Consider the following 72,089-nt stretch of genomic DNA (forward strand, 5'->3'; position numbering starts at 1 on the left):
ACAAAAATTCTGTAAGAAAATATAGAAAATATTAATAAAATTACGACAAAATTTTTAGTAATCACATTGTTATGCATTTTTTAAATTTCTCAAATCTTCAGCGTTTCATCCAATCATCATTTTCTCACGATTGCAGTCAAATTTAATTTACAACTTCTCGTCAGCTGAGCTTGCTGTCTGTTTGTTCTGTTCATTCTGTTCATTCTTGTTCATTTCTCTTCCTTTCATATTTATTCTACAATAATTTGTTGTGTGTATGTATGTATGTATGCATTTTTTTTTTAATTTTATGGAGCAAATAAAATTTCGTTTCGTTTCGTATGTGTGTGTGTATGTGTACGTTATTATTTGTGCACGCATATTGTTTGAACAAGATATCATTGTATTTTTTACAAGATGTTAAATTGAATTTATTTTTCTAATCATTCAAACACTTTCCTAGATGATTCATATGCATCGGCGAGTGATATTTATCATCGGCTTTCCGTTAGTTGAAAGTATTCATCGACTGTTATTTCAAGGCATGGAGAGGTAGCACATTAAATTCTTCAAGTACGAAAATATAAGTTAATACGCAACACATGCCTTCAATCGTACCTTCGCTCATGCCACAACACAGCACTACTCTTCAGCACATTCAGCCAAACACACGAGGCCATTATTTTATTCAGCACATAACCCACACACACACACACACACACACACACACACACACACACACACACACACACAAACAAACAAACAAACACACATCATCTAACTACATTATGTATGTGTGTTGTGGCATATGCCTTCAAATAACAATTTACCTTTGTTTCACTGTAGAGCACGCACACGGAATCTAATACGCACGTACAGAAAAATTAACACATACGCACTTTTACAGCAAAGATGAATATAATATATGTAGCCGTGTGTGTGCTTGTGTGTGTGTGCTTGTGTGCATGCGTGTGTATGTGTGTTTGTGTGTGTGGCTGCACGTAAGTAGAAGCTGGCGAGTAATTGAAACAATATTGATACAATTGTTTGCACACATTTAAACGCATCTCTACAATCGCAGATGTTTCACGATCTTGTACAAACATATTTAATAGACTGTGCATATATGGTTGAACATACATAAGTATTTGATATATTATATGTACATAGATGAACATACATATACAATAGTCTGTATATATATATATAAATGAACAAACGCATTCCATTAACTTTCCAGACATAACGAGAGATTTCTGAGATATATCCTGAGATACGTGTTCATTCACACAAGCAAGTTATATCAGTGGGCACACAAATTTTTTAATTAGTAAATTTCAATAGAAATGATGTTAACGAAGCAATACGAAATATTTCTTCACGTACGTTATTAATTATATTCTTTGGCACGCACGTAAATGTTTTTAATTTTAACCATGAAGGCAACAACTGACATACATTTACATAAAAGTGTGTGTCTGTGAATACATGAATATATATATATATATATATATATATATATATATATATATATATATACATATATATACATATATATCAGTGCACATGTTCCCATTCGCTTTCATATGTTGTGGCACCAAGAAATATTCCTTTGAATTCGTAGAAGAATTTCTTTGATGAAGCATAACAAAAAAATTATAGAAAGAAGGAATGAAGGAAGAGAAGGAGGATGAGTGCGCTGAGAAGGATGAGATATGTTAGGTATTTTATCACAAGTTAATTAGTTAATATGGGGAGATTAGTTATTATTATATGAAAGGATTATTTTGTTTTGAGCAAGGTTGATATTGCTTTCATAAATAAATGTATTTTCCTATTGGAATTTGTATAAAAATTATTCATATGTAGGCGTTAACCAATTTATAAGTAAATGATACAATGAAAATTTATTAATTTATCAAGGAAAAAATATATGCAAAGGATGTGTATGTGCATGTGAGTGTGAATGTGTATACAATATTATATAAGTTCTACCGAATTTTTAGCACCAATTTGCCTGTAGTTCGTCATTTTGATTTTTCTCACAAAAATTCCTTGAAAATGGTATAGTGTGTGCGTGATGTGTGTGTGAGTGTATGTGTGTGTTGTGTGTGTTCTTATTTGTTATTATTTAATGTCATTAAATTCAATTATACTGTGCCCTAAAATTTAAAGTTTTCTGATTTTGAAAAATTTGCCGACACCGAGCGATTGAAAATTTACATTTAAATATCTAACTAAATTATTATTCTTTTTTTAGTTATTGCAGCTCTGACCTACGCTGGACCACTTACAATGTTACAGATATATTATCTATATATATATCTTATATTATGTTCTTCAAATCTTCAACCATTGATTTTGATTTGAAGCAGCCATCTTTGCCACAAGGGCTGTTAATCCCTTTCACACGACGTACACATGTATTTATACATGTATTTATACCATTTGAACCACTGAGCCATCTCGCCGATCAACATGCGACAACTTACGTTGTCTACCCATTTACCAGCCTCGAAAGGATGGACGGCTGGGTTGGCCGGGGGTCGGCTACCCGGATAAACCCGTAGAAACTGCAGGATTCGAACCCGGGTCGTAGTGGTGGTAGACGGACACGCTAACCACTTGGCCACCAGACTTTGCTTAGGTTTAATTCTATTTATATGTGGAATAACCGTGTTGAAGAACATTGAAGATGAAGATGCGCAGATGCGTGTATGTTTTTGTGTATTAGTCTAAATGTTTTTGTGCGTAAAAACATGTATACGTGTATAAGTATATGCATATATGGATGAGTCTATAAATAAATTTATGGAATAAATGCACATTTTCTTTGAACATTAACATGCCAGAATACAAATGTTTTTGTTTTGGGTCAATGACATAGAATTAAACATTTGTTAGGGGGCTGTCCATGAAAGATGTCATGCTTTTCTTGCATTTTTTTGACTCCCACATCCCCTGTCACGAATTGTCACATCACATATTTTTAACCTCCATGTCCCAGTGTGTTAACCCCATCTTAAAAGTTAGCATTTCAATTTCAATTTTATTCAACACATAAACCGGGGCAAGCAAACTTGCTTGTAAAGCCAAACGACAATTTTAAAAAAGAAAATGAACAAGAAGTTTGAACCACAATAAACAATTATAACAAAAAACATTTCAAATCACATATCAGAATATGATAAAACCAATCAGCAAATTTTTTCTCAAAAAACATTTAGTTGATAAAAAACAAATTGAAATTTTTCATGTAAGTTATCGGTACCATAAATAGTGATTGAAAATTCAAATTAACTACATCTAATATTGTTGAATCTAAACAAACAGGTAGGGACATAACTTCATGAATAAAATGAAAAGGTGCGTTAAAGAGAGCTGGATCAGACTAGCTTAAAAACCGACTCGAGAAATTCAGACATCACGTCATCATCTGTTTCATATACATTTTTCAATAATTTAATATTTTCGCCTATTTTCATTTCAATTAAATTTAATTTTAGTATTTCTCAAGTTATCATGATTATTATTTCATGCATAGTAATAAAATTTTGAACTCTAAAAGTACTACTTGAATTCGTATGAACGATTTTATTTATCACACGTTTAAATTTGTAATTAAATAAACTGTTAAATATCTCCTAGTTCTGTTCTAACCACTTAAACATAAGAAACACAAACTGGAGTCTAAACTTTCTATCTACTGTAACTAATATAGCAGCTTTATCGTCATTTCACTGGTCAAGAATAACCCATTTCATTGTAATTGATTTTTGGAAGAAGGTCCTTTTCGCAAGACATCGGCGTAAATTATTGCAAAGTTGACTGGCTCAACAAATTTCTTAATTTGTTCTATTTCAATTTTCTCTCACATGCAACTTGCGAAGAAAAACGTCAAAACAAATTTGTAAGCCAGATACAACAAATTTTAATAAGCAAAACTTTGCCAAAGAAACGTTTGGAGAGCAAAATAACAACAAACAATACACTTTTAAAAGATGATTTGCATTTATGTCTGAGATTGTTGCAGTTTTCAACTGGTAGAGTGGTACATCTACCCTACCCAGATAGCACAAATTGAATGGGCTTCACATGGATTCGCCACTGATTACATGATCCATAGCCATGCTGTAAGCATTGACAAGAAATTTATCTTTCGTGCTTTCAAGCACTGACGTATATATATATATATATATATATATATATATATATATATATATATATATATATATATATGTGTGTGTGTGTGTGTGTGTGTGTGTGTGTAAGGATCAAACATTCATTTATTTATTATCTTATATATTATTCTTGGAATAACATTCTGCGTCATGCTGCTAAACCAGCTGACACTGAGGACAGCACCTCTGCAGGCATTCCTGAAGCGTGCGCACGAGGCCACGGAAAGGGGCTTGGTGAGCCAGAGTTTGTTTTTCTCAGTCCTTATTAGTTATAAACATATTATTAAAGATTATTGCAATTTTCAATGTTACCTAATCTATGTTAAAGCTCTTCCAACAACAATTTCTCCAGTCATCGCAGCTCAAAAAGATTTCGATCTACAGCGACTGGGAAATTTAGCAGATGAATTAATCCTATTTGCCAAAAACGAATTTTACGCTATGAACAGAAAAACCACGAACAACACACTTTTCAACAGAAAGAGTGCCGATATCACTTGTATTTTGGCGACAAACCGAAAACGTGCAAACCATGGTGCAGAAGGCCAAACAAAAAAAGTTTACAAATTCAAACATCTTCAAAACCTCCATCTCCAACCAAGATGAGATCACCCGCAAACAACATATGGAATGATTTCGCTGTTTCAGTTTGGTTATATTCTATACAAACTGCTATTTGAAGCTGTCATATTATTAAAAACAATTTCAGTTAAAACTAAAAGTACATTTTAAGAAAGAAAGATGTAAAACATTTTTGAACATTTATTAAATTTGTGTAAAAAATATTACAGAACCATGATTAATGCATTGCATAAAGCTGACCCCTGCTCAGCAGATTTTAGATTATAACTTATGGTTTGCATTATTTAAAAATACAACGTATCATTTAGATGTAAATTAAACCATCATTTGCATTTTTTTGAGCAGGTGTTTTTATTCAAATTAGTTTAATTAGTTGTTTAGAATCGCAAGTTTCATGATTGCATGTGAACGTACAATGTTCACCATATATATTATGTTAGTTATAATTGATGCACGTGATGTTCACAACCAATCCGTCAGTCGGTCAGTCAGTTGATCGTCCAGATAATCAGACAGTAATACAGACATAAAAACAGCCAGTCAAGAGCAGCGTTTGAATTCGTGCGAGTGAAATAACGCATTATAAAATTTACCGGTTGATAGACAGGTATTTTTCGTATTCGAAACTATTTATTATTGGACATATTCTATTTTACTAGATTTCCGAGATGAACAGTAAGTATTGCCATTCAGTAGTGTAACCAGAAATTTTGTTAATTTTTTTGAGTTATTGTTGCAAGTCATGTGTAAACGAACCGCATAGGATGGTGGTATCAGCAAACCTTTGTAGTTCTCTCTACTATCAATTCCACCCATCAATGAATGATGTTTCCACTTTTTTTTTTAGGTCTATCAAATAATTTTGTGAGCAGCATTAATGGTAATAAATCATCTTGTCCACCTTCAATAGTTGTACATCTACACATGAAAAGGAGCTCCGCTATCACTAGTCGCTACCGGTACTGCACGTGAAATGTAGCGCCGCTACTGCTACTACTTAAACGAAAATGTAGCGACAAAATCGCTACCGCTACTTTTTGTCGAACTACTTTTTTATATATAAAAATTGCTCTTATAATATTTTTATGGAAATCTCTACTTTATTCTTAATGCGTTTAAAATTAAATCGATTGTCAAAAATAGTTTCGGTATCACGACAAAAATTATTAATATTTTGATATTCTAAGTTAAAAAGTTTTTGTTTTGTACTGAAATAGACAGTTTTCAACATTCAAACATTCGAAGCCTACTTGATCGAAATAGAAGCGTGGAAACGGGATTTGGTGAGATCTAATTTTCTGGAATGGGAATTTTTTGGGATACTGAATCACTGTTTGTGATTCGGAAAATGATAGATGGAAATGAGAAAAAATGGGAAAAACGACATACACATATGTATAAAGTATATCCTATAGATATGGACAAGCATATGCAAAAATTAAAAAAATTTGTTATCTATGCAACTCAACACGTGTCCGTGTGCGATAACAAAGAAGAAAACCACGTGCAAACATGTGGTCAACGCACACACACGCGCATTCGCACACTCGTGGTCATTAAAACCTTACATTGAATAGACATGTATAAAATTGTTTTTATTTATTATAATTGTAAGGTTTATATTGTTTGAGACATAGCCATAATTTTTGCTTTTTCTGCAAAAAAATTTCGCGAACAAAAATTTAAAGAATGGGAGAAAAAGAGATTAGAGGGAAAACGTGGTAATGAGTTAAACAATTAGGGAATGGATAATTTATGGAACGTTGTCGTAATTGGGAATTTAAGAGGAATTCGGAAATGACAAAAAACGAGAGGGAATTGATAACAAATTTCAATTTCTTCTCACCTCTAGTACGAATTGGTTGATCACATAATAACGTGTGTTACATGTTAACGTGTGTTACAATGAAAAATTAATCCTTGTGGTAATATTAAATTAAACCACGTGTTAAAGTTAAAACATCGTGAAAAGTTTAATAAAACTGCAAGCTAATATTTAAAACCACCGATTTTTCCGGAATACAATGAAGAACAAACCACTTAAGCAGACAAAAACAGGTGTAAAATCAAAACAACCCCATTTGATCAACGTCTTTAAAAGGAAAACAAATTTTGACTCAGAAGTAGCGGCGTCGATTCTATTTTAGCTTTAAAATTATCGTCGCTACCTATATTGCTACCGCTCAATATATGTAGCGGCGCTATAGCTAACCCTACCGAAAACGCAGCGGCTAGGGAGTGGAACACAAAACTAGACAGTTCAGTGAAGTGGAATTATTCCTGAAGCCACTTTAGTTGTAAAAAGGAATTATTTGTTAAACTATTTATAAAGGTTTTTATTATTATTTCAATTTGGAGTTAGTGGAGATACTTTTCTTTATAAAAATTTCAAAAACGAGTTTGATTTTATAATTCAAAAACGTCAGGAAACATATTATGTCCTATAACAAAAATTATAGTGGCTCAAAAACTAATAATCTGTTCAGAGCCACTCCAGTTAGAATCCTAATATGGCCAATAAGCTTTTAAAAATATTTGTCGATTTTGCTGTGATTTACTGTTGCTGAGGAAGTTATATTTCATTGGCCCAGTTCTTTCTCTGAAGAGCTTTAGTTTATAACCACTTATATATTTTTATAAGACAGTTTAAAAAATCTTGAAAACGATAAATCTTCTTTGTACCTATTTAGTTTATAAGTTTGAATCAAATCTCTTTTTGTTCTACGTGTTTTCAAGGTTGTTAGGCCACATTTATCTAGTTTTTCTTCGTATTGCAGACGTCGTAGTCCTGTGACCGTCTTTATAGCCCTTTTTTGGACCTTCTTTGGATAAGTATACAATTTGGTTAATTTGGAGAACTCAGTTAATCAACAACAAAATTAATTTTTTCTTGAAATTTAGACTGGTTTAGCCATATACACAAAGTAAATTATACATTTCCATAACTTGTTCTCTTGCACTGGCTACCCATAAAATATAGAATAATTTTTAAAATTTGCACATTAATGTTTAAGCCTCAAACTAAATTATTTTCTAAAAACTTATCAGATGTATTAATTGAACCTAAACGTCCGGTTTATGATCCTCTTTTTGTTTTCACTTCTTTTTAACTCGTGTTAAACACTCTTCTGCTAAATCTGCATTTGCTATTTCTGGCCCATTTCTTTGGAACTCTCTACATCCTTCTCTGACTACTACATTACTTACAAAGTTTAAAGCGGACCTCAAGACTTAACTGTTTACAAAATTCACTGAGGAGCAATGTTGAACTTCGCGGAAATAGCGCCAAATAAACTAATTGATTGATTGATTTATATATACATATATAAATATATAAATAAATAATTACAAAATTTTGATCTCAAATTCCATAAGTTCTATGATCAGAACTCTAACCCAGGAATTGAGCTATAACAAACGAACCTTGACCTAGGGACAGATTTGTCATTCTAAGTATGTGTTTTTTACAATTACTAAAAATTTATATTCAATGCCGGTTTTTACATAAAAAAAATATAACTTGTTTATCTATGCTGATCTGGTATATAAATAAAGCTGATGATAGTACAATCAAGCAATTTTATACTGTTAGCCACGTGTTATTGTATGTTCTTATTATAATATTATTATAATATATAGTTATAGGTGAATGAAATTTAAACATAAAAAATTATTTTAAGACGTCCGATAATTTTTAAGTCATAAAATTAATTTCTTGTTAGTAATTTTAATTAGCCGATTTATTTATGATTATTAATTTTTTTTGTTGATTTGTAGCTGCACTTGCTTATAAAAAGGAAGTGGTTAATGCGCCATGTTTTATTAAAAGTGGCCATCGGATAGATATTTTTTATAGCATTTTTTACTTTAATAATCGTTTTATTATTGGAATTATCGTTGACTTTACTGATATATCACACGATTTGTTGAGTAATTTAATAGTTAAATTGTATAACTAGCAGGCTTGCAAAAGTTCATAAAGTGCTCGTTAAACAAACAGATCCAAGATGTCCACTAATAATAATAATAACACATATCGTCGTACCCGAATGCAAAACAACAGGAATAATAATTATGGACCACAAAATTCCAAGTTTGTGATTTCAATCATTTGCGATGTCCTTTTTATTCAAATCCACATTTGTTGGGGGATGATGTGCCTATATAGTTGTTGTTGGTTTAAAACAGTATAACTGATTTTTTAAAATTAATTTTTAGACCACGAAGAATGCCTGATTCATTTCATCATCCAGTCAATAACAACAGTGGACCCGACTTGGTAAAACTATTTAATTAATTTAATTCAATATTATATATCTTAGAATTTAGATCTTAGATTTGATATTGGTAATTTATAAATTATTTATAATTTTATTATATGATTATATTACAATTTAATTTTATGTTCACCACTACCAAGGTCAATATTTGTATAGTATATGCATATTTATTTATGTGTGATAATGCTACTAAAAAAATAACATGTTAAAGGTTAAAAATAATAGACATCAATTAATTAAATATTTTGGTTTCTCACTTTGAACTTTGATTTGAAGTTAATTTCAAGAAGAATCACAGTAATTTGTTTATTTGATATTTTAATTAATTGCTCAAATTCTTTTCAAATGCAGAATGTTGGAGTATATAAAAACGAAAGATTTATTTTTCAGATGACTAATCTCGTGGTATGTTTTCTTTACAGCTTTTTAATTTTTTATTATTGCCAACTGATGATATTAATAATAAGTGAATAAAAATAATTTTTTTAGGGTGTTGTGGCTAGAATTACAAATAAACAGGCAGAAACTTTTGAGGGCATTTTCAAAACTTTGTCACATAAGGTGGGCAATGAGGTCTGGTTTTTGTTAATTATCTAACATTTTTTTAACAACGGTTGATATTAGTAAAGTTTTATTTGCTTTATATTGATGATCTGTTTTTTTAAGTAGCTTGTGGTGAGAAAAAAAGATGAACTATTTATTTAATTTTAACATTTCTTTGTTTTATGCCTCTTAAAATTCATTTGGCTACCATTTAATTAAAATTGTTAGAGTTAATTCAAGATGGAGATCATATTTTTCTAATATAATCTCTTACATCAAATATTTTTTTCATCACTTTAAATGTATTAAATAGATAAATGTACTAGTCATTTTAACCTTCTAAATTCACTTTGTTAAGTTCAACTAAAGGAAAGCTAGAAATAAGATATTCATTTTAATTATTTAAAAATTTTTTGGATAAGATTTAAGTTTATTACATTTATTTTTGCTAACAATTATAATTAGAGTGTTGGAGTCAGATGTTTCCGACTCTGCAGCCCTTAAAAAATTCTGACTCTTGACTCTGGGTAAAATTTCAGACTCTGGGTAAAAATTTCAGACTCTGTGTTCCGACTTTCAGAAAAAAATTTTCAATTTTTTTTATCATAATTTCATTTTATTATCACTGCTAAAAAAAGTACTTTAAAAAACACTTGAAATCAGTCAATGTAATAGTTTTTCTTAGTAAAATTCTGTGTTCCGACTTTCAGAAAAAAATTTTCAATTTTTTTTATCATAATTTCATTTTATTATCACTGCTAAAAAAAGTACTTTAAAAAACACTTGAAATCAGTCAATGTAATAGTTTTTCTTAGTAAAATTATTTTATTTTTATATTTTAAACAGTAAAAAAATTTTGTGTAGCATTTATTTTCAGTATTATAGATTATTGCATAATACTGCACATATTTATCTTCTAAAAAACACAACCTTAAAAAATTTCAAAAATAAAATTTAAAATTTTTTTTAATTAATAACATTTTCCGGAGTCAGATGAAAAAATTCCTTCAATAAATTCTTACTGACAAAAATCTCTGACCAACTGAGACCCCAATGCTCATGTTATAATCATTTTTCTTAGTTAAACGTCTTTGAAATTATTTCTTTTCATCTTTAATTTTTTAGGAATGAATACAAATTTGTATCTTATTAAAAGATGCTTTTAAAAATTATCCACATAATTATATTGTTACATTCTTATGGGTTGGAGTAAAATCTTTTTTATTATATTTGCCAGCAGTAAAAAGTTTGGTTGCACTAACATAGGATTTGCCTTCAGTTTTTTTCCTATTTTGTAACAGCCCGGTTCTTCAAATCTTATTTGCACTTTAATATACTAACCTTAATTCATTATTGTTTAATATGTTTTCGTTATGAATTTTTTTTAAGCGTTATATATGATAAAAAATCAGTCCAACTAGGCCTATTGGTTTTGGTAAGGTTAAGATTAAGGCTGAAGTTCTTATTTCACTGTTATGATGTCCAGAATAAAACCGTGTATCATGTTATTTTTTTAAGTTTGTGGTTAGAGTGTTGGTTTCAGTTGAATAATCAAACCAAAGTTGGGTTATATTATATGCCAATATTATAAGCAATCCCAATACTTTTACTTTAACAAATTATTTTTTGCTATTTTATTTTATTCATTATTGGTTTTTTAATGAGTTGTAAAATTTGTGCACATTTTGCAAAAAATTACAAAATTTGTTATGTTGAAAATTTGTCTATATCTTGAACAATTTTGTAAAATATGTAGGGTTACCTGAATGTTCTATGATAAATGCTCTACATTAAAGTGTTAATCAACTGGATTGTACTACAAATTTTAGTATAATAAGCTTACCCTAAACTCTCTTCACTTGTTTAACCTTATGCTATGGTACTCACCAAAATCTGCAATAAATCTGCCCAAATCATTATTGCAGTTTTTGCATCAATAAAACTGTTATAGACTGGTTGATTACTAATTAATGGTGACAAGGATTATTTTATTTATAACGATTTTTTATAATTATCATTTGTTATTATATTAATTTTTTATGTTAAATTGAGATTTTCAACCATATTCTCTTTTAGCTTGAAGTGATGCTTGATAAAGTGCATAAAGTGGACAAATCGAATCCTTCATGGCAGCCGTGTCGTAGTGACATCCAGCCATGTATGGTCTTCAAACCCGAAGAAATAGTCAATTTACAATTTCTTAATGCTGATCCTAACTATGCCATTATTGGAGGTGTGTATTTTTGTAATGTTGTCATATTCATATTGCCACCATTGTGTTGTTTGCTTTCATTTAGATGTTTAGATTTTTTTGTTTGTTTTCATGATAACATCACATGTTATATCACTTTAATTTTGTCATCATAGTGGTAAAATATTTTAAAAATTGCTCTACAGAAATCTTCTGAAATCATTAACTACACTCCTTCCTACAACTCATGTTTTAAATAAATAAAAAAATTTTTAAATTTTTTAGCAATCTTTTTATATTTGTTTTTTAACGAATGTTTTTTCTAGTTAATAATAATGATTTGAAATTTAGCTTTTTAAATTAGTTATAAAATAACTAACATGGAATAAATGTATTGAGTTTCTTCAAAATATTGCTTATAGTTTTGCTGTTAGAAATGTTATTATGCAACATATTAAAGACAACTGAAATATACAAATAAACAACTTTTGTTATATAAATATACATACCTATAAATTAACTGGTATGAATTGTTTCTATTTTTGTGTTTTTCTGCACATTTTGGTAGATATTTTTATGTACTCAGTTCATTTGAAAAGATTCAAATATTAGTTAGGTTTTTTCCATAGTTATGGAAAACATTTGTAATGATCATCATCATCATTGTCACTATCCACCAAGGTTTTTATTCAAGGCTTAATTTTTCAATAAATTGGTCCTTAACTCACCATGTATGCATTTAAGGATTAAGCTTGTCAAAATGCTTACAACTATGTTTAATATATAAGTGGATTGTAAATTTAATTTCAATGAACATATCAGCATGACATTTTAAATAAGTGAGAGCCTTGACATGACAAGATTGATGTGAATTGCTCAGATATCATCTCATAATTTATTCATATACTCAAAATATTTACTTCAAGTTTCTGGGGTTTTTAAACAGGTTGTCTGGTTTAGCCAAGATTATTGTGATTCACATAGATAACACCGATCAAAATAATTATAAAGCTGCTTATACTAAAGTTTTTAGTTTTTATATGTTCTAATAAATACTGGCTTATTTTAGTAGTAAATAGGTATATTAACTTAGATGACATTCAGCTAATGTGACTGTTTCACAATGCTTGTCCTCTTTCTTATCACACATTTTCTGCAATGTAGTATGTGTCATGTAATTTCTAAACATGGTAGTGATGAATATACATGTATTTTTATCTGCTTCATTTTTATTATAATTTAGAGTATCAAAATGTCTGTTAAATAATAGTGATGATGTACTATTTGGAATAGATAATTTCACCGATGGAGCAATAAGCAGAAAATCGAATGGTCAGGTGATGGAGAAGGAATTGCAACCGTGGGTGTCTGATTCTCATCCAGATGATGATGATGATCTGCTGGAGTCGAGCAACACAAATGGTTGGGACCCAAATGAGATGTTTCGCACAAATCAGGATAAGTTTCAAATCATGACAACTTATGATCCTAACTTGACACAGTACACGTATGTTTTCAGTTATTTAAACACATTTAAATGTTATTCATTACTTTTTTCATTTAATTCTTGAAGAATTTGATGTACGATTGCTTGGTTACATGTTGCGAGCATTTGTCGAGTGACTTGTTTATTTATCAGGGTTGTTAATACTACTCATAAAAAGGTGTGCCGCTCACCAATAATGCGAATTGATTGATCATCTGTTAACGCATGTTACAACCACATAATAAATTTATGTGGCAAAGTTAAATTCACGTGGTAAAGTTCAATAAAACCACGTATTAAGAGTTAAAGCATCAAGCTAAAATTGAATAAAACTTTGTGCTTAAGTTAAAACCCAGATTTTTATGGATTGCAATGAAAAAAAAGCAATTAAGTTCCAAAGTATCAAAAAGGAACCAAAATAAAGCAATTAACACTGTAGAAGCAAAACAATGCTATTTAATCTAGGTTTCTTAACTGGAAGATTATTAGTTATTTTGCATGGTTTGATAAAAAAAATTGTTGACTCAAAAGAAGCAGTTGTGCATTTAATTTTGCTTTTAACTGCTCAATAAATGCTGCAGTGCTACTCTGCTATTAACAACCTTGATATTTATAGCATTTTTCCCAATGATTTCATTTTCCACTAGAACTCCAATGCCCAGCCACAACACTGAGGAATTTCAGCAGCATGTCGAAAAGGCTGCAGCTTTGGCTAGAGAAATTGAATCATCTGCTTCATACAAGCATCGCATGGAGCTGGAAAATACTAAAGATGAAGAAACCCTACACAGTGCTGTCGTCAGGGAAGAAAACAATTCCAGCAATACAAGTTCTTCATTGCAGCAAAAATCTCAGACGTCAACAGCATCATCAGTGTCAACCCCTTCATCATTACTGTCCAATAGGTTGATGAAGACTAGTTTGTCTGGTAAGACTGAGAGGGAGCCGTCACCTGTGATGAACATTGTCAAGCTTCCACAAACACCATCAGCACCACAATCTTCTGATGTTCCTCCTCCTCTTAACACTCCACTGCATTGTAATTTGCCTATTTTTTCATCGTTATTTTTTACAAATTTTGTATTTCTTAATGATATTTCATACTAAAATTTAATTTAAATTAAATTTAAATTTATATGTTTTTTTTTTCAATTACAGGTAATTATAGTGATATTGTTTCTAACCCTAAACCTGCTAATGCTGTGGTGAATAATATACACCACACTCCACAACAACCACAGCAACAACAACCACAACAACCACAGCAACAACAACAACAGCAACAAATTTCAGCTGTGGTAAATCAACCACCAGTCCCTCATTCATCGATGAATTCGACACCGTTACATGCTCCATCTACAGTACCAAACGTTACTCCAATGTTTAATCACCAGCATCAACAGCAAAAACAACAGCAGCAGCAGCAACAACAACAATTAAATTATCAACAACAACCAAATATGACACCAGTCAACACTAATGCATCTTTCAATATGTTAAACACTACTCATCACTCTCTTTCTAGGTTTCATCCACAATTTCCACATCATCATGGTGATCGCAAAGATATAAAAATAAGCAGGCCTACTGATCTGATGACAACATCTCAACATGCTGACAGTTTCCATCATCATCACCACCAACAGCAACAGCAACAACAACATCAGCCACTGCAACATCCTCACCAACAACTTCATCACCACCAACAACCACAAAGCCATTCTTCTAGAACCGAAATTGATGAGTTCAAAGATTTTAAAGAAAACTTCAACGTAATTATTGTTTAGCTGCTGATTTATTGTTTGGTTCTACTAAGATTAATTAATTGTATATATTTGTGTATATATGTATGATAAAATTGTTTAAATAATATTATTTTCAGATGCAAATCAACATGTCTGCTTCTGTGTCATCACCGCCCTCATCCATGGTTAACAACATTAGTAATGTCCCTTCACAAATGCCAGTGTCCAACAACAACAACAACACACATGCTGCTATGGTCCCTTCAACTCCATCATCAACGTCAATTGCAGTTACTACAGCTGTTGCTAACAACACTGTTAATGGTGCTACCACATCTTCAACTTTGCCCAACAGTACTAATGCAACTTTAACTCAGCCAGTTGGTTCTAAATCAAATGATGAATCAAATTCTGAAGGCACCAGTGAAAATACAGAGAAGAGGTATTGTTTAAAGTTCATTGTTTGTTTAGAGTTGGTTTTGGATATGGAAAAAAAAATGTTTCTCATTAGACTTGTACCTTTCATAAATTATTATTTTTATATAAAAACAGAAATTACACATTGAACCCAAATGCCAATGAGTTCAAACCTCGAGTAAGCTCCTTGGATACCTTGATAATTCAGCAACAACACACCCCACAGCTGCAACCCCCTGTTAACAATAACCAACTTCAACATCAACAACACTTACAACAACAACTCCTGCACACACAACAACAACAAAGCAAATTAGTTCAGCAGCAGCAACAGCAGCAGCACCAGCAACAACTACAACAACTAGTGACTCAACAGCCACAAATGGTTCCACCAACAGTGGGATCACCACCTGTTCTATACACTGCTTCTGGAGTTCCATCCATACTTGCCACTCAACCACCTCAGCCACAATTCGTTTACACGCAGAAGTATCCAGCTAGTGCCAAGAGAGGTGAGTGTTATTATTTGTTTTCTTCGGATTTATATTCAATGTTTACATGTTTAAAATTGTCTAATGTTTGAAATTGGTTGGCTTCAATATGATAAATCAAATCATTGATGCTTAATGGTACATACATTCATTTGACCATAAGTGTTGCTTACCATATATATATATGTGTATATATATGTGTATATATATATATATATATATATATATATATATATATATATATATATTATGTATGCACTTTGTGATCTGCTAATATTAATCAGCAATGAGTTCTGCTTTTTCTAATGGAAATAATGTACATTTTAGGTTCAGTCTTTGTTCGGTGTATATGTTTTAGAATAAAAAACGTACTAATAATTTTATAAAAGAATTAAATGAATGGATGTGTTTAACCTAAGCAGCAACAGTGTCAGCAAGAGTGACAAACGAACTGGCTACTCCACAGTCTGCCAATGTAATGGCTGGTGCTCCTCTCATCTCGCAGAGTGGTGTGCCCCAAATGTTCATCACTCCCACAGGACTGGCACCATACAATGTACTTGTTTTTGGTCTATCATTCATTTATTCATATTCTTATGCCTCAAAACATTAACGACCTAACTTTTTCATCATTATCATTTTTTATCTTATCCATCAAAATAGCTAAAAATTCTCTTTCATAATTTGTTACAATGTTTTTATAATAATTTTTAAAAGATTATTTTGTGGGATGTATTGAATCAGTGGAAATGAATTTTATTTTAATGTTACTACAGTCTGTTCGATTGATGCTGCCTGGACCTATATTCTATGATCCAAATGCCGTTGGACCAAACCACATGTTTTGTGAGTTTTTATTGTTCATTATTGTTAATATGTCCTATCTAATGTTGTTTGGTCTTGTTAGTTGAATCACCAGTGTTCTCATAGTTTAATGACCAACAGCACTCGATTACATCACTAAAGTAGTACATTCTGCATCAACGCGTCTAGCTCAGACTCATTATTTTCATAAGTGCCTAGCTACTTTCAGTAGATCTTTCTGTCTCTCTATACCAATCTCTCCATTCATTCATCGGTTGTTTACCTCTTTCCCATCAGTCGTTGTAAGATATTTTTTTATCTAACATTGTATATGCAAGTATGGACAGAGTGCAAAACAATCGTTATCTGTATGACATCGTCATATGTTTTCTTCTTATTTTATCATTTGTGTTATTAAAATTTTGTATTAGCTCCACTCTTCAAAGAAAATTTAATTGGAAATTTTTCAAATAAGCATCTAGATCAAATTACTTCTGCTTTCATATAAATAATAATAATGAATATGTTTTTCTAAATACAATTAATAGATCCATGTCTTTTAATGACTTGAATAAATTAATCATTTTTTATAAAAACGTTTTAAAATTACACCAACCGACAGTACCTGCCCAGATGATTCCCCAGTTGCCTCAGTTAGCTGGAGGTCCAGCTACTGCCGTTGTCTCTAATATACACCCACACCTTATTGCACAGCAACAAAGTCAACAGCAGCAGCAGCAACAACAGCCCAACAACAACAACAATGGTGGAGGTAATGGATGTCCTGATAATGGATCTGGTGCTCCAACACCTGTTCACTACCTTGGTCCTCCTCCTCAGCTTCCATCGCAACAACATATGCAACAACAACAGCATCAACAACAACAACAGCAACAGCAGCAAAATTCACATCAACATTATCCTGTGACACCATCGACTAGCCTTGCATTTCAGCCACATCACCAGGTGACCATCGGCCAACCTGGTGCTGGACATCTGCAATCTACCACGCATCAGTCTCAAGTCATCATTTCACCTTTCCTACCAAACTTCCAGAATGCTCACCACCATCAGGCAGGGGGATATGCTGCCACCATGCCTCCAACTACTCCGGGCGCTGGTGCATTGCAAGGACAAGTGCCACCTGGATCAACCATCCATCCTCATTCGTTGGTTCATCCGCATTCAATGTTTATTGCTGCTCCAAACCAGCAAGGAGCAACTCCTGCACAGCTTGGACAATTTGTTGCTGTCAATAGTTAGTTTTTTTATTTGAATCATTTGTGGTATTCTATAATTTATTATTTCAACTGTGTAACAGCTCAGTTACACGTATATCAGTTTAGTTGCAACCTTTTTATGTTATTTGTGTTTTTTCATTTACAATACTTTACATTATTAACACATTTGACATGAAAACTTTTTTGTATTATGATCTCACATATTTTGATTAAATTATAAAATTTCGTAATGAAAAAAAACATGCTGCAAAAGAATACTAGAAGTAATGTAACATACCAATCAGTCTGTGCTAAGATGTTGAATGTATATTGTGAGCATAATGCTTGTTTTGATTATGTTTCAGGCCTTGGACCACCAAACATGACTGCCCCACATCCTCAACCTCTTCTCTATAACATCCAACAAAGTCAGTTTACATTTTTTTTTATTTTTGTTGTGCATATCAATAAAATTATTATCATTATTATCTAAATTTAAATAGGACAATATTGATTGTAGGTTATTACAGTACTACTGGCGGTTTAGATCCATCTTTCTGAATGTGTTTATTGTGTGCCTTGTCTAAAAATATTTTTCAAACTAAAACATCCGTGATCAAACTTCATTTATTAGAGCATGCTTTAATTTTTGTGATTGTATTTACACAAAATGCTGAACTCAAGTCTAAATTAAACATTCTTAATTCTTACGTCACCCATCTCCATCTAATCATATACAGCTAATATATTTTCTTCCTTATGGTTTTTAATCTCATCACTCTGTCTCTATCTGTGTTCCCCAAACAAATCATCTCAACCTTGGGTTCATCAGACCAATAGTGCTTATAAATTAAGCTCTGTGAGATTCATAGAGATATTTATTAATTTAGTTATTAGAATGCATTTTTCAGAGATGAGAGGCCTGTAAATGTTGTTGGCTTTTTTTTCTTCTGCAAATTAATAAATTGTTTTGTTGTAATTTTGAAAAATTTCCTCTCAACAGTTCCTCAGTCAATGCATGGACCTTCCTATCAACACGGACAAGGTTGATGTTGATCATCATATTAATCGTCTTCATTTTTTGGGTTGATACTGGTGCGGAATGTTCGAAACATTGATTATGAAAATTATACTAATTATGAATATTTTTAAAATTTTTAATTATTCGATCAAAATTTATGATTTTTTTCATATGATGTGCCCAATTATGGAAGGACTAAATTATGACTAATGAGGATAATTACATAGATGAATGTTGTTATAATTATATAAGCAGCCACTTATATCCAATTACATGCTACATTTACATTGGAGACACACATTTGCATGCAAATTTAAACAAAACAAGTTATGTATAATGTTATGCAAATTTAAACAAAACAAGTTATGTATAATGGAAATTTTGATCTGTGGGTTTCTGCTACAATTTAAGTAAAATCAAAAGCATTTCTTCAATTATCAGTGAAGAATATAATGGTTTTCAAAAAATTCATAAAGTTGTTTATTTGATTGAGCACTTGTTAAATGAAGTTAAATTAAATTCCCTGCAATTTATTTTGCTACTTTTCAATGACGCCTCGTTGGAAATAAATGGAATGTGTTGTGTGGATCATATTGCTTATGAGTTAGCTTAATATCGGTCAAATCATTATTCATTTGTCGTTTTTGTTTCACTCATCCTAATGTTCGTTTGAATTTGTTTTACTTATGTATCATTTCTGATTATCATCAATCAGATCTGCCACATATTATTATCATCACTTGGTAAAATCATCATCAAATATTTGCTTCTTCGGACATTACAAGACATTACAATTTAAGATTTGATTTGTTGCAAGAAAAAATTAATTAATTTCTCTTTGTCATATTTTAATTATATTTATGAAAACGTCATTGGCAAAATTGAAAAACATTTAATCTATTTCCAAAAGCGTTTCATTCGTTGGTTGTTGCGTTACGAGGCGGACAAAAAATAATCACATTCATACCCATTCTAATGTCTGTAATGTTAAACAACGGGGTGGTAACACTGCTGTGTCATCATACCTCTTTGCTTCTCATCAACACTGTCACAATCAGTCACCTCTTTAGTTCGTTATTTATTTATTATCGTTTGTTTATTTATTCATCTTTGTTTTCTAGGAAATTACTTATTATTTTAACGTTTATTATAACGAGTAATTATTATTAGCGTTAATATTATTAAGTTATTAATTCGTTCGGTAAAATTATTGTTGATAAGACGGTAAGCATTAGAAGGTAGCAATCAATGTTAGATAGATTGAGAGGTGTGATGATTCATTCGCGTTGAAACGGAACTTGAAAAACGGTTATTGCAATTTAACGGTTTCATTTCATTTATTTTTTTACAATTAATTTAATTATGTATTTTATAATTGTTGTTTACACGACTAATTCTACATTTATTTAGTTATTTTTAGTTAATTTTTCCTGATAGTTTTTTTAATTTAAAAATCGTTTAAAGTTTATGATTATGAATTGGAACAATGAAATGTTTGAACAATCTCAACAATTGATTGATTGATTAATTAATTGATTAATTAATCAATTGTTTGTGAAATGACTTCATGTCTGTTTATATGCGTTTCATTGACGTCTGGGGTGTCATTGTTGTTGGACGGATTTGTTTTCAATAAAAATGGGGAATTGAAAGTTGTCTTCATTAAATATTTATAGATAGAACTGACACTAATAAGATTAAAAATAATCTCGGCGTCAAGCTGCGTAAATTTTTTGGATACATTTTGACATCTCTCGTAATATGTTTGTAAATTGTAGATTAAAACGCAAATTTAAATAGCTCCACGGTTGTCTTTTGTCTAAGTGAATATACGACGCGATACCATATTGAAATGCTATTCTTCACGTTCTTGTATTTATGTTACTGGCCAAAGTTATAACAGTTGGTACGTAGTTTTTAAAATAACATAAAAACTCATCAACATCAGCAGTGAGTCATACGAAGAACAACCGATCAATGAGTCGTACGAAATCCAACCGATGACAACGCTGAAAGTGAATTTATAAAAAGCTGAGACATTTTATTACGTTTCAAAAAATTTATAATGTTCAATTGAGCACGAATAAAAAAGGAATGATAAAACGATGGTGATGAACACAAAGTACAATTACAAAACCTGAGTTAGTGAAGCATCAAAGAAATGAGAATGTTGAAATTTGAAGGCACAGATATTTGGTGCATAAGAAAATACTTGAAATACAAGGGGGAAATTAAGTACACTGCATTTGTACCATATGCATAACAGATTTTAAATCGATCAGTAAATATAATTAAGTAAGCATAAATTTTATTCCAATTGTAGTTATTTAAAAATATTTGAACGAATACGTAAATTGTTTGTAAGTGTTTGTACCGTTTTAAACATGAAAGTTATTAGTTTTGTTGCTTGTCTGCGTGTCACCATGCCACTCCAGCTGCACTGCCACAGGTTTCCGCTAATCCGTTGTTGGCTGAATAGGCGCTGTTCAGGAGTGCGCTGGCGGATGATAGCGTGTTTGAAGCTGGAGGCGTAATTTCAGATGAGGACGGTGTCGGAGTGGATGAATATAAGTTGTTCCAATTGAGACCGGGCAAATTATGAGGATAATTATACGGAAGATTGCTTCCTCCGAAAAGTCGAGAAGATGAAGGGCCAAGGGGGTTCAGCTGCCGAAACAGCTGCTCTGACGAAGGGAGTTGTTGAGATGGCTGCAATTGGTTACTCTGGTCAAGGAGTTGCTGATGTTGCTGGTTACGAAATGTAGAAAGAGGATGTGGATAGTTGCTAAAAAAGTTACTGGAGCCCGAAAATTGATGTTGTTGATGAGGATAGTTCAATGATTGTGATGGAGGATGAGAAGGATGCGAAAAATAGTCCCCTCCCATAATTCTGGTTAACTGCCCAGTTGAACGAGAATTTCCTAACAATTTATCTGCTGAAAAATCTGATTGGCCTAAATTTAAAAGAGAAAGTGACGATGATGATGACGTGGGCAACGGAGGACCCAAATTTAAAAAAGATTGGGTTGGAGAAAAAACAGGATGAGAATTAAGTGTAGATCTTATTGGAGGCAGTGGATAAGATGACAGACATCCTTCAATATTTGACATGGACAAATTTTCTTGACTGTCGCTCACGTTTTGATTGTTCTGTTGCAAACTGGTAACTGTATTGTCATTTTCATCATCATCTGCACCTTTCCTACGTCTGCGTGGTTGAATTCGGCTGGAGGCAGAACTGCAAGAAGACGAAGTAGCTGCGTTTTCTTTTTTTGACTTACTTCGACGATTTTGGAACCAAATCTTTATCTGAAAAATATATTTATACTAAAAATGTGAACAAAATTATGGATTTAAAAGGTAAACATTATTACATTCATATTGTCTAATAGATAGTAAGAATACAGTTTTCAAATTTTGAAACATTTATAACTTAGAATATCAAAATTTGGAAATAGTTGGAATTTGAATTTTTTTTTAAATTTTTTGTTTTTAAAAATATTTTTTGAGATCGTGTTTTTTATAAAAGTATAATTATGTGTAGCGATACGCAATCATCTTTAATACTGAATGTAAGCGTTAATAATGTTTATAAAACCATATAATTTTTTACGTATGTTTTAGAACATAATAATCAAGTAACTTTACTAAGAGGAACAATTAGATTGACTAATTTTAAGAGTTATTAGATATATTTTATTTAGTAGCGATATTTAAGTAAAATTATTATGCAAAATTTGGCAAATTATTTTCGGAGTCAGAGCCGGAGTCAGGAATCTGAAAACTTTTCCAGGAGTCGGAGTTTTTTAAGAGGCCGGTGTTGGAGTCGTAGTATAATTTTTATCCGACTTCAACATAAATTTTGTTACCTGAAAATCTTTCTCTTTCTCTCTATATATATATATATCTAATATTTATATATTATATATAAATTGTATATATGTATATTACATATAAATACATGTATGTGTGCGTGCCTGTCTAGGCGTGAGTTTAAGTGTGTAAATGCATCGAACTGTCAACAGTATTGTTGAATCGTGGGATATTTTTCATAAATATTAGAAAATTATCTTTTCATCGAAATAATTAAATACATTTGAAAAAATTTAATTTGACCAATAGACACTAACCAGAGATAAATATTGAAACATTTTCGCTTGAAACGATTATGAATATGCTTGTTCGTTAACAAAAAATGTTGACTGTTTACTAAATCATAAATAAGTTAAGTAATAAGTTTTTTGATTAGTCTACATATGCGTCATCTATTACTAAGTCCCGCCTTTGGCTGTTTGTGTGCCGTTGATTCTGCTGAAATTTCGAAAAGTGGTGCTTGGTGCTCCTGGGCTTGCCTTAAATCTGGCCCTAGCTATAAAAATCTTTCAATACAAAAAATAAAATAACTAGTTTAATTTTTTTTAGAGAGTTCAAAAGTTCCGAAAAATCTTTTATCATCTAGTTTACATTGCCTACTGATTCAAAAATTGAAGTAACACAATGAAGTGACGATGAATGAATATACGCGTGGGTTGAATAAATTTCCCAAATGACAACGAACGAACCCCACATTAATGTATTCAGAAACACCCGTACGTTAATTAATGTCCCCAACAACATTACCATAATTGCTAGTTGCTGTTGTTAATTTGTCGTTTTTATTTTCTATCCAATACCACCATAATATGTTAATGCGAAATTTTTCGCTGTGTCTATATTGCCAAATAATGATCTTAAAAAATCTATGGTGTCGTATTTAATGGGGCATCGTCATCATCATTACGATTGTCGTAATCATCACCAGCCTAATTTAGCTAATTAATTACAACCATTAACATTAACATTAATACGTATGTTATTATATTATTAATATTCGTTTAGAAATAATCACTAATAACGACAAGGCGTAATAAACGACAGTTGTCGTTAAATAGAAAAGGACGAAATTGAAAATAGAGAGCGAAAGAGAAACGGATAGAGTGATGAGAGAGAGAGAGAGAGAGAGAGAGAGAAAAGAAATAAAGGTTGCATGAATGAAGTTTGTTGCAGGCAGCGTATAAATAAATTATTATCATTATTTACAGAACGCAGCTCCGGTTGGTTATGTCACCAGGATGTTGAGATAGATAATTACTTGAGCAGCCTCTACGCGATGATGACGACGACGATGATGATTATGATGATAATGATTATGATGATGTTGAAGAAGAAGATGATGATGAATATGATGATGATGATGACGACAACAACGGTGATGATAGTGATTATGACTATGATGATGATAAATGATTTTGAACGTGATGATGTGGAAAATGATTTTGAAGACAATGATATGACTATGATGGGATATGCCGCCAATAATGATAATGATACCTATGATGATGTTGATGATGATGATGGTAGCATGAGAATGATGACGATGACGAAGACGATAACGTTTTTCACTGTAGAATTTGATGATGAAAATTATTAACTTTTTCATATTATGTTAATAAAAAAAACCAATAACTAATAATAACAATAAAATAATAATAATAACAATAATAAATAACAATATTACCAACAAAAAACAAAATCGACCGGATGATAGCTACTTTTTTTTCTTCCCTAGTCAATGAGTGATTTAAACTAAGAACAACTGATGAAACGTATTATTATTATTATTATTAATGTTAACGTTGTGAGACGAAGGAACAACGGTATTTGATGATGACCTTTTAAAATAGAGAACTTATAAAAAGTTTACTACTTACTGGTGATTAGAGTAGAGATGATGATGATGACGACGATGATAATATTAGTGATGATGACAATGATAACGATGTTTATCTCGAAGAGGATTGTACTTCGAGGCATGGTGATATTGGCTGATAATTATGATCTGATAACCACAATGAATCAGGTGATGAAATTAACGATGATGATGGTAATGATAATAACGATGATTACCAGTTGTTGGTGATAATGATGATGATGATGACGATGATGATGATGATGACGACGATGATGATGATGACAATGATGTTGATAAGGATAGTAAGGTTAGTGTTGAATGACTCCGTATCCGTCCAATGATAAAGGTATTTTTGTTTACGCTATTACGACAATTATATTTAAGATACGAATTGTAATTTGAAAGCCTCCGAGGAAATTAGCACTTGTTAATTGAATTATTATTATTTTAATGGTCGCAATTATATTTAATTGATTAGTAATTGGTCATATTAAAATTCAATTAATTGTTTAGAAATGTTTTAATTTGTTTCATAAATGCCGTCGTATCGTTAACTTTTAAATTAGGCAATAGGCAATTGGAAGAAATTAAATTTCGTGAAAGGTGAACTCACTTAATTACTTTAATTAATTATCAAGTGTTCTGTTAAAATTGTGTAATTTTTAAAATTTTTATTGTAAATCCAATTTAGCCCAACGCCTTCTTTTAGATTTCCAGTTTATTTTCTCCCATCCCATTGCTTCACACTACACTCATAAAACGGATGGAAAATTAATATTTCAGAATTTCAGATTAAATCACTATTTCCAATTTTGACTGAATCTATTAAAAGTCTAGACAACTCTGCATTTTAAAATAAAGTCTTAATTATTATTTATTTTGAAATATTTAGACATTTCGGATTTTGAAATTTATGCATTTTTTGCGGATTAGCTTAAAAGCTCTTCAACAAATTTCCAATTGTTTCTTAGCTCATATCACGTATTTATATGAGTTCATCATCTGACTAAAACAATTATGTTTCTATGAAAAGGTTGGTTTAACAAATTAATTTTGTAGGAGAAGGTCTTGCTTAATCAGATCGCTTTCAACAAAATTGAAATTAATTATAAAAAAATTCATGTAAAAAAAGGTCAAGCCTCTGGTTATAAAAATCAAATATTAAGTTGAGAAATAAAATTTAGTGGGCGACCTGTGTTTGTGAGAGGCCAAGTTGTTGAGCGAGATCAGCCCTGTCAGGCAGGGCAAGGTAGGCACTGATCTTGTATCTCCTAGTCAGCTCCTGCAACTGAGTTGTTGTGTATATTGTTCGTGGCTTTCTGTTCTTTTTCTTGCCTCCCTCGCCCCCACATCCACCGTTACTGCTTCCGGCATCGTCGTTGTTCTGACTCTCGTCATCGGCACCAGCATCCTCATGCTCCTCCTCTTCCTCTCCAAGATCATTGCTGGATAGGCTTTGTTGCTGTCCTCCTGTCAATCATTTCCATCATTTTTCACTTATTAGTGAGGCCCATTAAAAGTTTTATTTGACAAAATTTTTTCACCAATGAACGTTTTATTTCTGGTTGAATTACGATTTATTTTCATTAATTTTCATTACTTAGTAGTTTAAGATATCATACGTACGCTAGCCACCAGTTTTCATTTTTCCCATTAGTTAATATTATCGTTTAAATTTTGAATCTTCTCTTTGCTCATTTTATTGGATGTGATGAATTTTTTTCTAAAAACATGTTCACTTGTCTCAACTCATTTTTGCTGATTTCACCGTACACTTTTGTAATTTTAGGCAGAACTGATTTTCAGTATTTTAAAGTTTATGAATTTTTAAAAGCATGATATTATGTAAAAAATATAAGTTGAGAAATTTTTAAGATTTTGTTGGATATTTTAAATTGTCCGCTACACTTCAACAATCCCAAGCCAACAATTTTTGAGTGATTTTGTCTATTAAAATGATACGTTTATGAAGTTATTATCATCCACAACTCGCACCCATTGTTCCATAAATAAGGTGACTAACTAACAAATCACCGTACTTACCGAATAATATCGTTTCGTTGTACTTATTCTCAATAGGCAATACCTCTAAAAAAATAAAATCAACCCAAACAAACCTTGGCGGTTTTCAGACATCAGCAATTTTTGTTGAGTTTGAGATGGGAAATACTTTTGCTGTTGTACAAATTGCGGTATGTTTGGGTGGTTGTAGTTGTAGATGTTTGACAGGGAACTGCTGTTGTTGTCGCTTTCGTTATCCTCCTCCTCCTCATTGTTGTTGTTCTCCACGACTGTTTGCGGCAGATATTTCGGCAGGTAAGTATTCTGTTGGTGGAGTTGCTGATGTTGTTGTTGAATTTGTTCCGATTGTTGTTGCTGTAGATGCGAGTCTTGAAAAAAAAATGGATGGCTAAATTGTAGTTGTTGCAGCTGTTGCTGTTGTGGCAGTTGAATCAGTTGATGTTGTTGTTGCTGTTGCAAAAAGGAATAAACTTGTTGGGATTTCGCGGGTTGAAGTGGAGTCAGACTAACGGATGATGTGTTTAAATAAGGCATGTGACTGGCAAATGAAGCTACATAAACTAAATTGTTATCTATTTTCAATAAAGATTCCTTATTTTGTTGTTCATTGTTGTCTAAACTGACTTCTTTGAACTGCTGATCCATTTGTTGTTGTTGATGTTGTTGATGCTGTTGCTGCTGATGTTGTTGGAGCAAGATGTTTTGTTGCATAATGGAGGCTGCCAAGTTCTCTTCTGACTTCATGCACTCCTTCAAATTCATATCCAATCTGTGATTTTGTTGGAACAAAAACTGTTGCTGTTGTTGTTGCTGCTGCTGTTGTTGATGATGTTGCTGATACTCCTTCTCACTAACGAAAGCAGGAGGAGCAGGAGACAGGGGTGCAAGTGGGAATGAGGAATCGATGACAAGTCTTGAAAACAATTTGTGCTCGTCATGGATGGCAGCTGTGTTTTCAGTGCTACTGCAGTGTTCCATGTGTTGTCGCGGTTGAGTTTGTTTCTGCGATTCGTTGTACGCGCTGCCGTCATCGTCGTCGTCCTCCTCTGCATCTTCACTATCATCATGATTTCTCATTTTATTAACAGGCAACTTATCTTCAGTGGAAACAATCGCTGATTGTGGGTCCTCGTTTGTTGGCGGTGGAGCCACAGTGCTTGAAATGTTCCCGCTGCTCTTGTTTTCAAAGATGCTGTTGTCGTCGTTGCTGTTGTTGTCAACATTTTCCATCTTCAAACTGCCAGGACTGCTTTTATTTTCCGTTTCCATTGCGTGTGATTGATTGATTGGTTGATTGGTTAATTGATTGATTAGTTGATTGGTTGATTGGTTGATTAAATCTTATAATTATTATAAACTTTAATTAATATTGTTTAAAGCCTTTCATTCAATAAATACTCCTATTCGATCAATTTATTTATTATGAAGATCACAAAAGTTTACAAAAAATTAAAATCATTTTAAGATTTTATTTGACAGGAAATTGAAACACATTGAACAAACAGACAATCGGATAGCTAGCCAGATAAAATGACAGGCAGTTAGTGAGTTGATAATATTTTCAAAAATCAGAAATCATAAAATACAATTCATAATGATCGTTCAATAGAAGATTATTCTTCACTCTCGATAACGATTACTCCATCTATCTCTCTCTCTCTCTCTCTCTCTCTCTCTCTCTCTCTCTCTCTCTATGTATCAGCAATATATAGTTATAATTAATGTATACTAATATGTATTATAATTAATTATATATAATTATATGTTATATATATATATATATGTATATATGTATATATATATAGATGAGAGAGAGTGATGAAGATAGAGGGAGAGAGCTTGCTATTGGCTGGCATATTCTAGGATGTAAAAAGTAGTTGACAGTTGTTCTAAACGGCCAGCGATGATGATGATGGTGATGACGTTTGGGTGGTGATAAAGATGATGAGTGTGAAGGTGTGGTGATGATGATAATGATGTCTGCGATGATGATGACGATGGTGTTTTCTGGGTTCTGGGTGATGATGATGGTGTGGGGATTAAACAATTAAATGATGAATGTGATGCGGTTGATGATGAACTGTAACATTATTTATAGATATAACATTATTTATGGATATAACATTCTTCTTTCATATATATATATATATATATATATATATATATATATATATGTATATATATATATATATATATAAATGATGATGAATATATATATATATATATATATATAAATGATGATGATAAAGATGAAAGTAACATCATCATCATCATTATCGTTGAATGTTTTTTTAAAAAATTGGTTACTTCTGGGTGGATTAAACAAATATTTTACAGATGGGTATCTATATTTTGGAAATGATGATAATGATAAAGATATGATAGTTATGATGATGATGGTGTTTGTAGTGATGATCATGGTGGTGATGATGATGATGATGATGTCATTGATGATGATGATGTCATTGATGACACACACACACCCACACCAACCATTCCTCACACACGTAAATTTTACAGTAAATTTTATGTCTTAACTGCCATTTACGTCGTTTGATATAACGCTGGCGTTTTTTGAAATTGTTCAGATTGAAAATGTTGATTGGGGCTTTTAAATTTGGTAAATTAATTTTACTTGAAGGGTTGATAGCTAGCTCGTGGTGAATATTGATGTCGTTGAAAATTGTAAAAAAAAACCCACAGTTGTATGTCGTCGGGTTGTTAATATGATGACGTGAAATTTAGTTCAATGAGATTTAATTATACCAATGGAACTGATGCGAATGAATGCTGGCGTGATGTGTGTGCGTGTGAGTGGGTGTGCGTGTGAGTGTGTGTGAAGTGTGAATTTTTTTAAATCAACTTCCTGTTACTCTCAGTGAGATAAATATGATTTATATTTCATTAAAATGTGTCTATGGATGCCTTGTACACGCAGGTATGCAAAACACTACACACGCACACTACACACCACACACACACACACACCCACACACACACCACATTCAGACAACACACACATACATACACAAATACAAACACACACTCGAGTTGTATTAGTAATGATGTTTACGTTAGCAATAAATGAAAAATGTTGGTGTTTTTTGGTTGTGTTTAAGGATAGTTCAACACACAGAACGAATCATGAGTAGGTGGAAGTGATTGCAAATCAATACGAATATTTTTTCTTATTTCCCAATTTCATAAATTTTTGTTTTTTATATAATTTAATTTTAATTGGCGAAACAAATGCTCATATCAATCTGTATAATTTTTCGAACTAATGTAGATCAAATTCTTAAATCTTATTGTTTAATTTGATGTATTGTATTTATATGAATGAACAAGTTAATGAACAAATGAATGAATGAACGAACGAACGAACAAACGAACAAACGAGCAAACGAACGATTGAATGAAAAAGAAAAGTTGACGTTGAGTGCATTTTCCTGTTAATTTTCAAATTTTTTCATTTAAACAAATTTATTGTCGGCATTTTTGTTATAAGGGCACACACTTTCAATGGAAACACATGATTTACATTTAACTGGACCAATTTTCCCATCAACGGTTTTATACAAGTTTTAATTCGTTGAATGTTTAATGAATGACATATAATCCTAAAAACAGTTATTCAAAATAATATTTTTTGAAAATAAAAGTAATTTAAGTCAATGGATACATCGAAAAGAGATGTTTTTTTGAAAAAATGAGTGGAGAATAATTACAGACACTGTGTTTTAAAAATGTTCAGACTTCATACGTGGATTCACATGCATTTGCAACTGGGATCAATGAATTGAAATAAAACAAAGTCGTTTATGGTTTTTCAATTTACACCCAAATTAAACTTTAACCCTTCAGGTATAGAGATCCAATAAAATATTTTTTGCATGAAAATATACAAATAGCAAAGAATAACGTTTTAAAAAGTAAATATATATAAAAAACGCTTTGTTATTTTATAAGAAACATTCAGATAATAAACATTGTGAAACAGACGGAAAACATTAAATATAAATATAGTCACTAAATAAGAAATGCGAAAATTGATTTCGTTAAAGAGAAATTGATCAGAAGTTATCAGGAGGGAGAAATCATTGAAGTTGCGTCGGTCGGCAATAGTGGAAAATTTCATTTGTAATTGGAAGTGGTGTACCGTGTAGTTGTAGTGTAAGTAGATGCGATAAAGTTCAGATCAGTTGTAGTGGCAGAAATGAAGTTTAGTGCTCTACACAATGAAATAGTTTCATGCTCTACGCAATCAAATCATCAAATTCACCTGATAACAACAAATGAAAGCTTAATAAATTAAAAAAAATTAGCTAATGAAAATCAAAAAGAGAAATCTTACACTACAATGTAAATGTAATTCTACAATTGAAACACTGAACCCAAAAGTACAAAAAAGTATATAAAACGAAGATAAATTAAAGAAATCTTTGTGTCTTTTTCACTCTCTCTCCCTCCTACAACTTCCCCCCCCCCCTCTCTCTTTCTCTCACACCTACACACACACATACACACCTACACATACACCTACACGCACATACACACACACACACACACGCACACAGCTATCAGATGGTCGTCCGCAATTATATAAACACTTGGATCGTTATTTCTTAATGATTTATATTATTTTCTACTGATAGATTTTTTGATGATGAGAATTATTATACCATGATTTCTTGATACACAGATACAGATATGTGTTATATTTACACGCACACGTACACACACGTACACACATACACACACACACACACACACACACACACACACACACACACACACTACAAACATAGGCGTGATAAACTGTTGATGAAAAAACTGAAATGTTGACTTGTTTTTAATTACGATCAGTAATAAAGCGATCAAGCCTCTATTCATTTGCTACCTCATTAAAAATCATTAGTGTGATATTTCCTTAACACTTTTGTTAACACCATTGAAGATAATAATAATAATAATATTAATAATTTAAACTAATATTTATATCGTTGCGATTGATACTGGTTATAAGAAATCATTGATATCACAAATAATATCATTGTGATCATGATCATGATCATCAGATCATCATCACATCAGCATCGTCATCACATTATCATCATCATCGTCATCACATCATCATCATCGTCATCATTATCACATTATCATCATCGTCATCATCATCGCCATCATCATCGCCATCATCATCGCCATCATCATCGCCATCATCATCTCATCCTCTTTATCTTTCCTTCATCACGTTACAATACAACCAGCCTTATGAATCCGCATATATTCTAATGTAATTCTTTGCAAGCTTGCTGCAAAACTTTACAAAGGTTGAATGAGCATTATGCACACACACACACACACACACACACATGCGTGCGTATACACATACGTAGAAGCACACACCTTCACACAAGCAAACACATTCATCCAATAACACACATACATTTAAAACATACACACACATTAATTGCATACACACAAATTCACACAAACACGTGATCATGTACACACTCTCACACAAACACACACACACACACAGGCTACTCACATACAAGATCACACAAAATAAATAACAACCATAACACTAATCATTAAAAACGCATATATTTAACCCGCATAGCGCAAACAGAGTTAAAAACCAGTCCACACAAGGCACACGCACGAAACCACACTTTCTTAAAAATAAATTATTGTCCATCACAATCAAACCACGTCGGACTCACACAAAACATCACGGCCACCCTATCCGCCATTAAGAAATGTATCTCGCACCTTTAAACCAGCAAACATGAAGACTCACACGCAACATTTTACACCCATCTACAAAACACATAGAAACACATAAAACACATAAAAAATAAGTTACAGTCACCCACCGACTAATACAACACGCAACACAGTAACACGTAGATAACAAACAGAAGTAATACAAACGCCGTCGTACGCGCGTTCGTTCATATTAGCCTGCTTGCATGCCGACATATTTAGAAACATGTTTGCTTGTAATGTTTGTAAACGCGTAAAATTAGAAAATTTCATCCTAATTTGCTGCTAACATGTTTGCACGTGTGCAGATGTGTCTGCCTTATTAGCTCACTCGCCCTACAACTTTCAATGTCATTTCTTCAGAGCGCAGTTCTCCAATTATTAAGCCCATCATTTAAGATGGCAAAAATTTTAAAAATTGACGAGAAAATGTTTTTGCTGTTTGATTGTGCTCGCGCCCTCCCTGTCAGTTTGAATGTATCTACGAAATGTGCGCATGTGCGCTTTAATGAATGCCCCACGTGTACTCACACAAACGCACAGGTGATAATCACACACATACACACAAGAACACACAAGCGAACGTACACTTGCATAATCTTAAATACACGCGCAAACACACACACACTCACAGTACACACGTATAAACTTTATATTTGCTTTTATAAAATATATACTATCAAATGCAGATAAATTTATTTCAAGGTTTTATTTTCACATGCAGATAAAAGAATTACGTACCGAAAATTATCGTTTATGATTAGCAAAACAAATTTTAGTGTTATTTATAAGTGCAATGATGTGCAGAACATTTCGAGAAATAAGTTTGTACGCTTGCAATGTGTACATGTGTGTATGTGTGCGTGCATGTGTGTGTGCGTGCGTGCATGTGTGTGTGTGCGTGCATGCATGTGTGCGTTTGTGCGTGTGTGCATATCATCTGTTATGATTTTGTTGCTTATATTTTCTTTGTGCAATCTCACAGCTCCATTGAATGTTAGATGATGATGATGAAGAGGAGGTAGTCCTGATGATGATCTTGTTGTTAAGTGAATTGTTGGAATACTTCAACAATGATGATAAAAAAATAATAATAACAACAACAACAAAATAATAGTAACAATAATAACGGCAGAGAGGAAAGTAGAAATGAGAACAGATAATGGTAATAGTTTATAACGGAATACAGTAGTAGTAATGTTTGACTGCTCTATTGTTCATATTGGAGTAATCTTCAACATAATTAAATTTTTTAAAGAACATAATATACATTTTTTGTCTGACAAACAGGTTGTGGGGTTTGTGAGATTCGTCTTCTTCTCCATCTTCTTCTCTAGATTCGAACCTCTCACTTAGTTCTAATCTGATTTTTCAAAGAGATGCCAGCCAGTTTGTTTGCAACATAAACACCACCACAATCAACTTCCATATCTTTTTCCTCCAATCACCATAAAAATTTTCTATAAACAACATTGTTAATATTCCTCCTTATAAATAACTTCGACCGCATTTTGTTTCAGATTGGAGAGAAAGGTACATAGAAGAATAAAAATGTTGTCAGGGAATCAAAGTATTTCACTTTAGCAAACCGGATAACAAACAACAACAACGTCCTGAACAACTACAAAACAACTACAAAACAACAACAATAACAAAAACAAAAACAACTACAACACCAGCATCTCGGTAGCAGCCGCATTGTGAAACATTCAAATAGAAAAATGCCAACTGGAGGATATATTTTTTAATTTTATTTACTGTTTAAAAATTTAATTTTTTTCTGTGAAGTAGTTGAGGATGTCGTCCAGAAAAGGTTTGTTGATGTTTCTTTCTTCCTAACAAACGCGCAGTACAGCAGAGCGTAGGCCAACACATCAAAAATACGCTGTTCGTGTCATCATTGATTCCATTCTTCAAGAAATTTTTCATTTACTGCCAAATATTTTGTTTTTGTTATTTATTTATAGAAGTTACGCACTCAATAGAGCACAAGTTTGATACTTGCACTGTTGAGATTAAGATATGTATGCGCGCTTGTTGTTCTTTTTGTTCTGTTATTATCAACGTTGTTATTTGGACTCTTCTTGTTGTAGAGATTAGTTTCGTTGTTGTTGTTGTTTCAGATTTTCGCTTTAGTATGCGGTGCGTAGAGCATTCTTTCTCATAGCAGCGATGATTCATTGCATACATTTTATTCTGGCGCATCCTTTATAGCGAGCTTTTAAAATAATTTAATTTAAAAATTTAGGAACTTCATCCTTAAAAATATTTCAGACAGAAGTTTGTTTCAGATTGTTGGAAACGTAAAATTTGTTCGAATTAGGTTTGCTCTTATAAAAATATATGCTGATGTTGTTTCTTGCAATTAATTTTTGATATAGCACTTCTTAATGCAGTTTCAAGATTGTATTTACTTAAATAAAAAATTATTTGACATCAATTGAGTGAGTGGTGGAAACTTTTAATATTTTAGTAAATGTAATTTCTTTTAGTGATTTTTGATATCTAGTTCATATAAATTTTTTGAAAATAATTTAAAATCATTTAAATTTTCTTCTCAAAAATATTTTTTCTGTATAAAAAATTACTTTTCCCCACTCGTTCAAGCGTTTTTGTTTGAACATTTGATGAACTGGCATAATGGAATCAGTAACTCAATGGTCATTTCTTTATAAAATTAACAATTTTAACGATTTGTTACAAAATTTTAGGAAGCAGGAGACGATTTATAACAAGGGGGCAATCATACGATGATCAAGAAGGAAACAAAATTGCCGGAGACGACAAAATGTTCGAACAACAACAACAGCTAACATGGCAAGATCAACAAATGCTTCAACAACCAGCAAATCTTGAAGTGAAGCAAAATCTGGTTCACACAGATGCAAATGGCAGCGGTGGTAATGTTTCGCAACAAACCCTACCCGTTCCTCAACAACAAACCATGCAACAAATTCCTCAGCAACAATCACCACAGCTTAGCATACAACGACAACATCTACAACAACCGCACTTACAAAGAAATGTCGTGAGGAGCCCATCTCTCAACAGCCCTCGCACGAACAGACATCAGTTTGATAAATATCAAAATGTGATGAACCTGCATGCAGCCTCATACCAACATCAGCAGCCCATGCACCATCAGCCCTTAGAACAGGCACGAAGAATAAGTCTTAACGATAACAATCAACTTTTTGAAAATAACGTTTCCAAATCTCCAAGGGTGATAAAACGAACTTTGACAACACCAGGCACAACATCTCATACCACAGACGCTTCAAATTCTCCATCGACTCAACGCAAAATCAATTTACTGCAGCAATCCAACCGACCGCAATCTAGAGTTTCAACTAGCAGCAGGGCATCCGTTGAGTCAGAACCGTCCGCCATCTTCCAGCAACAAATTATTTCTTCGCCTCGTTTAAGTAGAATTCAAAAATTTTCAACTAACACTACCGACGACTCGCTTTTGCAAAATAACTCGACGCATCATAAAGAAACGTATTCCCATCCAACGCCTAATCCGAACGAAAACAAACATATTTCAGAAAAGTTTGATAAAACATCAGATGCTCAAAAATTAATACAAAACAACATTGCCTTTGTACCACAACAACCACAAATGAATTATTTGGGTAGTCAACAATCACCACGATACACTCAATTTCTACCTCAAAACAAGACAGAACATTTTATTGAACAACTTGATAAAGAGCAAAACAAGACAGAACATTTTATTGAACAACTTGATAAAGAGCAGTCAACATCTTCACACATCCAGCAAGTTCCATATCAGACATCCTATCAGCAGGAACTTTTTAGACATTCGTTTGATCAGTTTCAACAGCAACAGCATCAACAACAACATCAACAACAACCATTTTATGAACAACATCAACAAAACTTGCAGCAACAACATCGACAACATCAACAAGACTTATCAAACACCATCGACCTTTTAAAACCGAGATCAACATCCCTTTGCGACTCAAACAATTTTTCGGCGTCAACTCCAAACACACAAAACGAAAATCAAAATGATCTCCAATATTCGCAAAGGAACGACAAAAACGAACGTTTTGAGAACTACGACAGAGTTTTCAAATCAAATGAGAATGCAAACAATTATTTAGAGGGCAGTAAGGACGAGAGTACACAAAATAATTTTCGAAATATTTCAGAAGACATCAACGAAGAGTTGAGATATAATCAACAAATACTTTCATTCGCAAATAACAAAAAGGCTGAAAAAGACTTGTTCAACAATGTTGACGATGATGTCAACACATATTTCAACATTTTGAACAACAATAACAACAACAGCAACAAAGTGAAATTGAGATCAAAAGAAGGAAACAAACATTTTTCTGACGAGAGCAGCAACAGGAGTAGTTTCTACGACAACTTCCCCTACCAACATCAGTTGAGAAGCCAGGAAAATAATTTCGTTGAGAATAAAAATAACATAAGCAATATTCATGTTTTTAAAAGGCCAAATTTCGGCGTCATATCTCAAGTTGTACCGTCACACATGGTTGGTGTATATGACCCTTCAAAATATTTATCTCTGGCTCAGTCTATGGCATCTACAATACCAACAACAGCAGCAACGAACATTGACCAAAATTATCAGAATTTTCTCGAACCAAACACACAGAATCAAGAGCCTCAAAAACAACTCGACAACTCCCAAACGATCAACCTTCAGAAACATTCTTCTAATTCGCCAGTTTCTAAAATGTTCTTTCCGGTAGCATCGTCGCAACAAAATCAACAAACAACTGACGACAGACAACTGAACCAGCTCCTGTCCTTAACTTCCGAAGGACCGTGGACAAAAGAAAAGAGCTTGTTTGCCAGATCTCTGGCAGCTGTAGAATCCAAACGCAAAGAGCTATCTTGGGGAAAATACGAGAGTTATCAAAAACCAGTAAACAACTCTGGGGAACCAAGTCAAATAATGCTCAATCAACAGGCAATTAGCAACACAAGCAGAAATGTTAAAGAATCGAGAGACAGTACCAGTGACAATTACGTTAGTGCTAGCGATATAAGCCACATCAATCAAGCTGGTACGTTGGGCTTCAAGGAAAGCTTTCGTGACGAGAACGAACTGAATTTTCACACGAAAAATAATTCCTCATTAAGTCGATCTTATGACTCGATAAATAAAAATAATTTAGCAAAGAATAAAAATTTTAAACATATCAAAAGAAATGACAACAAATTTCAAAGTCACGTTGAAGTTGTAGATGATGCGATCACTGCATATACTTTTTATAACAACAGCACATATCAACAGCAACAACAACACGATGTTCCACAAACGTGCGTATCAATGAAACAATTGCATCTACAAAATGCCTCCCCACAACCAAACTATAACGTAGGTGCAGCAGAATATAGCGGAAATTATAAACCGTCGACAAGCGATTCAACAACTCACACAACGAAATTAGTTTTTAAATCTTCTTCGATACTATCACCACAGCCAATGCGCAGGGCACCGGTTTCCAGTGACACTGCTGCACAACTACAGCATCAGCAACAAACCAGCCTGCCCTTCCCAACAACTACTAGTATTCCATTATCAAGTGGTGAAGCCAAACGCAAGTTCATCACCAGCATGACGATTCCTGAGAATGAAATATTCCTTTCTCAACAGGTTGGCACCGCAGCAAAAACCTACAATAATTCCAACAGGAGAAGAAACCATAAAAACAATTTGGAAACCAAATTTTCATCAGGATCCTTATCATCATCATCATTGTCATCTTCATCGCAAAACAAACCTCTAATTTCAGAAACATTCGATCTTAAAGGAACTCGTGCGAATGAAAACTCATCTGAGCATGTGCAAAAATGTATGCAACACGTTCAGCGTTCTAATAAGCAACACGAGTTAATGGATGAACAAGCACCTAAGGAACAAAAACCCCAAGAAACTTTTATTAGAGAAGAAGAAACCACAACACTCTTTACGATACCACAACTCGATGACCTCACATCAGTAAACAACCAGCTTTCGATTGTTCAAATAAATAACTTTGCATCTTCACAGCCACTAATTTCTCCAACGTCTCCCCAACCATCAATGTTTCCTCCTCCAACTACCACACCACAACCAACTCAACAAACAATAAATTCAATCAGCCAAACGTTCCATCGCGATGAAGAAGAGTCAAGCTTGGATAGCAGCAGCAGCGTAGATGACAGCTGCTCCTTGGATGACTTAATAACAGCCCCACCTCCTGAACAACAGCCTACGAACGCATCGCACCAAGCAACTTCTTTTCTGCCCCAAAAGCAAAGTCAACCCGTAAAACAGCAAACTCCAGTCCCATTATCAAAGTTGAAAATAACATCTCCGGAACAATCTTGTAATTTAAATCGAGACCCGCAAGTGACGATAACAACGGCAAAACGCCCACCACCGCTGGTCAAGCAGGACAGTTTCAATTCACCAGATTCGCCCCCTTTTCACCAGCCACTACCCCTCCCAACAGATTCAGTCATCCTGCACCATAGAAGACACAACCTCATGCAATGCTCATCCTTTCAAAGCACGTCGACATCCAGCGGGGAGGCAAGTGATCAGGAACAAATAATGAGCATCGCAGTCGCCGAGAGGAATCGAAAGTGCAGTAGGAAAAACAAAACAAGAACTCTCGTCTGATCCAGCAGGCTGCTCTCGCATCATTTCAAACACTGCGTCTCTAGATCAGCTTATAGGAATGACATATTTGATATAATGCTGAATGAAGGTCCATGATTAATCATAATTAAACTAACAGGTAACAACACGTTCATTAAGTAACTCTACTCTGCTGTAGGATGTTTCATTAATGGTTTATAAATATAATAATATAATATATATTCGTATAAATCATTTATTTATTGATTTATTTTCAAAGAAATACAATAAATTTCGAACGAAAATAAAATGTTTCCCAATTCATTGTGCAGAACCGTTAAAATGGAAACAGATTCAGCTTGGCAGACAGGTAGGAAAGATATGAGCATAACATTGCCAACGATAACGTTGATGAAATGACAATTACTAAAGTGATGATAAAAACATGAGATGTTCATCGTATATAGAAACATATTTGGAACATAATATAACCATTTTTTTTATAAAAGTTGGAAATGAGTTTAAACAAAGATTGTTAAGAATTACATTAACACGAAAAGGTTTGGTATTGGCAACAAACTGACGAGTCATTAGACAGACACATTACGATTATATATACCGTACATTTGAATAAATAAATAAATAGATACAATTACCCCATACATATAAATATATACATATACTTTTACATATTTTTTTGATTGAATGAAAAAATGTACTAGCATGCTCGTAATCTTGAAATGTATGCCTATAAATAAATGTAAATAAATATTTGAATTGCTTGAAATTCTGGAAAATGCTGTAAACTTGCAACTTTGTAAACAACAAGAAAGAATAAGGTTTCTAATAATAACAGTTGAACAACATGAAAACGTTTGAATGATGAACATGTACACATTGAGAGGAAGAAGAAGAAGCATGAAAGCATGATAGAAGATAGTTAGTAATACTAATTGTAAATGATGAGGCACTATCGTAGTGAGCTTTAAATTAAATTCAACTATTTTAATAAATCTTTTTCAACAAATAACGTTTAAACTGGAATATAACAAAAGATTAAAATTAATATTTTATAATAGATAAATTTTAATAATTATTTCAAATATTTGCAAATATATTTTGTAAAAAAATAAATTTACACATAAAAATATTTTTTAATTAAAAGTTATTTGATATTTTGGCCAGAAGCAAAATGTTAATAGTCTTCTGTGGTATGAAGTTACATGAACTTCTTGACTCAACAATCTTTTATTAAAGTTTCATTGATAGATGTCAGAATTAAATCTAGTGATAAGCAAAGAAAGAATTTACAACAGATTGAGAAATGGAATGACTATGTTTTTTTCATTCTTTCATAAAATCGTCTATTCATTTCGAGTGTGTTTGTGTTCTGAAACGAATGAATAAATAAATTAGTATTCTTAAAATGCGTTCAACGAAAGTATTAATTTTATTGAATATAATTTTTATTAACTACATTAGCTATACAAAAGGAATGATTTAATTAATCATTAAAACTTCGTTGTCTGATCTACAATGAATGTTTTAAAAAAAAGTTGTTGTTAACAAAAAAACGAAGTCCTAAAATTTATTATAAAATAGAACATCATAGTGGAACTATGGCTGCCTCCTTAAATTAAGATGAACAGTTCATGAACAAAGTTAGATATAGATATTAATAAATGAAGCAAGAAAATTGCTAACTTTTTCAAGCTGCTTAATATAAACAGTTAACTTCTGGTTGTAAGCATCTAATTTCAACCTGAGTTAGTTTAAAAAAAAATAAATTTAACTGGATAATTTAATTCAAATGACAATCACAAGATATAATTGAAAACTGTGGATAAGTGACATATGTAAAAAGGTTGAACATAAAAATGACTGACTTGTTAATCCTAATTTTGTCATCAATTGTTTCATCAAGACATGATGATGATGACAGCGATGATGGCGGTGAATAATTTGAGGCCATGGATGATGAAGTTGATGATTTTGTTGAAGATATTGATGATGGTTTCTTAACTGGCAAGAAACAAAAATGTGAATGAGATATTACAATTCATCGTAAACTTTCATGATTTTAAAAATGCTTTTGATAAGATATAAAGTAAAAACAGCTCAAACTGTATATTTAAGCTGTTTGTCATCATGCAATCTTCATATTCAGACATTAGCAACCTTAGTGGCTGTCTTCTAATGTTGTAAGTGCCAATAAGGTCACAACTTTTCAGTCATCAAAAAGAAATAATTAGAAAATTGGCATTCAAATTTTCTTATTTCGTGATTTCAAATAATTGAAAAATTGGGTGCTAAGTAATTCACGAAACTTCTTGATATAACTTTAGTTAGCATTGTCATTCAAATCTAATTAATAAGTTTTAATTGATGTACAGTACAAATAGAGTGAATGAATGACCGACTGTTGAAGGATTTGGTGGCTCTGACGACTTTAACATTGATTGAATTCTTCCCAGATGAGTCGACCACTCCATCTTTATCTTCCCCCTCCTCACCAGGAATGCTACAGCCAAAGTAATTATGAATATCACTTGTGTAGCTGTAACATTGGCTTGCTAATCTTGCTTCATTCGGGAGGCCCTCCTGCTTGTTTGTCGTGCTGAAGATTGGAGTTTTAAAATTTTATCAAAACTCATCTCAGACACAATCAACTACAAAAAAAATGAACCTAACTTTTTCCTGGCTTGCATGGAAGAAGGCAACTTGGCACCTTTCAACATCTCAGCTCTTGTCATCAACTTCATTCTTCGTTCTTGTTTTATTGATTGCTCATCAATGGATTTGTTGAACAGTTTAGTTGGAAAGGGTTGAGCCTTAAATGAAGTGTCATTTTCAATGATTATCTTGTTGCCAGGTGAACTTTTGTTGAAACTGTTGCAGGTGGACACCTTACTGTTGTTGTTGTTGAAGTTTTTATAAGAACTTCTATTTAAAACATTATTTGCACAATTATTGTTGTTTGTTATGGTTTTATTATGTTCAGTTTTAGATTCAGTCCTTTTAAACTTCAATTTTTGACCACTTGCAAAATTGTTTTGGCCATCTCTTGTGTAATCGTGACTGTACCTGTTCATGGTGTTAAATGGAAAAAACGCTGAAGCAATGAAATTTGAAATATTTCATCAGTGTTCAAATAAATTAATAAAACAATAATAAAAAACTAAAGTATTGGCTTAGAAAATGAATTTCAGGAGTTTTGTTCATTGATGCCATAAATAAATTGTTGAAGTTGTTAATGATCACCATTGCTCATTGATTCCTCATCTAACCATTAATACAAATAATAAAAGCAGTGACCAATAAATTGATATGAATGAACAAAAATGAATGAAGAACAAGATCGAATGAACCTTCTTGTGACTGAACATTTAGGTGTTGATGCACTAACATCATTATGATCTACTTTATTTCTGTTCAAAGATTCACAGACAACCTTAATGCTAGAAGATTTTTTAAGGAATTTTGGCAGAGGATTTGCTTTGAACTGTTTGGAACATTCCAGTGTATCCTAGAAAAACAACCAAAAATTTTATCTAGAATAATAATTATATGGTGCTTATAAAAACTAAAACAATTTAACACTAGTTACTAGTAAAATAAAATTTTTAGGAGCATACTTCATCTTCCTTCTTTTTTCTTTTTTCATCCAGTTCAATCATGGCTTTAGTTTTTTTATACTGATTGGTTTTGCTGGAACTTTTTCTAAGAAACATAAATGGTTGAGGCATTGTTAATTTTTTTCTCCATTCAGTTTTTTTTTCAGAAGAACATTTAACAAATTTGTTATTTGTTGAATTTAATGAATTTCTATTTAAAATTTCCATGTTCAAATTTTCAGACTTCATTCTAACTCGTTTTTGTTTGCCATCTATTGAGCTTATTTCTGAATTTTCAGTCCATTGAGAAGAATCATCATCGTCTATACCGAAATCATTCCACATAGATAACATTTCTGATCTTGTTTTTAAAAATGAATTGTCTGAATTCTTTATAATGTTATCAACTCTCCCATCTTTTTCTAACATATTATGACTATTTATTAGCCATTTTGACTTGTTCAAAACTGTTGAATCTTTATTTGAAGTAGCACGATGAACTGACTTGTCCTCCTCAGTAAAAGTTTTGTTCAAATCATCCAAAATACGACCATCATTCAACAAATCTGAACTATCATCTGCATCTCTTTCATAAAAAATTGAAGTTGAACCATCAACTTCTTTGCGCACTGAGCTCGAAAGGTTGGCGTTTGATAAATTTCTCATTTTTTCATCGACGCCATCATTTAAATTTTCAAAAAATTTCATCCGCGGAGTGACCCTGGTGCGGTTGAAACTTTCGATATCGATGAAATCGTCGATATCGCCGCTGCCGGTGCTACTGACTTCCTGCATATTTCAAGTTGAATTGTTTCGAACCGATTTACTTATAAATTAATTCGCAGATTTAATCATTTAATAAATTTGTATTTAAATTTGTAGCTCGTATTAAAATGAAATACGCGTACAAAAAGTACAACAGAACTTTAGAGGAGTGCTTGTTTCCTAGCACCCAGCAATGGCGAGGATTATTCATCCAGCCATGAAACTTATGAACAATTGCTGGTAAACTTGCAAATAATAAATACTTGATTTTAAATTTAAATTATATACTTTCTGAGTCAACTATTATAATAACTTAGCCATAACATAAGTAAAACATTCTGTCATTACCTCTGCATTATATTCAACACAAAATATCAACCTAAAGCTTGTATTATGTGGCATTTATGCAGCGCTATTTAATCAATTTTTTAGAGCACAAAACATCTATATATATATATATATATATATATATATATATATATATATATATATATATATATATATATATCTTAATAATAATAATAGTAATAATATATATATATATATATAATATAAATAATAACGTAAAATAAAAATGAATATATCCTGGATAATTTATTCATTTTTATTTTACGTTATCCTTATGATGATGATAATCTTGTCCGGGGTGGTCTACTACAAGAATTTATTTTCTCCTTCCGGGTCTCCCGATCACATATTTTGTCTGTTTTGTTTGGATCAAACAAAAAAAATATATTGAATATAAAATATATTTATGACCGGCACAACTAACGAACGACGTGCATCTCCGAAATGAAATAACGTCATGCAATTCAGATTATTATGATAGACTATAGTTTAATTCCTTATCCCCTTATTAGGTCCTTGTTAATATTTGCCTATTTTGTAATTATCGTTAATTAAGCAACAGTATAGAAAATTTAGAATTTTTAAGAGAATGAAATTTAATCAATTTTTCAAAAATCTGAACTGAAATATATTTTGAATCAATCAAATATCAATCATATATCAATCAAATAGTGAAATTGTTGGAAGAGGCTAATATTTACATCAACAAAATTTTACAATATCATGAAATATTATAACGAGCGATGAAAAAGATTTTTTAGTAATTTAAAAAAACAATTGAAAGGTTTTGATTTTCTCGACTAATTAGTTATACGATTTTCTATAAACGAAAAAACTGAAGCATGAATTATAAAATATTTTTCTTCTCATGAAAATATCCCATGTGATGATGTTTCTTAATTTAATATGACACAAGGGTTGTATGCTGTTTTTATCCGGTTTAACTATTTTCTTGTATTAAATTTAAAAAATTTTTCTGGCTGCCTTAGAAAAAAAACGAACATAAAACAATTTCTTTTTGTGAATGTAAAGAATTGTTGAATTTTTTCACAAAGTAAAAAAATAGCGAGAAACAACAGAGCATAAATGAATAAAAATTGATGTGATTAGGTGACCTGGAGAGCGGCACAGTGGCAGCATATGTCGTCCACTCTCACAAATACTTTCAATCACTCTCTATCTATTAAAGTTTTGAAGAGAGCAAACCACCAGTGCTATTGTGTGCAAAATGGCTGCTAAAACTTACAAAATTGAAAACCACTCTTTGTTGATTTTTTTTAAAGTTTTGAATGAAATGATAAAATTTTATTGTTGTCATTTGCGAGTTACGTAAAAAACTCTACAAATTGTTTTTATTTAATTTGTATTTTTCTTCTCTGATGTGTTCTTCTTATTTTTCATCAGCGTTAGTAATTGTTTGCAGATGTTTGCAACTATTAAACAAGTTGAACAGCGTTTGATAACAAGCAATGTTCAGTTCATCAACGTTCCATATTTGTCAACATCATTTAACAATGTTTAAACTTTAGAGGATGACAACATTGTTCTTGACTGACGACGTCTTTTAGTTGTGTTTTTTACGGTTACAAACAGTGGTGGATCTTGAAACCTGTCCCGGTGGGCCAAAATTTTGATGAGGGGGGCCAACATTTGTGGTATTACGGTAAAAAATAATCTGACAACCTTTTTTTGGCTATTATGCCAATTTTTCAACTAAAGCATAGTACTTTTTCCGTGAAAACAGTGAGTTTTTACTATATAAATACGGCTCACAACGGGGACTGCACTGGTCGCGGCCCTACTTGATCCGCCACTGGTTACAAAGTTTCAATCAAGCATTGAAAGGTGCAGTAATAAAACATAAACTAATAAAGAAAAGATCAAAGAGAAAGAGTGAAGAGAGGTAGAATGTTTTTAATGCATGTAATTGACCCGTGCAGTAGCAAGAAGTCAACTGTATTAACTTGCAGGACAATTGACGTGTTGAATTTTTCATCAAGTCAGGCAGGCGGCCTCCGTGCGAACATCCCCCATTTTTTTCTATCACCATCTTCATTTTTATTTTCTGTTTTATTGCAACTCTATTTTGAAAACTGTGGCTTATCTTATACACGAAATTCCTACAGACAGAGGCGAATTTAATGATAGTCAACGAACATTTTGTTGCAATTTTTTTAAAATAACGATCAATTTGTTGCATTTTTTTTAAATTCAGATAAAATTGATTGTTTTATTATATTTATTCTTTAAAACACATTTTTAAAAAGGAATCATCGTTTTAATTAAGAAAATTGACGGAAAACTGCCCGATAACCAAAAAATGTTTGTCGTGTATTTGGACACCAGGCCATATCTTGGCATCCTTTTCCAAGTCAAAATTGTCTCGATCTGCCCTTGGATATGTAAACACTTATTTGGATGAATTTTAACGATTTCACAAATGATTATTATGGCTTCTTGATTCAAAGTCCACTGAACTTTTATGAAGCAAAAAATGAAATGTTTTTAAATTTTGTAAAAAATGAAATTCTACACTTCTTCTATTTTTGCGTCCCAGTGGTTTTTTTGCTTCTTTTCTATTAGAAAAGTTGAGTCATAGTCATGCATATTCAATGAAATGATTTTCTACCGTATAATTTAACAATTTAGAACGGCAGCTGGAGGAATTTATTTTTGGCTCATCCAAACATGACAATTCAAACATCGTTAAAATAGAACTGTTAAAAAACATTTGAATTAATTTTATTTTGAATTATTAAAGCGAAATAAATACATTAATTAAAAATAGTTAAAATTATCCATTAAGTAAATGAAAATAAATTTATGCAAATTTTGAATTAACATATAAATTCTCTGATAGAAAACCGACGAACAAGGAAGTTCCGTGTTACAAAACAGAAATGCATTTTAAGTGGGAAGAGAAATGACACGTCTACAGAGCGAGAACAAGTAGAAGAATAATTGAATAAAAATTCAATCTTTTCTCGGCACACTCGCTTGCTCACTGTCCAGGTCCGTTTGCGATCAACCTACTTGGCCAACAATACATGCAACACTCTGCCTCAAATCGCTTTCAAATGAAATTTTTTTAATGAAAAGATTGTGCAAAAAAAAAGAAAACATCCGAGTCAGTTTTAGATTGTTGATTTAAATTATAAACCTCAAAAATCAGACGTTGAAAATGTGTTCATTTTTGTTCGTACGTACGCGGCATTTATTAACATTTACCATATGTTATATGAGCTCATTTTTTTCATTTGATTAAGAATGTCTTTCATACAGTGAGACATTAATGATGATCGTGCAGTTCATCACCACCGTTCAGTTCAAGCGACAACGTTGAAGCAGTACGCAGTCCTAATCTGATCATAACATGCCAGTTTTCGAAGAACTGATCTAAGAAATTAATTAAAACACTTTTTAAACGACTATGCAAATTTGCGTTTTGGAATTTGAAGCATTTCAAAAATGAAACAACAATAATTAATGTCGCTATAAAATTAAATATTACAAACACAATCTTCAATGGAATAATGAAACAATAAATGTTTAGAATGTGATTATTTATGATGCGCGTTAAAATTTTCCACCGCAGCCATATGCCTGAGAAAGGAAGGACAGCCAACAACTTTTTCACTCTATATAAGTCGAAGGCAAATACGATTTACACATCCATAAAAATAGAAATCTCCGGAAGAGTCACACGACAGACAATAGGCATGCATGTACGGTACATACATGTTTCATACACACAACTGATTAATCATTAAGAAAGCATGGCTCCTCTTCTTCTATTTAATTACTTATAAAACTACATGCCCTACAAGTTGTGTGTACTTTACATATATTCCACGTGTTATGTACCTCACGTGCTGTCTACACTGTTATCATACAGAACTACACCACTGCATACATGCTTGCCAACGCTCAAACACCCATTCAATTACTCTTATATGAGCATGCACACAAACAAACTGTATGCACACAAACAGACACAAACACTCACACACACTTACACACACAAACAAAAGCGCACGTGAACGCTCAAAGTAACACGAACGCATGAACACGAACACAAACACGAACCTACGAACCGACCGACCGACCGACAGTCGACAGCAGGGTGGAGGCGCCACAATTCATAAACGTGATTGGTTGGTCCGTGTAATAACGTGACATTATGACGTCATAGAAATTCAATTGAGCGGCTGGCTGCTGAAAGCTTGTTTGACTTGTTTTATTAAAAATATTTCACTGGAAGATAAAAATGAAACATAAGAGAACAATGGGATGGAAGAGGAAGGATAACATTGGAAAATAAAATTAGATGGCAAAGAAGTGAGACGAAAGAGAAATATTTGTAAGTTTCTAATTTTGTTAACTCGCAAAAATTCTTCAAAAAAATAAAAATTATTGGTTTTTAATTTGTTTGTTTAATTTTAATGCTTTGTTTGGTAAAGCAATATTAAAAATTATTGCGAATATTGTGAATAAAAATGTTATAGTTTCCGGTTAGAAGGATAATATCGGTCGTCGAACGCATTAAACATTTAAGAAGATGGGACTGGAGAGATTGATGCGAGCGTCCAACTCCCAATTTACATGCCTCAACAAATCTGCATACCTGGCTCAACCTATCCATTACAAATATTACTTTATCTATAATTCATAATTCATCCGACGCAATATTCATAATTCATTTAATTTAATCCAACGCTGTTCATGATTTTTTCTTTTTCACGTTTATTAGTGATATTGTATTAAATTTTACGTTAAGTTTTTGAATACTTTTGTACCTTGTGACATACGAGTAAATGAATAATCACACATTTCAGTTTTTATTTTGAAATGTGAATTATTCCACTCGGAGCACTTCCAAAAACCCATGGAAAGTGTTCCGAGTGGGAAAACCCATTTAAAAAAACATTTAAAACAAATGAAACAAATAAATTTTTTCATAAACTGCTGTGTCGAGATTCACTCGGAAATATTTTTTCAAGTTCTTATTTCTTAAAAGTTATTCAGAATACATCATGTTTTACAAACTTTTAATCAATCAATTAATTAATTAATTAGATGGTTTGAATGATAAACTAAGCGATTGTTGTTTCATCTTGGTTTATCTGTTCAGATTTGAAGTTATTGTTTACAAAATGAAAAGACGAATAATGAATTTATATATTAATGCACATCGAATGTTAATATTATTATGTTATATTTATTTAAATTTTTTTTAGAGGATCTTCGTCTGAATGATTGATTGAATCTGATGTGATTATGTATTGTTTTGCTGCTGGTTCCAAAGTAAAATAAACAATTCCATGAAACAATAAATGGTCGAGCTTGATCAAAACAGTTAATTAAACAATGTTTTCAATAAAACAAACACCTGTATATTTTATATAACAATGATTAAATGCACATCAGCAGACGACAACATCAATCTCGACCACCATTTTATCTCACGCCTCAACAATTTTTCTTCACAAAGACCGCATAAAACTTGAATTGATAAATATCATACATTTAACCTGTAAAACATTTCAGCATCCATTCAAATGTTCTGCGCCAGCCAGACGGCCAGTGCCAATCTTCATTTTTTTTCTGACCGTCAAAATAATTCGATGTCTTTTATAATTAAAATGAGATAAGTAATGAATTTTTAATGTTTTTTAATTTATTTGTTCATTAGCTTTCCACGTTGGAGGCCACCATCGATCAATTTGTAAACTTCAATCCATACATCCATTTGTTTCTTTTTTTCTTTTTCTAAATTTTGAATTCATGCAATGTTGGCCCGTCACGATGCATTTTTCTTTATTTCCATCAACCATCCATCTCTCTATCCATTCATCCATCCCTCTATCCATTCATCCATCCCTCTATCCATCCCTCCATCCATCTATCCATCCATCCATCCATCCATCCATCCATCCATCCATCCATCCATCCATCCATCCATCCATCCATCCATCCATCCATCCATCCATCCATCCATCCATCCATCCATCCATCCATCCATCCATCCATCCATCAGTCCGTTCACTCATTTCCTCTATCCATCTATTTATTCATTCGTTCATTTATTTACTTTTAATAAATTCGTACATGCAGTTAATTAACACGTTAATGCAAACGACATATAAATTTATAAACATGTCAGTCAATTGTTTTCATTTGTTTTTATTATTTTGTTGTATAATCTTTGTTGTTTATATTCTTTGTTTATATTTATTTGTTTTTATTTATATCTGTTTTTTTATTTATTGGTTCATTTATGAATTTATTTACTCAAGTTTTTTGTGCCAGGCTGTATTTTCATGCGTTTTTTTTCCTTTACACCCACCCTATTCATTCTCTCATTCATTTATGTTTTCATTCATTCCAGCAATCGTCCGTCCATCCATCTTCTTCTCATTGATAAGTTTGTCGTGTGAGAGATAGAAAAACGCCACATTCGAAACGTACAACCGGACCTACTCTTCCATCATTGCTAATGTGCGTGTGTGTGTGCGTGTGTGTGTTCATACTCGGTGTGGGTGTTATCATGTATGTGTGTTGGCGCGCATTTGCACACATATGTCTTGCTTTTCTTTTTGATTCTTTACTTATAACCATTTTTTTTGTCTAAATTTTTATGATACATGTTGCGTTATTGTTGTTTAAATGTTTTTTTATTTGTTCATTTATTAATTTGTTTTAAATAATATTTTAACTTTAGAAGTTTTCAACGACATGCATGCACCAACAATACTGTCCTCGCCAAGTAATTATCATCAAAGTACTTAAATTAAAAAATATGTTGGGACGCAAGGATGAACGAATATGCTTTCAAATCTGTTTGTTAAATATGCACGAGTGAAGATGTTTGAGGCCAGACTGACTGACATGCATTCATCGCATTCTTACGTTTTGTTCATTCCTTCAAGTGAGTGCCTGCACTGGACGAGTGCCTCCATGCTCCCAATATGACTGTCTTCATGTTCAACATAACTTTTCTCCCTTCCAGATGTTGATACGTATTTGAAAATATAACTCACGATTTATGCTACATTTAAATATTTATTTAATTATAAGGTGTTCATTCATGATCTGTGAAAAGATAAAATGATATTTTTATTGATTCAAATGAAAATATTTTTCTAACTTCTCTTTCAAATCTGAAAGCAATTTTTTCTGTTTAATGTTAGACATGATTCTTTTTAAATTAATCATTTTCTCTTGTTTGAGCTGGTTATTACTTTTTTTTATTTTATTTTAGTAAATAAACAATGAAATTAGAATTTCATTTTAAATGCCACAAACTTATGTATTTCGTGTTAAGTTTTGAGTTTGTTCGCAAGTTACGTAATCCCTGAACTGACTAAGGAATGATACGCCAGAGAAAAGACAGAGTAGGATATTTATTGAAACTTTTCAAAATAACCTGTCTTAATTTCCTGTCACGCTGACATCTGCCCAACGACCACATTGCATGCTTTCAATTTTTCTATGGAATATGTTTAATGTTATAATAAGCTAAATTTGTAAATAATCTCTCTCTCGCTCTCTCTCTCTCTCTTTCTCTCTCTTCAAAGCCAATAGAAACGCTGACGCACACACACGCTTAACACAACCACACGTACAAACCTAAGCACGCACACACATGATAATTCCGTATAAATTCATACAGATGTATTCTTGGCATACTTTCATATATTCACAACTCGCGTAACCGAACAGAGAGCCATACACTTAATAAGAAAACCTTCATAGATTCACTCCATTCAACCTCTGATGTTCAACCTTATGTTTCGTTCATGAAACAAATTACTTCAGGATTTTAATCTCAAATTTTATTAAAAACTTTTGCTTCTTATCACCTAGTTTTTAACGTTAGATCACATATAATTTTTTTTATTTGAAATCTGAATTGTTTGCTTTTCGTGTAATTGTTTTAATGTTGTTAGTTGAGACTGAGTTATTCAAGTTTGAAAAGATGTGAGAAACAGCTGGATACTTTAGCGTTCGGTCAGTGCCAACTTTTATACTTTCAATTTTGGACTTTCAGTTTTTTAATCTGCCAATTTTTTAATCTTATGATCTTTTCATTTTCATGGTAAACATTTTTTATTTATTTTTTGATGAACGCGTTAAAAATTGTTTGTCAATTAGGTAATAATACAATTTTAAAAACTCCAAAAACAAAAATTCTCGCTGAGATAACAACGCCAGACCTGTTCACAAATTTTTAAATGTTTCTATGAATAAATTAATTATTGCTTAATCGTTTGTTGAATAAATTTGTAAAATTTTAAAAATGGTGCTTCACAATTTAATTTTAATATAGAATTTACAAAATTGAATCGTTCGTCAAATAAATCAGTGAACTAACTGAATAAATAAAAAAAGATTCAAAAAGTGAAAGAAAACGCAAAAAATAATCGAAACATCTGACCAGTGTACAACAGATGGTGAGTTGGGTATGGTGTTTCATTTCTTCATTGTTTCGGTGAACGCCATTTAATGCTGCAATAAATTATTCCTATAGAATTGGAACTGTTTCTAATTTCATGTAGTTCCGAAAAATTGCGATAAAATTTTAAATTGACATCGTCAGATATTGATTGGAGTACTAAAAAATTGTTAAGGGGACATAATGATTTTTACTTTGTTTCATTGTTTATGTTTCTGTTTCAAGTTATTTACAAACAAATGTGTGAACTGGACATGGACAGACCATCTCAACTCGAGTCCCCTGTGATATTTTGCAACCGCATTGCATCTCAACACTACATGTATGTAATATATAAGATAGTCGATTCCGTTTTTATAATTTGTTCAATTTTTAAATTATCAATTCAAAAATTATAATCAAAAAATTTGCTTGCTTAATTGTTTATATTCAACATTATCACGTTTTAAAATTTGTATTTTTATTTACTGCTGGGTTATTAATATTAAACAACAACTCCACTGAACTTATTCGATACCTACTGATCATAAAATTGCATGAACTATTTTTCAATAAGTTCTTCTAAATCCATGAGTTCATGTGATAACTTTTTGAAAATATAGTTGAAAATTTAGATTATTTTCACGTTTCATTTTTCACTCCAACAGTTGGAAATTGATTGATGACTCGTGGCCTCGGTCTTTTCGTGGATATAAATCTAAATATGCCGCCGTCAAAACTTACGATCTTATTTGCCAGCGAACTCATCTGCATGCATGTTGCCTGGTTTTATACTGGCCTCCGAAATATATTTTTTTTACCTGAAATATATTTTTTTTACCTGAAATATATTTTTTTTGCCTGAAATATTGTTTCTGTTTATGTTTCATTCAGCTAAATGTAAGCAGTACCAATGCTTTTTTTTAAAGTTTTGTCACATTAAACATTGAAGACATTTTAATAAGACAAATATAATTTTGTAAAATTGATTGAATGACAAAAGTTACATAATGCAAGAAAGATTTCAACCAGACGACAATGTAAAATTTAGAATCTTAATACAGAAGCAACTATTTTGTAATCCTGTTTTCTCCTTCTCCCTCTTTCCTATCTTTCTTTATCCCTCTCTTTCTTTTTCTCTCTTTCCATCTTTATCTCCCTTTTCTTTCTTTATTCATATTTGATGCTGCATTTTGTGCAGACACATGCGCACACACGCGAACGCACACACACACATGCGAACACACACACATATATACACACATACATATAATTGATTGAAACTAATAGCCGTAGTAAACGTAAGAGCGATCAGAAAGGGCGTTTTTATTGGTGCGTAACAACTGGGGTTGGAAATTTTTGTGGGATTAATTCGTTGCAAACATTTTTTAATAATATTAAAAAAAATAGTAGTAATGATAATAATAATTGTAATACTACTACTACTACTACTACTACTACTACTACTACTACAACTACTACTACTACTACTACTACTACTATAATAATAATAATAATAATAATAATAACAATAATAATAATAAAAATAATAATGATGATGATAATGATGATGATGACGGTGATAATGATTTATTTCGGATCTCATTAAATAATGTTCTTTGTATGTATTTTATAAAAAAAATGATATTTTGAAATTGCTATGATTAACGAATTATGCGTTCGAGATGTATGAGCACCAGATAAGATTGTGGGTGGATGTATAACTAAAGATTACTGGTGCATTTTAAAATCAGTTGCAACCTAGTGATCACATAATTTTAATTATTTGTAATGTAATTATAATTGATTAAATGATCATATAAATAATTAATTGATTAATTAATTATAATATAAGGTATCACATGATTTCAAATGTAGTGTATGTGCTGGCAGGAGAACGCGTGCAATATGTTTAAAAAATGATGGAGAGAAGAAAAGACAAGGAGAAAGAATGATTGAGAGAAAGAGAGAGAGAGAAAGAGAGAGATAGACAAAAAGAAGGAATAATAAAGAGAGAGAAAGGGAAGAAGAAAGAATGATGTGTGAAGTGATGATGTGGTTGGAAGCTTTCCATCTAATGAGCAAACAATGTCCATGTACAAATGTGGCGGATCAATTACTTGCTGTTATATCAGCCAGTATTGTCAGGAAATAAATAGTGGCATGAATGAATGAACAAACGAATGAATGAACGAACGCGAACGAATGAATGAACAAACAAACGAATGAACGAACAAAAGAATGAATTAATGATATATAAAATATTTAACGAATTTTATTCTAGAGAATAAAAACTTTGATCATAATTGAATTGATGAATGTATATTTTAAAGAAATTAAAGCAATCTAATAATGGAAAAAAAAGAATGACCAAATGTATTAATAAATTGATAGATGATGGTTTATTGGAGCTTTGAAGATTTAAGCAGTTGCTCAGATGGAAATTTAGATACAAAATAAATAGGCTACGTTGTTGGTGGGTCGGACAGAAACGAAATTGAACTACGAAATAAAATTTATTACACCGCTTTCATTTATTATTGTTCATAATAAGAAAAATTGTCTGATTATTTATTATGAAATTATTTTGACTCACCAAAAAGTTATTCACAAGTTATGTAACGAATATCGAAATTTTATCAAAATATTTAAAGAATTTACAACACTTAAATTGTTCTTATTTGAAAGCCAATGCAAACTAACAATTAATTTATCATTCTGATTTTTAGTCAAATTGAGATAAGATAGAAACGTTTAATTTTTGGTTGATAAAACATACTTGTCATTATCTAGAAGTAAATACTTAAATACATTACTTAATTTTAATAATACTGTATAACAAACAAAATACTTAAAAACAATACTTAAATACATCTTGATTCAAACGCAAAATTGAGAACACGAAAGAACTTAAATAAAAATCAGTCATTTCATACAAATACAAACACATGCGATGAAATTATTGCAAAAAACTCAAAGGTAGAAGAGACGAAAAGAAAGATAGGATGTCCTGTCGAGGCTTACAAATGCAGCACCAGCAAGTAAAGTTGCCTGCTCCCATGCAAATGAAATCAGTCTATCAGTAAGAGAATGAAATCATGTAAGCGGCAACGTTAATGAGATTTCATGACAGTGCATACGGTTGAAGTTGGGTCCATTTCATATTTTCCATCAAACAATAGTTTATGTTAACGTGATATTTTCAGCTGATTTTTGAGAGTATATTATGTTAAAGTACGGCAGAGTAGATTATTCAAGTGTTGGCAATGGCGGGATGGAAACAACTTTCACGGAGGATCAAAACCCAACATTTTTTGGTTCGGATGTATAAATATGGTGGTTAGCAATTCTCTTTCATTTTTTATTAACACACATCTTTTCAATTTTTTAAAAATATATTTTGATATTTATAAAAGTGTTTTGATGAATGAAAAGTAATTAAACAATATATGTTCGCAATATTTAAGAACAATTACAAAAAAATGTTTGGTGAAAAGTTGATTGTGGAGAAAGGTCATAGCTCCACGGCCCTTCCTTATATCTGCTATCTGCCACTGAGTACTGCTAGCATGAAAATAAATATTTATTATTTAAGTATTGAGATAAACTAAACTCGAGTTTATGATTTGGATTAATTTTGTTACGATAGCAACAAGGAAAATAAATAATATAGCGATGGCAGTCGCATTGCCAACCTTGAAACTCCGTAGCACCTTTTAACGCAGTTCCACACCACAGGACAAGACGGGATAGGGCCACACACAACTGCACGTCAAGATAGAAGCTCTTCCCAAACAACTGCACCTACCTACAACATCGGCATGATTCATGTGCAATGACGTCATTCAAATACGTGCATTGTTCGAAATTAAAATAATAACGCATTAATATAACAGCACTATAACACAAGTTCACAAATAAACAACAACAAAGCACTTATGAAACAACAAAGCATCTACATCACAAATTGACAAATCATTCACAACAACAACAACAAATAACAAAATATTCAAAAATAACAGAGTAACAACGCTCATCACAACAAATATTGAAACATCACACAACATCACACAATGTCAGTCACAACAAAACAACGACTCCTAGCGACACAGGACGAACTTGGCGACAAAAAACGACAGCGTAGTAGTAGCAAAGAACACGTTGAATGTTGCTGTTTCATGCCGGTAGACATTTTCTTTGCGTCAAGTTATGATTGATGAGGTGCTCAATTTCAGATTGTTTCTTTGATTGCTTGCATGTGTGTTTTGATTTCTTTCGCTGTTGTTTTGCAGCCAGCATAATCTCGTAAATGCAGAAGTTAGAATATTGAACAATCTACATTAATAATATGAGTTACAATTCCCAATTTATATCGTTGTGACAATTTCTTTAAAGACCTGGCTAGCAGACCTATCATGAAAATTGTTTGGAAGTTTTTCATTCTTGTTTAATAATTTCTTGCCATGCTGGTTCTTTTCAATTGTGTGTTCTTCTTTTTTTTTTATCACGAGCCCTATCAATGTATAGTAACGAAAGTGACGTCATGCTATCATCTTGAACATCTTGCATCTTTCAACACAAAGCCCATCCATTCTTTCTCCATTGTGCAAGGCTCTTACAATCCCTGTTGAACTCAATCCAATTTACTACGTTGTTTTTGTTTTTGTTCTTTTTCAAGTTTTCGAATTTTCTAATTTATTTCCTTATTTTCATATTTTAAATCGTGAATTAAATTTTCAACAGTCATTTTTTATAAATTTTATTAATTTTTTCTACGTTTTAATTTTTTTATTTTTTTGGTGTATCATCTTCCGGGATAGACTATATAGAAATGTTGTTTTCTATTTATAAATTAAGATCAAAGTGTTATAATAAAGTTGATTAAAATAAAGTTAGTTTTAGCAAGAAGTTAAAGACATTGTTGGTATATCTATATAAATATATATATAATATATACTTCAATAACACATATGATATTTGAATGTATTGAAAATTTGAATGAAAGTTAATGATAAATGGATAAATCAGTTTTACCTTCACAGTTTTGTACGGAGGTAACATGCAATATCGTCTTATGTCTACAAATACATCCAGTACATGCATGCACATGCACACATACGTTAATACATATACAGACATGCAACATGCATACAACATATACTTATACACAAACACACGTACACACATACATACACCCAACAACATACGTATATGTATGTATGTATGTATGCGTATACACGCACCACGCAGCATAATGCATTGATACACAAAACAAATATACATTTATACAACTTGCATATATATACATAATATATATATATATATATATATATATATATCATCATGCAACACACATACAACAAACAAACATACAAACATATATATATATATATATATATATATACACATACATACATACATAGATACATACATACATACATACATACATACATACATACATACTAGACACCAACAACTCACATACAGCATACATAGAGTTCACACTAAATTTGCAAGACGTTGCTAAGTTGGCATACTAATTGCTTATAAGCACTCTAACTCGGCCTCAGCGAGCTACCCACGGGTGCATTAGGCAAACCTTAATGGCATTCTTTTAATGCTCATTGTCAGTCCATTCCTTGGAATTGATTGTAACAATACTGGCTTGAACCGGGCAGTTGTTGGGACCACTTCATATCGCACTCAATTTCATTTCAATGTGTTTCTTGAAATTATTCTTATTTTAAAAAGATGTATCTAAAATTTAATGGATATTTATGGGTGTATCTGTATTTGTTCGTTATTAGTTCAAACTTGGATTGGTCAGGACGATGACTGCGTGTTTCATTTTTGAGGTAAGTTGTCAAATATTTTGATGGTGTCTGATAAGGATGCGAGCAAGCAACGCGTGTCATGAATGAATTGATTCAATCAATTCATCCAGGCACACAATCAATAACAATCAAAAACATTTTTATGACGCAAGATCAACGTTTGACAAAATTCTCTCACGTAAATAAATTAGAACAGTAAAAAAAATGAAAAAACTTTTTACCATGTTAATTAAAACATCTTGTATAGGGGGCATCGCAAATAAACAAAAATTAAAATTATAGTTCTATCTAATCTTCATATTAGTGCGTTTAATGTGCAAAGATTTGATGTTCACGTTGTTGTTTTACACACACCTGCACGTGTGTGTACGCCTGGAAGAAAAAAATACCTCATCACTCTCCATGTATTTAACTTGCATACATTCATACATGCAACCACACATATATACATACATACAAACAATCAAAAAATACATGCCCACATGCATTCATGCTTAAGTATAATCAAAATCATACAAACACGCATGCACACACAAACAAACAAACAAACAAACAGGTGTATCTACTTTCCACATGAAAAAAAGAAGAGTTTTATAGTAGGAATAAAATTACACGGACCACGAGATGGGAAGGAGAGTTGAGCAAGGCGCAAATGGAAAAAATTCACGCAAATAAAAATAACGCAGCTACTATGGAGAAATAAAAACGCAGAAAGTTATTAGCGTTACTTAAGATGTACTTTGAATGAAAATGACTAAGGCCCATGCAGTTATTACTTCGTCTAATTTACGAACTTCGCAAGGTTTCACGTAATGCATTTATTCAGTCAGAGCATCAACGATAATATAACTCATCATGTATTTTTATTTTACTTCGTGTTTATTTTTACCTAGAGCTGATAGTTTTTTTTATTTATTTATCTCTTTCTTTACTTATTGCATTGTTTGTATATTTCTCGATTTATATGTATATTCATTCAGGTTTGAATGCAATAAAAATAATTTATTGTCGCTATGGAAATTGTTTTCCCATAAAAATTATTTCAATTTTAGCGCGGTTATATTGGGTCAATTTCGTTATTAACATTTTAACGCAATTTTCATCAGATGATCACATCCAAACAAACAAACGAACGAATGAACAAACGAACGATCGAACAAACAAACAAACAATCACAACATGAAATGTAACTACAGACGCCCACAAACACAGCCAACAATGTAAAATAATTGAAAAACATTTGCGGCAATAAAAAATGTGTAAACAAACACCACCATTAAAAAAACAACAGAAAAACATGAAAAATTTCTTTCTAACTTTACTATCATAGCGTCTTAAGAAGTGTCAAGACTGGGCCATCTTTCTAAATATTCAGTGTCTTTATTTTGACGCCTCGCTAACTTCTTCCGGTCGCCATTTTAGTTTTCGTGATAAATTCCTCACGTGACAAGCAGACGCAACTCTTTGACGTGCGCAATTGTGCGCGCGCGTGCGAAAAACTACCGCGAGATAATGTGAAAAGAAGATGATGAAAAATGTTAACGACGATGCTGAAGACGATGAGGATGATAATGATGATGATAACAAGGATGATGCTGCTGATGATGATGATGATGAAGATGATGATGATGTTAATGATGATGATGATGATACCACTGATGATGTTGATGTAGATTTTTTGATAATGTTGTTGTTGCCAAATGTTTGAAATGATTAAAATAATTGTAATAGACCATCAGGGGGGGCAATGATGTTGATAATGACGACGACGATGACGATGATGACAGAAAAGTTGACAGAAAAGATGACAGAAAAGAAAATGATTATTTGATTGAATACGATCGTGATCTAGTGATATTAATGATTATAACAACGATGAAGATGTTGATAAAAGGGTAGCCGTAATGATGATACGAACGCTGATAATGATGGCGACGATGAAGATGATGACGACAGTCTTGATAACGATGGAGTTAATGACATTAATAATAGTTTGTTCGATGATCATGTGGTTGGTGTCTTTTAAGATTGTCATAACTTTGAAATCTAATTAAAATCGGTAACAAAATGATGACTTTAATTATTACCATACGATGAACGATAAACTGAAAACTGTGGATGATTATGGTGATAACGATAAGGATGATGTAGAAGACATAATGCTTAGGAGGAGAGTAAAATGATAAGAGTTTAAAGTATAACGACAATCAAATCGATAACTTTTTTTTATATAAGTATTTTTTAAACTTAAAACACGAAAGATGCAGAATCTATATATATAAATAATATAATAAAGTAATATTATAATAATAATATTGATAACGATATTTATTGAAAAATGTTGAGCGCTACAAAATGACAAAAAAATCAGACAACGGCGGGCGATAAAAAATATGGCGGGCGAACCAGGAAAGAATATAATAAAGTTAATTATGAAGGAATTAGAACTGAATATTTGGCGGGAAATGACGACGATGATGATTGTTGTGATGAATGGAAAAGAATCTTAAATACATACATGAACAAATAAATGAATGAATGAATTGATGTGTGAATGAATGAATGAATGAATGAATGAATGAATGAATGAATGAATGAATGAATGAATGAATGAATGAATGAATGAATGAATGAATGAATGCATGAGTAAATGAATAAATGAATGAACGAATGGATGGATGAATGAATGAATGAATGAATGAATGAATGAATGAGTGAATGAATGAATGAATGAATGAATGAATGAATGAATGAATGAATGAATGAATGAATGAATGAATGAATGAATGAATGCATGAGTAAATGAATAAATGAATGAACGAATGGATGGATGAATGAATGAATAAAGATGAAGATAATGATAATATTAATATACACTTTTTAAAATGTTATCTCAACAATGATTAGAACAATTTATGTCAAAATATATTTATTTGATGAGTCTTTAACAGCTTCTTGAAATCCTTGACAGAGAGGCCAAGTTGTCGCAAGTAGCCCGGTAGACTGTTCCATACTTTTGGGCCATACTTCCATAGAAAAATTTCTTGAACCAATCTTTAAACGTGATGCTGGATGGTCCACCAAGATGATGATGTTGATGATAATGATGATGAAGAAGATGATGATGAAGTAGAAAATGATGATGATGATGATGATAAAGAAGAAGAAGATGATGATGAAGAAAAAGATGATGATGAAGAAGAAGGTTAACATCATGATGATGATGATGATGATGATGATGATGATGATGATGATGAAGAAGAAGATGATGATGATGATGAAAGTTAACATGATGATGATGATGATGAAGAAGAAGATGATGATGATGAAGGTTAACATGATGATGATGATAATGATAATGATGAAGGTTATTAGAAACGAGTGAAAACAAGCGGGACCACCAATCAACATGTGTGCCTGTAAATATTTAACTATCTCCGTGATTAATTGCAATGATGATGTCATAAATGATGATGACGACAACGATGATGATGATGACGTCATGGGTAATGATGATGACGATGTTGAGAATCGCTTACATCAAAGATCAACCTTTTTATAACCAAACTTTTCAGACGGGTTGTGGTTAATGTGGTGGGTAACATTATAAAACATGTGTAACATGTGTGTGTGTGCGTGTGTGCCTGTGTGTGTGTTGTGTGTGTGCGATTTTATAAACTTTTTGTGAATGCCTTTACATAAATGTGTTATTCATCAACATTTTTGTTTCATTTCAATTTATTTGAAATTTTCAAAAAAAAGTAGCAGTTAGTATCTTTGAAAGAACTCGTGTTGGGGCAGTAAAAGTTAAAATTTGTCAGTTGATTTTTGGTTGAAGGGTTATTTTACGAGGTTTCACGGCCATATGAGTTAATGTTAATGTGCATGTTACGAAGTCAGCTGTGGAGATTGTGTAATTGCTGGGTAGATGGATATTCCTTCTGCTGCTGTCCTTTTTTTCACATACGTGACCTGCCCGACAAATGAAAAAACCTTTCAAGTATTCTATTCAAATATTTTTATGAATTTGAATTTAGAGTTTTTCTGTTTTTTGGTATTTGTTAACTTTATTACTTGAAATAAAATTGCTCAAATTTAACGTTTCAATAATCCTACTGCATTTTTTAAATAAAATATTCTACCCCATTGAAATATTTTAAGCTAGTGTGGTTTAAATAAGTTCAAAGCTCGCAAAGTCATGAGATAATAAGGTCATAATTGGTTTTGAAAAGGTTGGTTGATAAAATTTCGTAGAAAGACATTTCTGATTTTGACATCAACCACAGTTTTTAAAGATTATCAGTGTTTCAATCATTTTATCATCGTCATCATTATCATCATCATTTGCTCTTTCTGTTGATGCTTTTGTTGATTTGTTGGCAACGATTTAAAAAGCCAACCAATTATACCAAAAAGAGTCATTTCATATATTTGGTACATGTGAATTTGTTCGTTGTACTCTACATAAAAATGCCGTATTGTTATTATTTCGTTGTTGTTGGATTGTTGTTTCCATATTATAATACTGCTGTTGTTTTGTTGATGTGAGCGTATTTGTTTATTTATACGTTTGTTAATGTGGTGGTGGTCATGTTGTGGGGCTGTTGTTGTTGTTGTTGTTGATGGCTATCTATTTACTTTACGATGTTGGCTCTCTTGTTTTTGCGTCACAGGGGATTGAAGTAATGATCTTATTGATGAATAAAAACAACAAGAAGAGCAGCGGAAACCCTGCAATATTTTCAGAGGCTCTCATGCTGGGAGCTCAACATCATTCGCAACTTCTTAATAGTTCTTAGTATATAACTGTTTCGTTACTGTTAACGAGAGGTTTGTTGATGACCGTTTGCAAGCGCAAAGACATTTTATATTAAAATGAAGGAATTGATTTTAAAAAAATTAGCTGTTTTCTTATAAAAACTCGATCACAGACACATTTCTTGAAATTTTAAATTCATAATTTTTGATGTTTCGATCGGGTCAAACGACGCCAAAGCGAGAGCCAACAATATTTAAATGCATGTTCTAATACACAATCGCATGTAGCGAGCATTAACAAACCAATGCACAAATTCAAAACGTCGACTTAATTGCGATAAAGATCAAAGAGGCAGGTACCTGCACGATATTGACGCGAAAGTGCAGTTAGCTCCATCCCTCCTAACCTAACTAACGAACAACAAACACGTCATCTCGTGTCATCTCAATCACAATCTTCACACAATAAATATTAAAATATTGTTTTCAGTAGTTGAGCTAAATTCTTGGGCTTCATATTTTGCAAGCTGAAATTTAAATTTGAAACTTTTTAAAATGTCTTATAAACAAAAGTTTTAGCAGCTATGAAATAAAAATTTAAATAATGTAAACTATCTTGTGCGTTTGCATTTTGCTGTACAAATAAAAATTATCAAGCAAATGCAATAATTATGAAATTTGAAAATGCGTTTTTCAAGACGAACACAGCTTTTATAAACTGTGTTGGAAGCAAAAAACGTTATTATGAATGTTAATGTTTTGTAAATGACTGAAATTAAAAATGGTCAAAAACATTATAATGTTTTAAAATTAATTGTACAAAAATAAATTTTAAATTTTGAAGATTTGGAGTTAATAAACTTAAGATCTGTTTAAGGCTTTCGAACAAGTGTTGGCGAAATCTATTTCACCAAACGTATTCATAAATTGTTTGCAGCGTGATAATATTTCATGTTTTAGAGTTGTTTAACATGGAAAATATACGAGGTGTGGATGGATGAAATTCGGATGTTCGGATTGCAGGATGACGTCAGGTAGGTTCTCATTATATGACGTCATTCCAGGTCATGTTGTGTTTAAACTTTTAATGACCTAACAAAGATAATCGTTCTTTACAAATTTATTGTTTTGAGATAGCAGATGTTATAGAATAAAATTGTGTTAGATAATGCATTAATTATTTACAATAATTAGCTGGTATGAATTGGTGCTATAAAAAACTTCAAAAAGTTTTTAAACTTTTATTAATGTGTTCTTAATATAAAAGTTTTTTCTTCAAAAGCACGTCATCACAACTTGACCATCTAAATATTTAATATTTAATTTCACTTCATCTGGCATAGATAAATTAATGCGTGTGAGACCATAATAAATTTTTTTCCCAGAATTTCTTCTTTTTTTTATATAAAGTTGTGAAATGTTATAATTAATTTTTTTTTATTTTATATTAATGATTCGAACTAAGATGTTCAAAAAGAAGAAGTTCAAGTTTTATGAAAACCTCTTCAAAATAATTTTCAAAACGTTTATTTTGAACTGCTATCGGCAAAAATTGTTTGTCTTATTTATCTGCAGTCTCATAGTAGCACTTATTTGTTGGACATGTTAACGGTAAGAATATAAAAGTGTAATTATATGTATTAGATGGAAGTTGGAACGCCGAAAAAAATAGAAAAAATTCAATTTAAAACAATACACAGCAGAAAATCCTTTAATACACCCCACAGAATTAACTTACAAAGCTACATGCGAACATTCTATACACGTACGTACACGTCCACAAACACGCACGTACAATCCATAGAAACGTCGTACATACCCACATTCTTATACACTCGTGCACAATAAGCACAAACGTACGTAACTCATATTTCAGAAAAGTCTTCGTGCGGCGACCAGCACCCTCATAGTAATATATTTATTCTATATATTTTCATTCTTGCTATTAAACAAAAACAACAAAAAAATACCACAAAAACAGTTAAAAAGCAACAAAAAGCTGAACCACCAACAACAACGTCAACAACAATTAAATTAACAACAGCAGCAGCAACAACAATAGCAAGAGTCACAACAAAAAAGACGAAGAGTATGGAAACGTAATCCACAAGAAGGCATTAAAAATTAAAAAAATTAATTTCATCTTCAGGGAAACTCACTTATTGACTTAAATAAAGATAATGTGCGCACAAACACACACACACATACACAAAAACAAACAAACATACACAAACACATATCCCACATATATAAATATCAGTATAAATAAAAAATATCTGAGCATGATCATAGAATGCATTATTTAGTGCAGATGTGCATTAGAACGGAGCAAGTTGTAGTGAGAGTCGATTGACAAACAGACAAATGACCGTGTATTGTGATTGAACTGCGTGCGTGCGTGCGTGTGTGCGTGTATGCGTGTATGTGTGCATGTGTGTGTGTGTGTGTGTGTGTTTGTGTGCGTGTGTGTATGTTTTTACAATTATTTGTCCACTCCCTTTCATGTCAGCCATCCATCATCATTATCATAAAGCAGTAATTTTCTTCATCCACTACAATTTCAATAACTATCACCGCATGTTTTGTCGTCTTCCAGACAGACAACATCATCCTCATTCCCTGAAATCATCACCCATTTCATCAAAACTATACTCGAAGTCATAATTATTTTAGCAGCAACATTACGTTATTGAACTTGTAATCAAAATTACTACCGTCATTTTTATTTTCGATGTTGTGCCAACCTTTCAAGAATCGCACTTTACAATTTACTTGAAAACATCGGTCAGTTGATGCATAGCTACATATACACATACTCATCCCATCAAAACGTCAGTCAGTTGATACATTGATACATAATGAAAAGAAAATGAGATGAAACGCATAGATACATACGCATCACATAAAAACATTGGTCAGTTATTATACAGAAGAACACATCCCACTAAAACATTGGTCAGCTGATACAAACCCAACTGACGTCATTTTGTTTCTGATGACGTTTTTTTTAGCAACCGTTGTCAAGGCAATCTTGCAGTGTGGAATCGTTGGTGATCGACCGACTGTCTGCTTGATAAACTTTAATTTTGTTGGAAAACTAATTTTTTTTTTGTTTAGGAGACTTGAAATTTGTTGGAATGAAAAATTTTTGCAATATTTTTCCAGTGATACATCGATGTGAGACATGTGTTGGAGTTGCAAAATATTTCAGATTGATGCTGGATGGATGAAGTTGTGTGGTCTTTGTGTTTTGTATGACTTGAATGTGTGTGTGTCGAGTGTGTGTGTGTGTGCACGCGTGTATGTGTGTGCGGGTTAAATAAATAGATTTTGTACAACCGAAGATTGGGTGTGCAATGTTTGCTTGAATGTTGGATTGAATGTGTGTGTTTGTGAGATGTGTGAGTGCCATATTCGGAAAACCCATCATAAAATATATTGTAAAAATAGTTTACAAAAAATGAAAAACTGTTCATTAATCCTTATTGTGGGTTTGGAAGCGTTGAAAGTTTAATGAAATTTTGTGTTTTAATTATATTTTTGCTTCAAAATTTTGAAAAATTGAAATGGGTATATGAAACTTACATTTTTGATTGAGTAAATTGTTGGCATTGTTTAAAATTTTTATTGTTAAAATTGTTTAGCTATAGATTATGAATGAACATTGAATGATTATTTGGTGAACAACATTTCATTTGCTCTCAGAAAACATGATCGGTAGGGGTACTATTTGTAAAATAATCAACATTGCAAAATGAAAACTTACGATAAAACTGCTCATAATTCTAAATAATAGCACCAGAGCGTATGTCTGATGATGCAAAAACAATGAATGAATAATAAAAAACTGAGATGAAGAAGATTAGAAAACAAATAGCGCAATCATTGATGACAGCCGCAAGTTTCGCCAGAATGAGGCGACAATAAAGCATCTACCGCTGAGGTTATCAGGTTTTGACACCCTCGTGGAATAACGGCCACTCTATACATCCCTCCTTCTTATTTAATTTTTAAGAATTTTTTTTTTTTCTATTTTTTTATCGCCACAATTTTCACTCGTACATATGTAGCACAATTTTTCTTAAACATCCTATTTTCATTCCATTTCATTATGTTTATATGGCAATATTTAAATGCGTGTTAAAAAAATTAATAAGATTTTATTATATAAAAATTTAGTTTAGAATTACTCTACACTGGAACAAAATCACAAAAATTGAAAGATTGAGGTCTCAAAAATCAAGTTAACTAAAATTAACTTTTAATTCCTTGAACCATGATGAATAGAACAGCGCTGCCAAACGCAGAATTGTCGTTAAACCTACAACGCAATGCAAGCCTCAACCTTCAAGCAGCATTAAGAATCATCCATCAATCATAGCATCGTTGGATGACGTTTGCATTACGTCATACTTGTCCGTGTGAGTATGCGGGTGCGTGTGCGTGAGCGTGGCAGTCTTCCTGCATGCTCCATCCACTGAATTGTTTAAATGTCATTAAACGTGTTGCCTTTGTTCAAGTTCGCGTGATTCTCCCGCTCTGAGTGCTGCGTATTTGTGTTGTTTGCGTGTCTGGATGAAGTGCGTACGAATTTAACAACGAATGCCATTGAATGTCATGTTATGCTCGGGCATGCAACCAGCGCACCTCGCTTCCAAACATCAGGAATTGAATTCAATGATTATTTACTTTTAATAAGTTTTTTACTATTTTGTTTTCAGCGGGTATTTATCTAATTAATATTTTAAAAAAATTAATTAATTTCTTGAACATTTTGTTTTAAAAATATTAAATGAAATGATTTTTAGATGAAATACTTTCATTATTTTTAATGCCATCCCATCTGTGAATGTTTCATCATACTTCTTCACTGCCATCCTATTTTTGCTATGATGATCTATTCAAAAAATTCTTAATTACGACGAACATAAACTAAATCTTTTTATGAGTTCATTGCACAATTTTTCAGACAGGAATCGCCTGTAATCACTTACCATGGTGATTTTTACTGGATGAACATATGCGCTGTAGACAAACTCATAAACGTGCCAGTATGTATGTGTGTGTGTTCTAGACGCATGCATGTGTATGTACTTTCACAAACACCTTATCTGTTTTTCGCATAATTAATTTTTTGTGGTGGCTGACAAATGCTGAAAACCGATCTGCAAAATTGCTTCTGTGAAATGCTCATCTGAGTGTCGTTGGGTTCAATGCTAATTTTATAGCCTAATAAAAGAACAGTTCGTTTAATTTGCTTCAGGAAATATTTCTGACTTGATGCCAACTTTGCCGATACATGTTTTTTTGCTGGTTAATTCTCGCATAATACAGTGCGTGCGTGCCTATTGCATATACTTACATACATTCTTAAAAATTTATTTAATATCATTTTTTTAATTTAAGACACTCTAACTGAAAAATGAAACTTTAAAGTTATTAGAAAATCAGCACCTAACAAGTAAACTGTCAACTTCGCAGGAATAGATTACTATTTTGATACCATTTTTTAAAATTTCTCACACATACAGCGTGTCATTAATAAACAAACTTGTTTCAACTGAATTATTTCGAATCATTTTAAAATACTATTCGATATCATATTTAACGACTGGTTAAACTTGGACTTAATTGGTAGCTTTTGAAATAGAGTTTGCCTTAATAACTGCAATATGTTGTTTCGAACAAAATTATTTAGTAGATGGCTGGTAAATATTAGCATCAATTCTGCTCGTTTTATAATAATTAAAAGTTGTTAAGTGAAAAAATACTGCAAGGAATGACAAAAATATCAACATACTGCCATCCCAAACACTGTTAGAAACTTTCACACCGCAAAGAATTTACATGTATGTATGTAAAGTTGTCACAGGAAAGAATCTTAGCATCAGACGTAATGTAACGTCTGCGATATGTATGACCAGGCCACCTGTCAAGACACTAATCACATTTACTTGCTTATGAAAATGCGTCTTTGCTACATAAATTATATTCCTGCTCTGACATCTTTTGCAACAAGTACTGCTACCTAGGTTTCAAATATCATCAATAAAATGTGTTGCTAAATGTTTTGTAATTGAAAATAAATAGAAATTATTAAATTTGTTTTATTATATAAAATTGAAAAAATGAATGAAAACTAAGAAATTGGAAAGTAAAATATGCTTTTGATAAAAGCTTTTCCGCCCTGTCTTTTTATCTTTATCTATTCAAGAAAATCATCTTAGCTACTCACATCATTCCATCTTACCTACCATCATCATCAGCTGCATGAAAAGTAGAAAAAGTCAGAAAAGACATAAGAAAATAATTTACTAGTTTTTGAATTTAAATTGAAAAAACTGAGAGTCATCATAAAAAATGTCAACGAAATGTTTTCTACTGATAAATAAAAAGTCATACATAACATCTAACTACATAGTCAATACTATTTTATTTTAAACTTGGAAATAAGAAAATAAAAATTCACTTCTAGGATGAATATTTCTACATCAAATTTTCAATTCAATATAATTTAGCAAAGAGACATACCACATCCAACGTGTCTCTACGCCTGAGATATCTATGCTGACGAAAATTATTACCAACATTTTGAAAATAATAGAATCTATATTAAAAAATATTCAGGAAATTAGATAAAAAATTGTTGGGAGCGTAGGTTTTTATTGTTTTAGTGCTAAACATCCTGCGTTTGTTTATTAATCTGCATCTGACTTTTGTTTCATGCAATTTCATCAAAGACAAATTAGTTCTGTTTGCTTTTTTTTTCACCGTTACAGATTTGTGGTTTGAAAACTGATTAATTGTTTGCTTGTGTTTTTCGAATGAAAAAATTTTTTTGTAGTGAACCTTCTTTGTTTCTTATTTCTAATTTAACATAAACGACTTTAAGAAAAGTTTTTCTCCATAACTCACAACGACTTGCGAATTAGACATTTTTTAGTGAATTTTGTTCTTCAATAGAACTATAATATCATGAAAAGAAATTTTTAAGTTACCAAAATTCAACATCGCTTTGAATAAGCTATCGCAACCAGTATGACATGTCCGCGATTTTAACAATGCACATTGATTTCTGTCTGCCAGAGTGTCGCCTTTTCATTTAATATAATGAACAATATTTTATTGTTTAATGTCTTCCAATAAATAAGCTTTATGATAATTTTTTAGATTATCCTTACTTTAAAAATCACATTCAAGCCCAAAATATACATTTTTTTAAATATTTCTCTTAACAAATACGGTTATGGTGTACTGTAACCCAGTATTGTATCGTCATTTTGAGATAGGTCTGTTTCCTTAGTGTCGCCTTTTCATTTAATATAATGAACAATTTTTTATTGTTTAATGTCTTCCAATAAATAAGCTTTATGATAATTTTTTAGATTATCCTTACTTTAAAAATCACATTCAAGCCCAAAATATACATTTTTTTAAATATTTCTCTTAACAAATACGGTTATGGTGTACTGTAACCCAGTATTGTTTCGTCATTTTGAGATAGGTCTGTTTCCTTAGTGTAGAAAAAAAATTTTTCCATTTTTTTTCATTGCTGGTAAACGTGATTAAATAAATATGCTAGAATATATTCATCTTCAATTTTCATTCTAAGTGGTAGGTAATACACACACCACACACCACACACACCACACAAACATACACATATATCAAATTAATAACAAGTGAATATGTCAAATTAATTGCTCTTTATTCCAACACGGGTTTTCAAAACACGAGTTCAACATTACGGAATTTCGGAGACTACTTTTTTTTATGTTAAAACGTCCTACATTTAAAATTGAAATCTAACAATAAATCAATAAATTTATATACGCCCTTGAGTAGTATTTATTGTTAATTGATATTAATTTTAAAATTGTACGCAATAAAAACTTATAAAAAAAACTTTCAAACGCAAACTTATTCGAATAAAAGAAATACAGACACATTTTTTGGTTCCTGCGATATCCAAAAACCAGAAAAAAAATCATCCGGCGTGTGTTTGTTTTGTCCTGAAAAGAAAAAAAGCGTATCGTTAAATTTCAACGTAAAGTAGCACAATTTCCATTTTATTTTATTAAAAATATCTAAAATCATATTTAAATTGAAATAATATTCGAGCGCGTCCGATCGTTCTAACACACCTTAAACGTGAGTATCATTGAATGACATCACGTTAAGTTGCTGCTGACTCCATGCTGCAATGCTCAGGATGATGTTTTCATCACATTAAAATTTCAATAAGTATCCGTGATGACTATGATGATAACTTTTCTGATATTATATTTGAAAAATATTGGAGTATCGTGACATTCGTGTAATTTTTTCTTATTTCAAATCCTTTTTGAGTTCTCTTAAGCATGATGCAAAGATGCTTGCTTCTTGCACGAGATTATGCTTGCGTTTCTTCCTACGTTATGTTTCTCCTTTCTCATTTCTTTTCAATTTTTTAGTTTTTCATTTTGTTAAAATAATTGAGCTGAGAGATGTTGAAACGTGCGACCCTGTCTCGCAATTATCGGATTCCATTTCAAAATCTTATACACTCTAGTGTGTTGCGCTGCGTTTGTAAGTTGCTAAGTTTAGTTTCTAAACTAAAGTCGAAAAATGCTGTTAAACAATACGAAGAATGGCATTAATAAATAAAAGCAATTGGTTGGTTGCACACATCTGCCTACGGACGTTTACCAGTTTCTGCTGCTGTGGCTTTGTTAGCAATAAAACTTAACATACACATAAAACACTCGTATTTATTCAATATCTTTATTCATTTAATATTAAAAAGTTTAACTTTAATAATTTGGTAATAAAAATTGAAAATGTTTTTCAAACTAGTTCAACCACCAAAAAGATTTTAAGCACGGCAACATTATTGTCTAGTTTTGTAACCTGGTATTTTAAAAATCTGACTTTAACAAGTAGTCTCTGTGATTTGTCAAAATATTTTAACGACTTATTTATGTACAACAATTCACGATTGATGAAAATTCTTTGAAGTTTTGTGATTGCACATTTCCTCGCAATCAAAAACAGCCAGCTGAGCAGAGTAACTGACCAACCAATGCATGCTAAACTGCTAAATATCCTACATGCCTCGTAAATTATAATTGAAAATGAACTCCATCAAATAAGAAAATGCCAAAAATATCTTGATGAGAAAAGTAAGGTTAGTGATTCAGTAAAATAACGATTACTTCAAATGTAGTTTGTTGATGATATTCAATGATAAACTTGACG

The 72,089-nt window shown here is 31.8% G+C and overlaps 5 protein-coding genes across 5 annotated transcripts; 2 read left to right on the forward strand and 3 right to left on the reverse strand.

The window, feature by feature from the left end:
* Positions 1 to 4,308: 4,308 nt before the first annotated feature.
* Positions 4,309 to 8,190, reverse strand: HELRODRAFT_160462 (hypothetical protein; the record flags this gene model as incomplete). The annotated part of the gene is made up of 4 exons (XM_009017418.1): positions 4,309 to 4,421; positions 4,746 to 4,842; positions 5,993 to 6,072; positions 8,166 to 8,190. The coding sequence occupies 4 exons, from the start codon at positions 8,188 to 8,190 to the stop codon at positions 4,309 to 4,311; spliced, it is 315 nt and encodes a 104-aa protein (XP_009015666.1).
* A 559-nt stretch (positions 8,191 to 8,749) lies between these two features.
* HELRODRAFT_188320 (hypothetical protein) lies at positions 8,750 to 19,525 on the forward strand (the record flags this gene model as incomplete). Its single annotated transcript, XM_009017419.1, has 16 exons — positions 8,750 to 8,835; positions 8,961 to 9,021; positions 9,374 to 9,427; positions 9,512 to 9,583; positions 11,642 to 11,798; positions 13,050 to 13,263; positions 13,890 to 14,170; positions 14,401 to 14,540; positions 14,889 to 15,014; positions 15,125 to 15,429; positions 15,540 to 15,916; positions 16,318 to 16,451; positions 16,672 to 16,741; positions 17,322 to 17,957; positions 18,285 to 18,347; positions 18,923 to 19,525. 16 exons carry the CDS (start codon positions 8,750 to 8,752, stop codon positions 18,967 to 18,969), a joined length of 2,823 nt encoding a protein of 940 aa, XP_009015667.1. The 3' UTR covers positions 18,970 to 19,525.
* A 2,682-nt stretch (positions 19,526 to 22,207) lies between these two features.
* HELRODRAFT_138241 (hypothetical protein) lies at positions 22,208 to 25,992 on the reverse strand (the record flags this gene model as incomplete). Its single annotated transcript, XM_009017420.1, has 2 exons — positions 22,208 to 22,249; positions 25,864 to 25,992. Coding segments are annotated over 2 exons (171 nt in total), but the record flags the coding sequence as incomplete, so codon positions are not given.
* An 8,270-nt stretch (positions 25,993 to 34,262) lies between these two features.
* HELRODRAFT_188321 (hypothetical protein) lies at positions 34,263 to 39,409 on the forward strand (the record flags this gene model as incomplete). The annotated part of the gene is made up of 2 exons (XM_009017421.1): positions 34,263 to 34,278; positions 35,177 to 39,409. 2 exons carry the CDS (start codon positions 34,263 to 34,265, stop codon positions 39,139 to 39,141), a joined length of 3,981 nt encoding a protein of 1,326 aa, XP_009015669.1. The 3' UTR covers positions 39,142 to 39,409.
* A 1,296-nt stretch (positions 39,410 to 40,705) lies between these two features.
* HELRODRAFT_160466 (hypothetical protein) lies at positions 40,706 to 43,508 on the reverse strand (the record flags this gene model as incomplete). The annotated part of the gene is made up of 7 exons (XM_009017422.1): positions 40,706 to 40,729; positions 40,804 to 40,861; positions 40,986 to 41,121; positions 41,520 to 41,716; positions 41,791 to 42,183; positions 42,468 to 42,625; positions 42,735 to 43,508. 7 exons carry the CDS (start codon positions 43,506 to 43,508, stop codon positions 40,706 to 40,708), a joined length of 1,740 nt encoding a protein of 579 aa, XP_009015670.1.
* Between the last annotated feature and the right edge of the window lie 28,581 nt (positions 43,509 to 72,089).

The sequence above is a fragment of the Helobdella robusta genome (assembly GCF_000326865.2).
Source record: "Helobdella robusta unplaced genomic scaffold HELROscaffold_2, whole genome shotgun sequence".
Classification (NCBI taxonomy): Eukaryota; Metazoa; Annelida; class Clitellata; order Rhynchobdellida; family Glossiphoniidae; genus Helobdella; species Helobdella robusta.